This window comes from Phyllostomus hastatus, unplaced genomic scaffold, assembly GCF_019186645.2.
Source record: "Phyllostomus hastatus isolate PE091 unplaced genomic scaffold, TTU_PhHast_1.1 phas_contig_551, whole genome shotgun sequence".
Classification (NCBI taxonomy): domain Eukaryota; kingdom Metazoa; phylum Chordata; class Mammalia; order Chiroptera; family Phyllostomidae; genus Phyllostomus; species Phyllostomus hastatus.
In genome coordinates, this window is record NW_025333909.1 from 6,676,034 (window position 1) to 6,748,122 (window position 72,089).

The window sequence follows — 72,089 nt, forward strand, 5'->3', positions numbered from 1 at the left end:
CTACACCAGCCAGGGCCGTGAGTGGCTTCTTACCATAACGTTTTCAAGGTTCATCTGTGTTATAAGATGTATCAGTAGTTCATTTCTTTTTATTGCTAGATATTATTCCATTCTATGGATATGTATTGTGTTTATCCATTTAATTTTAGGGCATTTGTATTTTTTCTACTTCTTATCTATTAAGAATAGTGCTGCTATAAAAATTAATGCACAAGTTTTTGTGCTGACATGTGCTTTCAATTGGGCACAGGCATACCTCAAAGGTGATGTGGATTCAGTTCCAGACCATCACAATAACGTGAATATTACAATAAAGCAAGTCACAACATTTTGTGGTTTCCCAGTGCACATAAAAGTTATATGTATTTGTCCAGGCCAGTGTAGCTCAGTGGATTGAGCGTAGGCCTGCAAAGCAAAGGGTTTGGGTTCAATTCCCAGTTGGGGCATATGCCTGATTGGGGGCTTGGTTCCTCAGTGAGGGGTGCACAAGAGGCAACTACATATTGATGTTTCTCTCTCTCTCTTTCTCCCTCCCTTTGTGTCTAAAAATAAATAAATAAATAAAATCTTTAAAAATAGGTTATATTTCTATAACCTTTAGGTTAAAGAGGTTATAATTCTGTACTGTAGTAAGGTGTCCAACTTTTGGAATCTGGGCCACATTGGAAGAAGAAGAGTTGTCTTGGGCCACACATTAAATACACTGTGACACGTCACCACAAAACAATGTCATAACATTTTAAGTAAATTTACGAGTTTGTATTGGGCTTCATTCACATCCATCCTAGTTGGACATCCCTGCGTCTATTAAGTGTGAAATAGCATTATGTCAAAAAATGTGCATACCACAGTTTAAAATGCTTCATTGCTAAAAAAATGCTAACCACCATGTGAGCCTTCAGTATAGGGACATGTGAATGTACTTCTAAGTACTGATGGCATCAATTTTTATTTTTAATTTAAAATAACAAAAAATGAAATGTTTAAATGTGTTTCCCCTTTAAATTAAAGCACTAGACAGTATATTCAGTAGATATGAAGAGAACTTACATATTGGTTAGAGGAGACTAAATGAGCGCACTCAGGTCTCAAAGACCTTCTGTGCTGGTTTTGACCTTTAAACATTTTTTAATTTCCTAAGTGATTACATATTCATCAGTAATTATGGGTTAAAATAGGAAAACTAAGAATGATAATACTTACAGATAACAATTTAATGAAAAGCACAAAGCAGCAATTAGAAAATTTTTCTTAAGACTCTTTTCACCAGATATACATGTATAAGTTGCACTCATCTGATACAACACATTAAGATAACTCTAATACCTCAAAAACCAATGTAAAAGAGAAAGCTCGGTACAAATTACATTTAACTTTGTTTTTTACTCATAGGAATAAAGACCACCCATGTTATTTGGAAACGGTGACCTAAAATCTTTCTTACCTCATTATTTATTTTAAAAACTCCAAAATTTTGTTAATCAGCTGATTAAAAAAATAGGAATTATAAGCATCCAATATTTGGCTACAGTCATCATTCATTATTCAAAGAAATATAAATTTATTAGCCACAATGGAATATTTTATAAAGATGCAAAAGCTAAATAGCCCATGCTAATGTAGAAAATACAATTTTTCCATGTGCAAGAACTATTGTCAGATGTCTGTTGCTGTTAAACAAAGATATTCTCCAGTTATATAATATCTCTATAAATACATGATATTTCTGAAGGTGTGATTCCACGATGAAAGGAAGAGTGAGAAAAAATACAACATGAGAAAAGTTGCAACATGAGATCACTGATGATTCTAATCTAGTGATTTTATATATATTCAAATCTCAAGCCAGAGGTATGCTAGTTTTGAATGTATTTATTCACAAATCTTACTTTTACTTAGCTAATTCACATTTATAATTATGATTAATTTTTAAAAAGTTAATGTCATTACATAAATTATAATAGCTTTAATTTAAATGAAATAAAACTTATTTTTGTATACAAATTTTTAATGTTTATTTTTATCATAAAATAAGTTCTATTTATTAAAAATAAAATGATTTTTTCTTTTTTTAATTTTAAAGAGGTTGAAGAAAGTAAATGTAATTTTAAATTTACATACAGGTTGAAAAACACTCTTTTTAGTCCTTTACTTGACTGAGAAATTGCGTACTGAAATAAACTAATTTGTTTATCCATTCTTAAGGCAGAGAATAGTCATTGCTCTGCAGCCATGTTTGAGAATTCCAGTTTATTATTCCAGGAACTGCATTGGCCACACCTAGCAGCCTGCACTGCTGCTAGGCTGTCTTCTTTAGATTCTTTCTTTGAGTACTTTTAATGGGTGACTCATCTGGAAGCAATTATTTGAGTAAATGAGAGCCACATTTCTAACTTCTGCCTACAACTAGTTTTTAGGCGAGCTTTCACTTTTTCCTTTTTAAAATTTCAAGTCAGTTATTACTTTTCAAGAGGCCTTCGAACTTTGGGAAACGGGCTCTCTGGTTTTTAACTTATTCTACCTACCAGGCCAAATTCCTAACTTGCAGAAACTGCCCTCGGTCTGTGCTGGCAGAACCACAGCCGCTAAGGTGCCCTTTCAAAGGCATCTAAGTCACAATTGTTTTTATGCTCATTTTTCTCATATTGATCTGAAGTTTCATTGTGCTTTTTAAAAATGTCATTATTTTAAATGGTCTATCCCTGTAACAAACTAAGCAATAATCTGGAGCCTTCTAACTATTCTATGTAGTAAGATGGTGTTGGAGCTGGATCTTCCTGAAGCTTCACAAAGACCCTGCAAGTTAGGCAGAAGGATGATTAGTCTTACTTTACAGATGAGAGGGAGAGAGTGGAAGGAAACCACTCTTTGAGTGCTTACCATATGCCAGGCTCTTCACCAGGTGTTTTATATACACAATCTCATTTAATTCTACGGAGCAATCTAGTTACTATCCACATTTAACTGATGAAGAAATAGTCTTGGAGTAGGAGTAACTTGCCCACAGTTAAACAGCTACTAAGTGGCAGAGCCAAGAAATGGACATAGGACTTTAAGAGTACTCATCTGACCCTGCTGGTGTGGCTCAGTGGATTGAGTGCCAGCCTGCAAACCAGATTCGCCATATGCCCAGTCAGGGCACATGCCTGGGTTGTGGGCCAGGTCCCCAGTGGGGGCCTGAGAGAGGCAACCACACATTGGTGTTTCTCTCCCTCTCTTTCTCCCTCCCTTCTCCTCTCTGTAAAAATAAATAAATAAAATCTTTTTTTTAAAAAAAGAGTACTCTTTTGGTTTGGAGTTTAATGTCTATAAACATGTCCTCCCTGGAATATTCGTAAGAAGTTTCTTTGATGCAAGTATTTAATTATAAATTACTTTGCCCAACAGGCTTCAAAGCCTCATTTTCTCTCAAATTACTATGCACTCAGCCAGTGCATTAGGTAGAAGAAAATATTATCAGGTAAATTCACTGGTGTTAGAGTAAAAATAGAAAGCTGGGAACTCCTATCTTTATTCCAATGCCTTGTATATAAATAAGCAATATTTATAAAATGAGATTTAATCCAGATTTTCTGGGTTCTTAATTACTTCACCTGACCTTTTGTTTTCAACCTCTTCTAAGGTTGTGGTAAGTTTGTGATGCTTATTTCCCCACTGTCTTGCATCTTGTACTAACATTAGAACTCTTTGCTTGGATTGGAGCAGCTGCAGGTACTCCTAAGAATCTCCCAGGTTTGTACATGGGGCTCTGAAACTAACAAGCTGAATTCTTAGTCTTCCCCTGTGCATGCTCATACACCTAAAACCTCCTTGTCTGTACCCTACTTCCCAGTTTAGACCACCACATGCCAAACTGTTACACCTAATAAAGCTATAAGCATGCTTGTGTCTTCCAAATTTTAACTATATCTTGAATCTTCACATATGTAATGTGATACAGTTTTAAAAATTACAGGCAATAACGTAGAAGGAGGTTTGAATAAACTGAGAGTTATACAAGGTAATGGAGGGGTGAATCAAGAGTGTAAATATACCATTATTTATTACCCCAAATAACCTATAAATTTAATGCTATGTCAACAAAAATCCTCAATAAGATTTTTTTTCATGGAACTTATTTTAAAATTCATACATTAGAGTAAATTTATAGCAAATAATTCCTGTTTCTAAAAAAGTACATAAAGATGTAGGACTTGTTATATGGGATACAACATATAATGAACCATTAAAAACAACTATGGAATTGGTTAAAGACTAAACAAAGAGCTCAACAGAAATAAGAGTTTAGAAGCAGATTACATCATTACTATATCATACACTTATTGTATATAATTAGTATATGATTATATAAAACTAGTATACAGTATATAATTAATGATTAGCATGTAATATATATGACCATGTAATTAGTATGTGAAAAATTGTATTTCAAACCATGGTGATTTTTCACTTGTTCAATTGTTGAGACAACTGGTTGTTGATATGGGGAAAAAGTAACATTAAAGCTATACATCACATAATTCACAAGTTAGTTCTGGAATTAAGCCCCTAAAATAAAAAGTAAATATTATAAAATATTGTATAAATATACAGGATATATGATTTGGAGACTACTGAGTACTTTTTTAAGAAGAAAAACTAGAAGTAATAATATAAAGAAAAACATTAATAAACTTGGCTATGTCACTAGAAAATAAGCAAACCACATGAACAAACAGACATTTCACTAAAGAAGAGAAGCACATGAAAAGATGTTCAACATTCTTAGCCATTAGGGAAATGCAAATTAAAACCACAGTGAGTTATTACTACTAACACATAAAAATGCCTTTAAAAAACAGGAAAATGCAAAAAATAGGTGAGGATTCAGAAAAACTTGATTACTCATACATTGTTGGTGGTAATATGAAATAATAAACCACTCTGGAAAAACATGGCAGTTTCTTTTGAAGTTAAACATATACTTACCTTATGCCCTGACAACTTTCAGTCTTAGTAACTTATCACAGAGATATTAAAACTTATATTCACAGCAGAAGCTTCTACACAAATCTTCATAGCAGCTTTATTTGTAATAGTCACAACTGGAAATATCCAAGGTGCCATTCAGAGTGTTAGTAGTTAAACTATTGTAACCATACTAGAGAATAGTATGCAGCAATAAAAATGAACAAGCAATTGATACATGCACCAACTTGAAGATCTCAAGATACTGTGTTTAGTGAAAAATTCAATCTGGGAAGGTTATATACTTTTGCTTCAATTTATATATCAATATTGAAATGACAAAATTATAAAATGGAAAATAAATTAATGGCTGTCAGAGTTTAGGGATGGCAGTGAGGGCGAGGGTGCAGCTATAAAGGAATACAAGCATGAAGACCTTTGTGGTCATGACATAGTTCTGCATGGTGGTTGTATCACCGAACAGCAAGTAGGGTCCTGCTGCCCGCTGCCACCCTCTAGACAAAGTTCCAGAGGCAAAAGTTTGGTGATAAAGGAAAGGAGTCTTTACTCAAAAGCTACACAATTTTGGAATAACAGCTTTCCACATGCATTAGTCACTTAAGCCTATCAATTAAGATTCTAGTATAACACTTGAGTTCACCTATCATTCCCATGTTCGTTTTTAGTTATCTTATTTCTATAGGATTAGTTTACAAACCAAAACAACATAACACACAAAAGCTACCCAATTTTGGAAGAATGGCAGGCTTCTGCCTCAGAGCCCGTCCTCCTAGAATACCCAAAGAAGAACAATCCTGCCACCCTCTGCCAGGCTAGCCCGCCCCTAGGCTGTGCCTGGAGTTTCTTCTCCCATCCAACATACCTCACCTTCCATTGGGAAACGCACGGCAACTGCAGTACAACCATGCAGGTATCCTCGAGGAATACAAACTCCACCCCCCCAGCCAGAGACAGCCCGCCCTTTTCTTATTTCAAATCTTAGGGCCCATAATTCCATGCACTCTGGAGGCATTCAGCTTCTCAGCCAATCCCATCCCAGTCTGTCTCGGGCAGCCTCCACGTACAGCTTCTCCCTCCTCCTCCCCAGTGATCTGATCAGAGCTCTCTGAATCAGTTGCAGCAGGGATTACAGAAATCTACACATAGGATTAAAATGGCACAGAAGCATACACATACACACAAATGAATACATGTAAAAGTAATGAAAACAATAATATGTGTAGTCTAGTATGTTGTGTTGTACAAATGTTAAATTCTTGGTTTTGATATTGAACTACAGCCAGTTAAGATATCATCACTATGGAAAACTATGGGAAGGGTATAAGACACTCTATGTATTCTTTTGTAACCTCCTTTGAGTCTGATTATTTCAAAATAAATAGAAAAAATAAACTATACAGAAAAGCATCAACAAATTAGACTACACTATTATCAAAAACTTCTGTATGACAAAAACATACCATTCTTAAGTTAAAATACAAGTGATAATATTGAAAAAATATTTGTAACAAACATAACAGAAAAAGGATTACTATCTAGAATATCTAAAATATTGCTGGAAACCAATAATAAAAAGAGAAATATTGTAATCATAAAAAAACAAAGGGCATACATTGACATTTTAAAGATGAGTGAAACCAAATGATAAATTCTATGCAAAATAAAATTCAACCTCATTAGTTATCAAGAAAGCACAAATTGAAACATTCTTTTTTCAGCAAGCAAATTGGCAAAAACAATGTAGAAATGAGTAGAAATTTATGTAGAAATTTATGTTCACCTGCACTCTCAAACAGTGCAGGTGAACATAAATTTGAACTACCACTTCAGAGTGCAATTTGACAGTAGTTATTAACAATTAAAATTTATCTTCCACATAAAGACATATAGTTACTGAAACAAATGAAGTGTTGTACCTGTGCACAAGGAGACATATGCAAAGATGTTCAGCATTATTGGCAATAATAAAAAATTTGGAACAGCCTAAATCTCCATGAAGAAGGGATTGGATGAAAAAAACATGATTTATCTATTATATGTCAGCTAAAAAGGTTAATGATATTAAATGATTAACATGGATAGATAATAGATTAATAAATAGTATATATACACACACATACATTATGTACATACATACCTGAATAAACTACACAAAAATATATTTGCATGGTATAAGGCAATCGTATAAATCACATGATGTGCTTTCTATGACTATATGTGCATTTAAGTGAATAGTAAAAGGTCTGGTAAAATACACACTGAAAAAGAGGGAGGAACTAGGGCAAAGATTAAGAAAGTAGTGGCAAAAGGGCTTCATTTTCTTACGTATAAATATATTAGTTTTCAAGAAAATACATAGATATATTAAATGTGGAACTGGAAAAATAATAAGCTTCCCATAAAATCAGTTACAGCTGGGTTTGAAACCCCAGCTCTTGAACTTACTAGCTATGTGAGCTTAAGCAAGTCTCTTACATTTCTGGGTGTCTACTTTTATGTTTATAAACTAAGATAACACTTGCCTTAGGTTGAGTTTTAGAGAGTATATAAATAAGATAATACCCTGGCTAGTGTGGCTCAGTGGATTGAGTGCAGGCCTATGAACCAAAGGATCGCCAGTTCAATTCCCAATCCGGGCACATGCCTGGGTTACAGGCCAGGCCCCCAGTAAGGGGCATGTGAGAGGCAACCACACATTTTTTATGTTTCTCTCCCTCTCTTCCTCCCTCCCTTTCCCTTTCTAAAACTAAATAAATAAATAAGATAATAACACATAGTAAACATTCGGTAAATGTTCATTATTGCTAGAATATTTATTATGATTTCTATAAGAATTCATCTTGACCTCCTGTGTATGCTCGATATGGTCATTTACACTTCTAGCCACCCCCTAGTCTGAGAGCCTTCTAGCCATCCTTCCCTAGAGTTGTAAAAGACCTCACATACACAACCAACTGGAGCCATTAACCTCTTCATGGTGGGAGGGTCGGTTAAGATTTCTCCTGTTTTGTTTTGTTTTGATAAATAAAGATATTACAGACTAAACCTAAGTTATCTACTGTGTCTCCAATACTTTGCTTTTACCCTTTTACCATCTGCCCTTTGGATGTGCTCCTTTGAAAACAACTAGGGGCTAGGGGCTAGCACTGGACTAAATTCAGATAACCTGGAGATTAGGCAATTGTTGAAACTCTTCTTTGTTTGTAAAATGGACAAATTATGTGTCATCTTCTTTATCTGTTGTGAAAAATCAAAGAAAAAAATGAAAGCACCTGTCTACTGTAAAGATGTATAAAAAGGAGAATATTATCATGTTGATTTCTTTTTTATTTTTGTTCAAGAACAGTTGTCTCCACTTTCCCCCCACCACTCTACTCCACTCCACCCACCCTCGATCCTACTGATCCTACCCCTATTTGGCTTTATCCATGGGTCCTTTATACACGTTCCTTGATGGCATTTTCTCTTCTTTGCCCAGTTATCCTTTCCTCCTTCCCTCTGGTTACTGTCAGTTTGTCTGTCTTTATTTCAATGTCTCTGGTTATGCTTTGCTTACTTGTTTGTTTTGTTGATTAGGTTCCACTCAATAGCCAAATGCTGGAAGCAACCTAAGTGCCCATCACTAAATGAGTGGGTCAAACAACTGTGCTACATTTACACAATGGAATACTACATAGCAGAAAGAAAAAAGGAACTCCTACCCTTCGTGACAGCATGGATGGAACTGGAGAACATTATGCTAAATGAAATAATCCAGGCGGTGAAAGACAAATACCGTATGGTCTCACCTATAAGTGGAACCTAATCATATTGATTCTATATTGCCTTTTAAAAATTATTAACTGATGGTTGCATTTAATAAATATATAGAGTTATTTAATAAATAATATAATTTCATAACTAATAATTTTACTTAATAACTAATTCTATCTTGATGGAAGAAAAATATTTGACTGGAAATATTTTCTGTATCATTTTTCCTTTAGATATCTGTGAGAAGCCAGGGATGGTTCCATAAGGGCCCCATCTCATTTACCTTTTACTCTGACAATTGCCAGCCATAGTGTCCAGAAAAAGCTTATCAAATGAAGGTCTGAACAATTTATCTTTACTATACTGAAGATAAACTTTATATATTCCATTTCCTCCATCCTCAAACTTAGTGCTGATTTTAATGAGAAGTATTACACACCATTTGCCTTTAAAGCTTTGTCCCACAGTATATGTGAAAACCCATTCCAGTGAAATTGGCAAGAATAAACTGTACTAGGGAAGACGGTTTTCCAGTGTTTTCCCACCTCCCTTCATCACTGGCAGGAAATAGATGCAAGGACATGGACAATTAAACATATGGGAACTTTAAATATCATTTCAAATTACTCAGCCCTGAAAAGGGGTAATAGTGATAAGGTTTGAGATAATCTCTTCCTTCAAACTCAAACAGAAGAAATGCTGATCCTCAAACCAGGGAACTAGTCTGGACTATGTATACTTATTTGATGTTTAAAAATATTTATATAAATTTATCAAATTCTGCATGAGTGGCCAAAAACTTAGAAGCATTAGAGTATAGTTAAGAAGCTTGAGCTCCAGAGCCTGCTGGATAGGTTTTTGATTCTACCATTTATAAGTGACTGACTTTAGGCAAATGACTTAACTTCTCTGTGTCTCATTTTCCTCACCTTTAAAATAAATATGGGTTATTTGGAGGACTAAGTGAGATTTTCCATGTAGAATGCCTGAGATTTACCAAGTGATTGATAATAACAATAATCATCCATCATCAGCATGTTATCTACTACAGTATGAAGCAGTAATAAACTGTATGTTTTATTTTTTTTTAATTTACTCTTAACATTCTTCTATTGCTGTCAAATTCAAATCACCAGAAATAATGCCCTTCTCAGTAGAGGCATTCTAAGCAATTCAGTTTAATAATTCTTCACAACAAGAGTTGGTCATCTGTTACATAAACTCCATTTTTATTCTCTCTCTCTCCGCCCCCAACCCATGAAACATTACCTTACATGGGGAATGAGACTTTGTTGCATATATGATTATGGGTACGAACCATCACATGATTAGATCATCCTGGATAAAGTGAGCTGGTCCAATGTAATCATGTGCATCCCTAAAATTGGGAGAACCTTTTTGGACTGTAGTCAGAAAATGTGACTGGGGAACAATGGTCAGAAATACAATATTGCTGGCCTTGAAGATGGGAGAAAGAGGTCCTGAACCAAGGCATGAAGTTGGCTCCTAGAATCTGGAGAAGACAAGGAAACAGTATTTCTCCTAGATTCTCCAGAAGGGAACACTGCCCTTGATTTTAGTGTGGTGAGACCCATGTCCGACGTTTGACCTACAAAGGTTTACAGTTGCAAACACAGGATATTTGGGAAAATTTTCCTTTAACCTTTCTGAACTACTGATCCTCCCATCTCTATTTGGGAAGATACATCCTATGTTTACCTGAAAATACTCTGACAGCACTAAAAGGAAGCAGAATGAATTTATATTCTCAAAGAAAAAAGGCAAGATGGTCTTCTACCTCTTTTCTCCCTTTATTTATCTTTGGTCCTGTAATTCCCTATCCATTACTGGACCACAGCCAAGACCCAATTTCGGGCATTTTCATGACTCATTCTTCCTTTGGAGATAGTCTCCACCTGGATTTCAAAAGGTCAGCTTGACTAGAATTTCCCTTTTTGTTTTGACTTTAGTAAATGCTCCTCATAATATATTGACAACTTGTCTGTTCTAACTTTGCTCTTCCTCTGGTAGGATTTTCCACTTAACTAGAAAGAAAGGGGCACCCAGGGAGCAAAATAGTTATGACATTTTTCAGGTCACATCTCTCACTACCCAGAGTCAAAAGGTCTGTGAAGCACTTTTCAAAACACAGCTACTCCCTCTATTGACTAAACTCAGTTGAAGGGATTATGGAATAAGAACATTCACTTCTTCAGTATATGCCTGGAAGTCAATACAAATGTTTCCCCACCAGCAGGGCTAGCAGCAAATTTAGCTGCTGGAAAGCAGCTCTGAAGTAGGTATATCTCAGGGAGACTTTATCACCCAAAGTATAACTTCTATCACCCCACCATCACCCACTGCCTTCCCCTAACCTTCCCCTTCCATTCACACATGCTCTCATTCTCTCATTTCCTCTTCTCTCTCATCCTTCTTTTACTTCCTTTCTCCTATCCTATCAGTTGAAAGACACTTATTTTTGTCTAGGAGAAAGTTTATAACCGCCATCTACCGGTTATAGGATTCAAGTGCAGGTTGTGACTGGGTATTCATGAGTATTTGTATGCTTGATTATTGTCCATTTCTACAAGGTGATTATTTCCTTTCATCAGACAGTTCATATTGTTTCCTAAAAAGTAAATTCATGTTTATCAAGTCTCCTTTTTCATAGAAATTACTTCTAAGAGATTTTAGAGGTATAATTAGTAAATTGTAATGTACTAAACTCCTTCAGTAGTAGGACTCTGCTCAACTCACCAAGTGCCTGGCCCACAGTAGGAATTTAGTGAGTTTATTTTGAACAAATATATGTTGAATTGGTCCCTTGACACAGAAACAAACCCTCTGTGTGTGTGTATGTGTGTGTGTGTGTGTGTGTGTGTGTGTGTATCAACTAGCTAATGCAACATGTAGCTGCCTAACTAGATTGTTCACCTTTATTCACTCCCCCTCTAATTCTTCCTACATTTGTTGCTAGGTTAATTTTCCTAAAGTTGAGTCTTTATTCATGCCAAAAACATTTTTATATGTGTCCAGTTACTTCCCATTTCAGAATGAGGTTCAAAGTCATTACGCTGACATTCAAATCTCCCATTCCTCAAATATGATCTTATTCTAATTTGCTGGGCTAATCTCTTACAGCCTCCTTCACAACCAACATGAATTACCATTCACAAAACATACTGTGCATTTCACTGTCTCTGTATCTTGTATTTAAAAAGTTGGTTTCCACCCTGGCCTGTGAGGCTCAGTTGGTTGGAGCATCATGTGGTAAACTGAAAGGTCGTGGGTTTGATTTCTGATCAGGACATATGCCTAGGTTGCTGGTTTGGTCCCTGGTCGAAGTGCATGTGAGAGGCAACCAACCAATGTTTCTCTCCCTCTCTCCTTCCTTTCCCCACTCTCTAAAATCAATAAGCATGTCCTCAGGTAAGGATATTAAAAAATAAATAAAGTTTGGTTTCCCTTCCTGCTCTACATTTTGCAGCCCTAACCCTCTCTTCAATTTCCCTCCTGTAAATCACTATCTCCTTTAAACCTTCACTGATTATCAGTGGCATGTATTCCTATCCTAGAACTGCCCTCTCTTGCTTCTGAACTGTCTGGTCACTTTATCTTTATGTTTCTTGTTACTTTGCACTTTCTACATTGTATTCTGATTATTTGTGCACATGTTATATTCCTCCTACTGGATTGTGACCTTCATAATCATGATAGAAAATATGAGGACTTGCTAATGCTTATTGAATATTTATAGCTCAGAATTACTGAAAGGTAATATAGGACCAGTAGATAATAAAGGCTGAGTAAGTGTTAGCTATCATTAATGTTATTAATGCTGTTGCTCATGTTTTAAACAGATAGTCCAAATTTATTGTTTTTTCCAAATTACACACCTTTGGAAATCAAAACAATCCAGCCATGTTTTAATTATCCCAAAGTTTTTTTTTTCTTTTGTGAAACTTCTTTTAAAAATCTCACTTCAAAAAAAATCTGAGAGTTGCTCCACCTGTTTGAATCCTGGCTTTGCCACTTCATAGTTGTTTGACCTCGGGCAAGTAGACTCCTCTGTGCTTCAGCTTCTTCAACTATAAAATAAGGATAATGACAGTGCCTACTTTACAGGGTCATTATGATTATATAAGTTAATGTGAGTGAGGGCTTATAACAATATTTACAACTATTATTAAGTTTAGAGTAATGCTATGAAACAGGCACTTTGACATTCACTGTCCCATTGATTTCTCTGAATGACTGTGAGCTAATATTCATCATGATTATTTTTGTAGATGGAGAAGTATAAACTCAAAAGTTGAATATTTTTCTAAGAACAGTAAAAGCCAGGGAAGGACTCAAGCCCAGTTGTGTTTGCTGCAACCTGGAAAGCTAAGGAAACGTGGCTATCCAAGTCCTCAAGAAGAACATTTGTATGCGCAAACAAAGGAGGCAATTATCTACTTACTTCATCACTACAAGGTCTCTAATACCACTGCTATCACTTCATTCCATGTGTTAAGCATTGCCCTCTCTAGACTCTTGGAAGGATTAGTAGATCAGCATGAATGATTTTTATCACATTGATTAATGCTGATAGGAATGCTTGAAAGCAGGAATTCCCAAAGGGGAAACACTTTCTTTATGTCAACTCTTATACAATGTAACTCATTCAGAGAGCCTGATTTAACCTGGTTTCTCCATCTCGATTTGGAAACAGCAATTTTGGGGGTAACTGAGACAGGCCCAGTGTTCAAATCCAAGTTTTGCCACTTCCTATCTGTATGACCTTGGGCAAATAGCTGAGCCTTTTTCCTTATCTGTAAAATGAGGACAAGCATTTCTACTTTAGAAAGTTGTAAGTATTAGATGAAGATACACAAAAGGGGTTTAGAGCCCTTCTTGGCACATGCCAACTGCTTAAACAATGGTAGCTATTTTATTCCAGCTTCTGTTGGCTCCAGTGCATGGGAACCTCTGGCCTTGTGTCCTAACAAAAGGAGCTTTATTAGCTACTAAAGTGGGGTAAAATAACAATAATAATAATAATAATCAGAAACATAACCTTAAGATGTGTATGTCTTTAAGTTTTCAGTAAAGTGCTCATAAATAGTTTGGGTCTTGTACAATTAAGACAGAAAAAATATATTATTATTCTCATTTTAGATATGGAGAACCTGAGGCCCTTTGAAAAACAGGTTTAGTGACTTATTCAAGGTCAGGTTCATGGAGCAACAGAGCAGATGACACCAGGTTTTCCTCTGCACCAAATTAACTCTAAAGGACTTGGATAGAACCTCAAAGTTGTTTCATTTCTCTGCTTGCTGCCTTTGCCTCTCAGGTACTTTTTCATCCTTTGTCAATTGCCCTTCCCTTTTGTTTCCTTAATAAAACTATGCTGTCTTTTCTATTTTCAGGAAAAATATGAGCACACTAATCTTTCAGTAACTTTTTAAAAAAATATATATATTTACTTATTTATTTTTAGTCAGAGGGGAAGGGAGGGAGAAATAGAGGAAGAGAAACATCAATGTGTGGTTGCCACTTACGTGCCCCCCACTAGGGACCTGGCTCACAACCCCAGGCATGTGCCCTGACTGGGAATTGAATTTGCAATCCTTTGCTTCGCAGGCCGGCCCTCAATCCACTGAGCCACACAGCCAGCGCTTTCAATAACTTTTTTATGCTCAACATAATGTACAACCATGAATATGGTTTAATCATTGTCATCCATTTCTTGATCATTTTGAAGTCCTGGAGAAATAACGTGTACACCATGTGTACAAAAGTATCTCTCAGTAGTGGAGAAATAGCAAGAATGTCCAGAAAGAAAATTGTCTGTGACTTTCAGTAGATAAAATTGAGTAGCAGAAAATGACTAAAAAATAAAGGGTTTTCTTTTCCTGTTTGGCACTTTCCTTTTTCACTTTCACCTGTTTTCATATTATTTCCTTTGTGCATTTTATTTTCCGAACACCAGAGGGGGAAGAAAATCAGCCTGCGCTTTGAGTTTCCTTACTTTTGCCATTTAAAGCACAATCTTACATTCCTTAAACAGTTATTTAGACTTTAAACAGGTGTTCAATTGTCCTATTAATAGCATCTGGGGCTTGTTATATGGCTTTTCTTTTGGCATGTGGAATCACATTGCAATGAGACAGAGGTAACAGAACAATCTTTTCCTTCCTTTAAAAATTTGTTTTGGAGGTGAGGTCAAGAGGTGGTGATAGGTAAATCACAGAGGAAATAGCCAGCAAAAAGGAATTTTTAAATGATCAATTAGGTAGAGGGAAAGGAGTACAGACCACATGCTATATTAAGATCATTTTCTTTCCCCCATTAGTAATGCATCAATGAAATTAAATAAGCAGATGTTGGCCTCCGTGCTAGGTGGGCTTCATGACTGTCCTATTTCACTGTGTCTCACTTTCATCTACTACCCAACATTTATCAAACATTTGGAAGCAGCCTATATCAGTGCTGCACAACCCAGCTCTGTGATTTACTGTCTAATTCTTTCAGCTCCTGTTTGCCTTTCTTGTTTGGCTTTCATGTGGGGTAGCAGAGGCCACCTTAGGAGCTGTGTGTAGTCCTTCCAGCTTCCATTTGTGCTGTCTGTCTACCCTGCTCCCTTTCCTCACAGACCTGCAAGATGTGTTCTTGCTCACCAACACTGAGCTGATAATTGATTTACAGGAGCCCATTCTTCAGTTTCTTTTAGGAGGTCACCTACCAGGTTTGCTGCTCATTGTCAAAGGGAATTCAATTAACACAGCATAAGCGTGGCAAACTCCAGTGTTCAATATAGTTACCAGCTGTCTTGAAGTTTCTGGAACATCTAGTCCTTGGCTACCCAGAGAGGCCCAAGAATAATGGGAAAACTCTTCCAAGTTGTTTCTTTTTCTCCTTCTTTTTCTCTCAATTTCTTTATTTCACCAGCCTGATGAAAAATGGTTCAATTTGTGCATCTGAGAACCATACATTAATATGATCAAAGGGAAAAAAAGACTGAGTTCATATTTAAAGCAAAAACAAACTCTGAGAACAATTTAATGAACACCACATTATTACCATATTGTGGACTAAACAGTGTGTCTGAACATTGGTCAACATACTTCATGCTTTCTGTTTGCTGCCAAAAGCATTTTATAAATCTGTAGCTTTTCCTCACTCCCAAGGTTCTTTGCAAAGAACTAAGGTAATATACATTTGTAAGACGTCCAATTGAATTTCAAGTAATATTATATTTGGAATACGTTCCCAACTTAAATATATACTCTCTCTATCCACGACTGAGATTTTCAATGCCCCCTCATTGGGTGTGGTTCAAACAACAGTCAGTGCATTCTACGTGAGGGTGAATGTAATAAGGTCTCTTAAAACAAAAAAAAAGAAACATTAAACAAATAAGTTTTGACTCACTGAGTTCACTGAAACAGACACACCATATTTTGACAGTTCATGTCTGGCAACATCTGGCATCGTATTTATACTAGAGAGTAGTTAAGATGCATTGTGAATTAGCTTAAAGAGAAAACTGCATTTGCTTGAGACATTTAGAAAAGCCATCATTTGAATTATTTTCTCCACAAAATTTGAGTTTAAAGAACAATACATTCACAGTATTTTCACCTCAATTTTAGGATTCATTTTCCATAGTTCTCAAGTCAAAAAATTTCGTCTTGAGTTTAAGATGCCAACACACCTCCTTTTCAACAATACACTCTTTTGCCCCAGTCCTGTCCGTTTTCAATTAAATGGCCCTGGGACAGGAAAATGTGAGCTGTTGCTACAGCCAACTGCTTCAGCTGAAGAAAAAAAAGACTTTTTTCTTTCAAATTAAAAAATTTTTTAAAATTTGTTTCCTTCTTTTTGGTTTTCCTACTGAACCATTTGAGAGTAAGTTGCAAAAAAATTATAATTCCCCACCCCTAAATATCTCAGTGTGTATTTCCAAAGAACAAATACAGCATCATATGTAACAACAACAATGATCAAATTCAGGACATTTAACACTGACGCAATTCCAGTATCTCAAGTACAGTCCCTATTCAAATGTTGCTAATTGTAGCAAAGATCATTTCTTACATGACCTAAATAAGAAGTAGTAGAATGATTAGGTCAGGGAAGGAGGTAATATCATCATAAGAATTGTGTGAATCTGAAAGGCTTCACCTTGTCTCAGTCTACCCCTCATTTAAAATGCTCCCCATAGTGTGATGTCCTGAACAGGTGACCCTCTTTCTCCTCTTCAGTTTCCTTCATCCCCTATCCCATATGCTAGAGTGATGTTCTGTAGCAAGGAAAGGGGCTGATTAAGTAAAAGTATCAGATAAAACCATTATTCCGGAAACCTTAATTTTATATATTTTTCTTTTAAATTATTTTATTTTATTTTTAATTGTAGGGATAATCACATAACATGAAAGTTACCATTTGTGGTTAGCACTCTGGATTTTGAAAAACAATTTTAAAGTTAACCACATTGGTATTAAGAATTTACTGAGATGGAGCAAATTAAGAACCATATGAAAAAAATAAAGAATGCAGATTTCTACTTGGATCAACAACAAAGAACAAATGCTTCAACTCCAACATACACCACTGCCTTTTCAATCACTTTCATGTTTTTATTCAATGTTAAGGAGATGCACAGTGTAAATTCTGATGTTACTTAGGATAGAAGACCAAACAATCCTGGCAGACGCCCAATATGTTTGCACAATGCAGTCAGTGACATGCCAACGGCCGGCATCACTGCCTCAGACATGCCATAAATGCAACTCACTGGAAAGGAAAATAAAAAGACAGACTATCTAGATATTAAGCATGGCTCCTAAAATCTCCAAAGTCTCCAAGGCTCAGTACTGTCTGGATCCTACCTCAAAGATTAGGATAAATGGGATTGTGGTAGGGAAACTGCCAAGCAGACATACATCTTTAGGGCCTAGTCATGTTGGGAGGGTCTCTCTGTGATTTCTGAGCATAGCTATAAGCCAAAGAGAAAAAATAAAATCACAGCCCAGATGCATGTGTCCTTATGGCGGTTGCTTCTCCAGCACCCTCTGCAGTACAGTGCTTAAACATGTGGTTTGTGAAGCCAAGATTGCCTGGGTACCAATCTCAGATCCACACTTTACTGGCTGGTTAATGTTAAGAAAACCTCCGTGCCCCAGTTTCCTTGTCTACAAAATGGGAATAATAGCATATCCTTATCTCACAAAGTCATTGTGAGAATTAAATCAGAGTTATTTGTGAAATGATCAGTGCCTGGTATAGAAAGAACCATGTAATTCTTAAATAACTGATGCTTTCTTATCCAAATACTTTAACATAAATGTTGATGTGATGCTTGTTAGAAATATGATAAACACATGGTGGAGAATGACAAGTAAAAGCACAAGCTTGAGGTATGGAAAGGAATTAGCAAAAGGTTGCATCTGTTTTGTGTGTGACCACCTCCACCAATCAACGGTGTGGGCCCTGCCTCTCTCTGAAGCTTTCCTGTGCTTTCACCTGGATGACAATCAAAACAAAAGCAGGGTCAACTTATCAAGAAACAAAGCTGCTGGGCAAAGACTAGAATGGCAAGAATAAATGAACAGAAAATTCATTGGCCAAGAAGGGACCAGAGTATATGCCATCGGGCAGTTCAAGACCTTGGTCCTAATTAGAACACCAAGCAGACTTTTCGCCCTGTAAAGCCAGCTGTCCCCAAACCTGTTCTGTCCTTTTGTTCTTGCCCTTCTTGCTACCTGAAATACTTGCCCCCTTTCTTCCATCAACAATCCTCCAAGGCCCATTTTCTGTTTTGTTTTGTTTTTAAGATTTTATTTTTTTATGTTTTAGAGAGGGGAAGGTAGAGAGAAAGAGCGGGAGAGAAACATCAGTGTGTGGTTGCCTCTCCTGCGCCCCCTACTGGGGACCTGGCCCATAAGCCAAGCATGTGCTCTAGACTGGGAATCGAACCAGTGACCCTTTGATTCACAGTAAGGTCCATTTTCTTCACACAGCCTTCTCAGCTTCTCAGATTCTTCAAAGCCACAACTGCAACATAATGAAGTGCTAAAAAAAACCAAAAACAAACAAACAAAAACAAAAAAAAAACCTGAAGGGAGACAGAGAGTTTACACCTTTACCACTGCCATTTTCTAGCTGTTTCATCTTGGGAAAGTGACCTAATGTCTCTGAGGTTCAGTTTCTTCAGTTAAATAGGAATAAACACCCACTTGATCAGCATCTTATGAGAATTGAACGAGACAATGAATACACAACACAGCATAGTTACACAATAAATGGTAATTCTATATTTTTATTACAATTTATCCCCTCTCTGAAATCATGCTATTTGTACCCTTAAGACTGAACATTTCATATTTTGTATTTTAATTATTTGTGAAATCACTTACCTTGCTTACTGTGATCCCCTGATGACAATGATATCTGACTCAAAACTTTCTATTTTCAATTGGCAGAAATCCAACTAAAACTGGGATTAGCAATAAAGGAAATTTATTCATAACTGAAAACTCTAGGAAGATTCAGGGGTTCAAAATAACACAAGGAGTTGGTCTCTAGTTTTCTTTCTGTGTGTGCCTGGATGATGGGGAGGGGGTGGCATTTAGCAGCTCTATTCCTACATCTAAGTAGCTTGAAGTCCAGTGGAAATAAATGACTTCTTTTAAAATAGTCCCAGCAAACATTCTGCAGTTAATTCTTAGACCAACTTGCCCAGTCCTAAACCAAATGTCTGTGGTTTAGGAGTCAGTGATTCTGATTGGTCAAACCTGGGTCAAATGACAACCCTACTTATCACAGAGTGATGTCAGTCCTACTGGACTCAGACTGAAAGTGAGAAAGGGATGTTTTCCCAGAGAAAAATGAACATGTATGACTCTATAAAGAAGGAACAGGTGATGGGACAGAAAATGAATGATGACATTTTTTCTTTTTCTTTTTTTTAGAAAGTTAATAATAACATTCTTTTGAAGTACACCCTCCAGGCATCACAGCCAATCTCCTCAGACTTCTGCATTCAGTTTCATCCTAAGTGGCCTTCAAGTCCACATACACCCTGGAGACAACCCTGGAGGGGAATATCTTAAGAGCAACTATCTTGCATATCAGATCACCTTCAGTTCCCTCAACTTGCACGTCTGTCCAAAATGGAGGAACACAGACCAGATTTACCCACCTACTTTAAACAACCAAGAAAGAAAAACAAAAAGATAACAGTTTCTAAGATAGTGGATATCAGGCAACAAAAGACCATGATTTCTGAGAAATAAAAAACAAATGAAATGAGCCTTACAATTGCCCCCGGTTATTGCCTCCAGAGATTTTCCAGGGCACAGAGCAAGGAAAGAGAACAGAAGAAAACAAAAGAAAACAAGAAAAAGGAGGCCAAGTTGGCTAGGGTTCACAATAGGGAATACAAGAGAGGAGAGAGCTACAAAGAAGGAACCTTGAAGAGTTGCAGATGGTTTTTAGCTCATACTCATCACTGAATTAGTATAAAGAAACTACTAGAGGAACAACTATTTAATAGGATCACAAAGAATAGTACTCACCTAGGGCTAGAATCTGTGCCTATTCCTACCTGTCACATTGGAAAGCCTCATAATTTACAGGCAAACAGGTACTCAGAAAGCATGTGCCTCAGTGGTGGGGGATAATAAGGCTTAAGTCTAGACTCCAGACTAAATGGTCTTGTCCTGACTGACAAATCTTACAATGAAGACCAGGAATTATCAACCTCTTTCCAAGTAACTTAACGGCAGCTCAGAATAAAACCCAATGATATATAAATACCATTCCAAAAATATACACTATCCAAAAATATAAAATGCACCTTTGATATCCAAACAAAGACTAGCAGGCATGAAAATAAGGAAGGAAATGCATGCCATAACAAGAAATGTCAATCAATGAAAAGTGATTCAGAACTGACACAGATGTTAAAATTAGCAGACGAGGACGTTGAAACAGCTATTGCAATTATATTCCATATGTTTGAAAAGCTAAGTGGAAACATAAAAGATTTTAAAAAGTTAAACTTCTAAAGTGAAAATTATAATGTTTGATTTTAAAATTCATTGGCAGTGATTAACAGCAAATTACAAAATTACACATCTCAGAAGAAAAAGTTAGTGAACTTGAAGGCATAGCAATACAAGCTATACAAAATTAAACACAAACAGAAACAAGAATTTAACTGAATGGAAACATCAGTGAGCTCTTGAACAAGTTCAAGAGATCTAATATATGTATGTGTAGTTGAAGTACTTGGAAGAGGCGGGGGGCAGAAAAATATTTAAAGAAATAATGGCTGAGCCCTGGTAGCTGTGGTTCAGTGGATTGAGTGCTAACCAAAGGGTCGCTGATTTCATTCCCAGTCAGGGCTCATAACTGGTTGCAGGCCAGGTCCCCCTCCCCTAGGGGGCGCGTGAGAGGCAACCAATTGATGTTTCTCTTACAGGTTTCCTCTCTCTCCCTCTGTCTAAAAGGAAATAAAATCTTCTAAAAAGGAAATAATGGCTGAAAAGTTTCTGTCTTTGATGAAAATTATAAACTCACAGATCCAAGAAGTTCAACAAACCCTAAGCACAAGAAACACAAACTAAACTGTACCAAAGCATATCTTAATCAAATTGCTGAAACAAAAGAATGATAAAGAGAAAATCAAAATCAGCCAAAGAGGAAAAAATGACATCATATATAGAGGAATGAAGATAAAGATGGCAGCACTTTTTTCATCAGAAATACTTCAAACAGGAAGACAGTGGAGCAACATTTTTAAAGTGTGGAAAGAAAATAAACTATCAAGAAAAATTCTATGCTTTCATTAATAAAATAAAAACTGGAGTTCTTAATGTCATACAAGCTTTGTTGGGCAGAGAAATAGAAAAAAGGCTGTTTTCCAAATGTTTGCTGAATGTGCCAATAAGAAAAATGGTCATTTTAATTTCATGCAGTAGTAGAAGCCAATATATTTTGTTATACTTTTAACAAGTGTACTTTTACATTTATTTGGGCTGCTGTGAGATTATTATCTATCTCCTTGATTGGGTGGTAAATTTTCAGGGGTGGGAAGGGATGGGGTCAGAAGAGCCTGTACCTGATGTTGCTTGTAGTTTTCTCCTGTGAGCCTATTCCCAGGACTTGAGTCACACTTTTAAGAAGCTTTCTGAAGGAACAGATTTGTCGTGATTTGTGAAGAATGATAAGTTCATCCCTGGATTTCTCTTTAAGGCTTTCTTTTTTTCCCCCATTATAATAAAGTTGTTTTTTAAGGCTTACTAATTACCATAATGGATGCTGCTGAGAGAGTATGAGCTCTTTTGGTTAAGACATCATCCTACAAAGAAGACTGGATGTGGCTGGACAGTTATGAAAACTGAAGAATTGTTTCTGCAGGCAGCAGTGCAGAGGCCACCCCTCCTCAGTTCCTCTGCAGCAGCAGGTGGTTGATGCCTAGAAATCCTGCAGAATGAAGCCAATAACTTTTTAACAACTGGCTCTCTGAAGACAAATACAATGAGAAAGTCCTGATTTGTCTTGGAGGATGTGCTCCCATTATGGTCGATTTCAAGTTACTTGAAGTCAACCAGCTCACAACTCCACAGAAAATTTAACAATAAGCTGTTATGAGTCAGGCCTAGACAGCTTCAGCATACCACTGATTCCATGCTATCGAAATGTGGGCATATGGTTATCTCATTCCTGCCAAGTGGCCCTTTTGAAACAAATGTATTTAGAATTGCTTGGAATTTAAGCTCTGAAAGATTAAAGGGCACACATAAAATCTGGTGGCTATGAATGGATATGCTCTAACTATGAAATAGGATTGTTAGCAGCATTCTGTAACCCCCTCTCCCTTATTGAATTTGGCCCCTTTTTTTGGCCTTAATAAATCTGGACACCTGCTGCCGAAATCAATGGAAATCTGGTAAGACTAACGTTTCACCATGGAAAGTAAGTATGTCTGGGAAGATGAGAGGACAGGCCTTTTGGGATGTTCAAAGTGATTGTACTTATTAAATTCTCGAAAGGAAATTTAGTGTAACTGTCATAGATTTTATCAACTTTCAGGTCATACCAGTTTGTGCCTTCTAAAATACTGGAACTAAAGTGCAACAGTGTTGGCAGGCAAATTAAGTTTACTTGTGATGATTTTTAAGTGATATACTGATAGACTTTGTAAATAATTTCTATTGTGTGTGGCAGAAAAGGAGAACGGGGAAGCTGCTGGATTTGATTTTAGCTCTTTTCAAATGATTGCTAGGTAGGTGCTGGGTGCTCTTCCACATGCAATTTCATGTATAAAATGGCATAGTGACAATAGACAATGGTGGGATTTCAAGCACCCCATACCTTAAAAGTCTGGGAGATAATTTATCATGAGTGTGACTTTTCAGTTAACCACACATAACCCAGCATTTGCAGCCAATTCCTCTACCCTGTCTGGCAAAAGGTGGGCCCTCACTTGAGGACTCAACAGTGTCCTCTAACAGTGAATGGATAAAACTCTCATCTACCTACTCTGACCAAAATAAAAAGTTTCATGTCGCATCTGTAAGCTAGATAAGGGAGGGGAGAGAAGTCCTGATCTGAGCAAAGTTTTCCTTCAGTGTGTTAGGGAGTTGAGGCCAGTATGTACCAGCTGAGTCAAGTCCAAAGGCACAGACTGTTAGAAATTTGTCACGTGCACTCCTCAGTTCAGAGGAGTTTCTAGATTCCTGACTTACACACACTGTGCTGTGCACAGGCTGTGAAGGCAAATCTTATTTGACCACGTTAATTCTATGGTCTCTAAAAATAAGCAGTAACACTGCTTAATGGTGCATGGCTGCTCAGCCTGTTCGCAGTTCAGGACATAAAGTAGAGGGTGTGGGAGGTGAGGGAAGAAGGAAGATGGGGGCAGAAAGGCGTAGAGAGTGTGACATGGAGACAAAAGCCCTCAGACCGAGAATCAGAAATGCTGGGGTTTCCTGTTAGCCCTGCCACTAATTTCTAGTGACTTGCCCAAGTCTTTTTTCCCTTAACTTCCATTTTCATCATCTGAACAATGAAGGTGGTGGACTGCTGGTTTCTAAAGGCCTTTCTAGTCCCAAGATTCAATTTCTTTAACCCCTCTGACAAGGACCCTTACTCTATCAACCTTAAGGAAAGTGACAGCCTCTCATAACCTTGCCTAAGCTCTATGGTCTAGTTTGGGTTATAAAGTGATTTCCACATACACACTGTGTTTTGATCATGACAATAGCTTTCTGAGACAGGTGGAGTGGGCATGTTCATCCCCAGTTGACACATGAAAAAACTGAGGCTCAGAGACTAACACTTAGTGATCACTTACTCTTTGTCAGTGTGTTAGGCATGGAACATAAACCCCCTCTCTTAATCCTCTCAATGACACTAGAAGACTTGTATGGTAGGTAATACAATTACCATATTTTGCCAAGTATCATAAAGTCACGTTTTTGTGGATGTTATACTGGGATTATTAACCCCAGGGTATGTAATCATTATACCCATGTATGATGTGCAACCTTATTTTTCCCTCAAAATGTTGGCCAAAAAAGTATGCATTATACACGGCAAAACATAGGGTATTCACATTTTGCAGGTGAAACTACTGAGTCACAAAGAGCTGCAGTGACCTGCCCACGGTCTCCTAGGTAGCAAGTGCCTGTCTGGTCTCAGAGCCTTGCACCTGACAATGATGTCATGTAGTGCCTCTCTTATCAGAACACAGATGGGAATTTGCTTTGGGGAATAGGAGATAAGGACAAGAAAAGAAATTCCCAGAATTAAAGAAGCTGTGGGTGGGTTACAAACCTGCTTGGGGCAGGGAAAACTCTTTGGGAAAATATGAATACGGTGTGTCTTTGTTTTCTCCTAGCATTTCCATCCCTAGCACCAATCAAGACTCGTTCCATAAGTCCTGCTCTTCAAAACTCAAGGAGGTGCTAAAGCAATGTCTACAAAAGAGGTTCTCATCTCCATCAGCTAGGTAAAAAAAAAAAAAAACCCTTTAAACAGCCTCAGCCCCTAGAATTAGATTCAATTGGTAAAATTAAGATTCAATTTGTAAGTTTTCCAAGAGATTCTAATGCGCACTCAGGGTCCAGAACAAATGTCCTTCTCAGTCTTGGCTGCACATCAAAAGCTGCGGGACCTTTACACAATGTTCTATTACTCAACCATAAAAAAGAAGGAAATCTCAACTTCTGTCAACAGCACAGATGAACCTGGAGAGTATTATGCTAAATGAAATAAGCCACTTACAGAAAGACACATACCATATCATTCCACTTATATGTGGAACCTAATGAACAAAATAAACAAAGCAGAAATAACCTTGTAGATATAAAGAACAGACTGACTACTGTCAGAAGGGGCGTGCAGGGGCTGGGTGAAATAGATGAAGAGACTAAGCAAAAACCTCATAGACACAGACAACAGTGTGGTAATGACCAGAGGGAAAGGGGGGTCGGGGCAGGTAGAAGAGGGGAAAGGGGGGATAAATGTTGATGGAAGGAGATGACTTTGGGTGATGAACGTATCATACAATATACAGATGTTTTATAGAATTATACACTTGAAACCTATATATTTTTATTAACCAATGCCACCCCAGTATATTCAATTTAATATAGATAGATAGATAGATAGATAGAGCCTGTTCAGAAAGTATCCAGCCATGTAATATGAAATGAGACATTTATTGAAGAAGATACAAGATACAAGAAACATTGTACATGAGACAATGACTCCTCAGTCCCCTTCAAAGTAGGCACCTTGGGACCTCACACAGTTCTCCCAATCACCATCAGCTGCCCTGTTGTATTTTCCTGAATCTCATCTACAGTCTGAAATCTCTTCCCCTTCAAAGGTAATTTTAGTTTTAGGAAAAGCCAGAAGTCACAGGGCACCAAATCTGGGCTGTAGAGGGGCTGAGTCACTTGGGTGATTTGATGTTTCACCAAAGAACTCTGCAGGAGACAGTGATGCACAAGCAGGCACCTTATCACGATAAAGCTGCCAATCACCAGTTGCCCATAGCTGCAGCCTTACAAACCATCTGAATAGCTTCCATGGAGGAATGTTCAAGCTTAACACAAAATTTAATGCACATTCATTGGTCTACTTGCTCAGTCATTTTGAATGTGACGGCCACGCAGTGCACACTCACTCAAAGGCATCTACCACCCCCACTGACTAGTACAGTGAAGTTGTCATTATTTACACATGTGCATTCCAGTCCACTCTCTCTGCTGCCAGGTTACATGGATGTCATGCAAACTGTTCTCATATTAATAATGGCTGGACTTTTTCCAGACAGACCTCGTGTGTGTGTGTGTGTGTGTGTGTGTGTGTGTGTGTAACACACAGAGCTTTAAGAGGTTACCAAAGTGTCCAACCTCCAGAAATTCAGAGATAACTGTTCTGGGGTGTGACCTTGACTTTGGGGATTTTTTAAAGCTCCCCAGTGATGTTAATGTAGAGCCAGGGTCAAAACTTATGGACCTGGAGTCAGAAGGCCTGAGATCTACTACTGACTCCATCACTTACTAGCTTGGGCTAGCTACTTACTCTCCCTGCCGTGGTTTTTCATCTTAAAGGTAGAGAAAATAATACTACCATGTGGGTTTATTCTGAGAATTAAGTTAGATAAGCCTTGTAATGAATGGGTCAGTATCTGGCATGTAATGAATCGGTCAGTATCTGGCATGTAATGAATCCTTAAAAAGTTATAATGATAAGCTACTATGCAGGATCGAATGTATTTGATCAACTAAACCCTACTAAGGCAATTGTTCTCAAACTAGAGCATGCATCAGAACCACTTGCAGACTTGTTCAAATACAAGATTGCCTCTTCCACCCATTCTTTAGGTCTGGGATGGGAACAATAATCTGCACTTCTAACAGATTTTCAGGAGATGTTGATGCTGCTGGTTTGAGCACTACACTTTGAGAATCACTGTTTGAACTTGAGCAGTTCACGGTTCCCCTGCAAAGGACTACTGATGTTTTCATGCTTGGTGCTGGCACTCTCCCATTACGTCATTCATTTGATGTCCATAGCACTTAGACTCGGATTCAATGTAAAGAAGAAATGATCGAAAGTCCATATAGAAAGGCCTCGTTAATTATTACATTTCTTCAGTCCCCAAATCTCTCTATGCAAGTGACAAAAATCACTGTGTGGTAACACTGTGTCCCAAACTTTTTCATCCAAAATAATTTCATGACATTTTTATAAAGCAAAAGTTAAACATGTCAATTCTGGTATGAAGAAGTTTAAGAATCGTATTCTATGAGCTGAGGCTTATTTCAACAGTACATTTTATGACCTTTCATTTGGAAGATGGGACCCACCTTTGTTATAATGATCAAGAGACGTATGAAATGCAGACTTCTTCCCCTTCCCTTTCTGACATTGAGAACAAACATAAGACAGAAGAAATAATTTATTTTACTAGGCATAAAGTTTCCTTTAGTTCTATTGGATTTTTCTAAGTGAAGGTGGAAAGGCTTTTAGCTATCTGGCAGACAAAGGAACTCATGAGTTGTTGCTTAATATATACTTATTAAGTACCACAGGCACATCAGTCATTTCTTCGTAGTAAGGCATTTTCAAAAACTTGGTACCTGCCACTACAGTAGGGAAGTGGTATATTTACAAGAATATCAAGAGTTGGCTAGAGAGATTTTAGTTTTGCTATTTCCATCTAATGGTTTTTACCAATTTATCTTTTTGCTTGGAAATATTTTTCAGTGTGGAAATGAAAAGCTTGAGTATGTATACCACTGTGTAACAAATTGATTCCATTTGTGAACTTATGAAAATAGCTATGATTTCCAAACTGGAAGAAAGTCATGCTTTTCTTATAGCTCAGCTGGCTCGGGGAAAAAAAAAAAAACAATCCTCTTCTAGAAACACTTTGCTAAACACCTGCTTGTCTCGAGATGAACTACCCCTAGTCAACAATTGATTAGGCCCTGGCTGGTGTAGCTCAGTGGATTGAGTGCCGGACTGCGAAGCAGTCACCAATTCGATTCCCAGTCAGGGCACAAGTCTGGGTTGTGGGCCAGGTCCCCAGCAGGGAGGGCTCCAGACACAAGCACACATTGGCGTTTTTTGTCCCTCCCCTTCCCTCTCTCTAAAAATAAATAAATAAAATCTTTAAAAAAGAGAATTGATTAGTATGTTTCACCATCTGTCTCAGCAATACAATCAGAAACTTATATAGAAGAAATAAAATGTGGATGAGGTATAACAAGACTTGTCTTGAAATTCCAGCTAGAATCCAGGTATAGTACAGTGTCGTGACAACTGGATTTGAAGTGAGACACATCTGTAACAAACCCCTAGCTCTGATTTTTAGTGACTGTCTAAATCTTGGCAATTTACGCACACAATCATGTTTCCTCTTCTCTAAAAATTGGGATAACAATAATCCACCCACTGACAAGAATCTCTTGAACATTCAACAAACCATAGTATATCAAAGTACCCATGTAGGTATGTGTCCAGAACCATTCCGGACACACACCTACATGTTCAACAAATATATTTCATCTATCTGGTGTCCTCGTCTATAAAGCAGGTGGTGGGGTGAAGTAGATGTTCCTCAGGTTTCCTGAGACAAAATATTCTAAGATCCATACACCTTAATAAGGCATTGGAAATTCTTTGTGGGGGATGGTAGAAAACAGAGAATGGAGGGAATGTACCCATACTACAGCAACTCACTTCAATTTACAAAACCAATATACAGCAGGTCCTTAAATAATGTCATTTTGTTCAACACCATTTCATTATATTGGGTTGGCCAAAAAGTCCCTATGAGTTTTTTTGGTAGAACAACAGACAGTTTTCATTTTCACCGATAACTTTCTTGATTTGGATATTGTGAGTGTGTTGGCTATCTCCCGCTATTGGCTTCCAGTGGGTAGAGGCCAGGGGTGCTGCTAAACATCTTCCAGTGCATAAGACAGCCCCACAGCAAAGAATCATTTGGCCAAAATGTCAATAGTACCAATAAACTTCACAAACCACTTTTGACACATTCTATCAGTCACAGCACCTTCTCCATACACTGCACAAATCTTTTTTTTCCTGCATTTCAGTTTCATCTTTATCTCTCTTGATATAATAAAGCATAAGTTGAAAATGTTGCATATATTCTTGTCTTTGATATTAAAATGGCTACACAGAAATTCACCAATTTTGATGTGTTTTTCAAATGCATGCAGGTATGACAGCTGTCACAATACAATCTAATAAAACTGTTTTGAATGAAGTTAAAGACAACTAAGCACTACTAGAGCCATCATAAGGAAAAAGAAAAAATGAAACAATCTTTTCGGTCAACCCAATTATATTGATGAAATACCGTAAGAACTTAACTCCTGTTTATATCGATAGGCTTTAGCAGCGATTTTCAAACTTTCATCTCACAGAACATATAATGTGATTACTAAAATTCTGCAGCACACCAAAAATGTACTTTTGCCAATATCACAAAAATAGGTATAATTTTGATTCATCCAACACTGGCTGGCTATTGTTTGTTGGCTGTTGTCATCCTACTAGACCAAGCTAAGGGAAAAGAGGCCAGTGTCCCTGACTAAAGTCAGGTATTGCATGTCTTAAAAATTCTTGTGGCACATTGGTTGAAAATCTCTGGTCCACAGTAAAATAGGTTTTGTTATGTGTCATTTCGCTTAAAGTTGCAGAAAATATTGATGACTGTAAATGAGAACCTATTATATTTTGAAAAGATTTGTAAAAAGGGAATCAAGACCCAGAATAGGATAAGAGAATTATCCAACTTATAAGTTAGTTTCAGAGCTAGGCCTAGTTACCCAGATCAATCACTGTAGATTGGAGCCAGGGCTTTTTGCCTCTACCATCTGCACTAGAGCCAACACATTCTCTTGAAGTTGCTTATCTATTAACTTTAGTAAATCCATACAAAATTAGGCTAAGTTTGTCTTTGGCAGCCTAGCCATCATTCTATTCTTATCTACTTTAAGTGATATACTATCCTTAGATTCTCTTCAGATAGTCTGTCCAGAGGTTCCATTCCCATAACTTTGTAAACTATAAAGCAAAGTCATCTCTTAAAATTTACCTGTTCTATCTCCTGTTCCTATTTCCTTTCTGTAGCAATGACTGGTAATAAATTAACAAGATAAGTAATTCAAATTACCCATAATGCTTGCCCAAATTGGTTCACAGGAAGGTAAAACATTTTAGGCATCAAGGTACAGGATCGGGATATCATCTTTGCCAGGGGCACTTTTTAAGACTTTAAATGACAGCCACATTGTCTACAGGGTAAAAATGCAGTGAAATGTTTCTGAGCATTTGATCTTACATAGTCTATCTGATGGTATAGTCAAATACTTAATTAGATTGATAAGGAACTAAAACTAAAGGTAAATGAAAGGTGCTATGGTGTCTACCTTTCAAGACAGTATAATCTGGCATGTGTTACTTTTCAATTATCCAGTTTTCAAACTAGAAATGCAATCTATACTAACGAGGTAAGAGTTCACAGGCTGTGGAGCTCCTGGCCTAAGAACAAATTATAAAATATAAGTTTTTAATATATTCATGAGATAATACATCAAACCAAAAGTAAAGTGTGGTGTCTACCAAAGAGCAATATTATTTAAAAACAAATCTGATATGGCTCTTAAACAAAACTATGATCAGTTATTTTTAGATCAGAACCATGTATATTTCTAATTTTAAGGAAGCCACATTCACAATTAACACTTTTTATTGAATTCAAAAGAAGTTCCCACCAATGGAAAGTAAGATTAATGTTTCATTGGTATTTTAGTCAGTAATAATTTCTTCTATACTTCCCCAGGATGTTCCAATATAAACAAATTTACCCTTTAAGTAAAAAGGACAAAGCATCAATTACAACCAAAATGTAAGGTTACCACATTGAGGTCACACCATATAGTCAAGTACCAAGAAAGTGTAGATTTAACTGAAACTTAGCAAAAGAATAAGTTCTCATTTCATTAACCAGTGAAAATAATCTTCATTTATGCACACTCTCCTTTATCATAGGAAACATATATGAATGGGAAATACTTAGCAAAAAAGTCTCCATAATTGCACTTTGAATGCCTTCATGATTTAACAATGTTTAAGATTTTCTAAACAGATCTGCTCTTCAATAGAACTAAATGAGATGCAGTTTTAAATAACTTGAAAAAAAAGAACTAAACGAAATATTAAAATTCCTTCAAGGATCAATCATGCAGTAAGTAATGAAAAACACCCTACCTACTTAATGTAGGTTATGAGTGTACTAGCTAAAATATAGCTTGGTTACTTCTCCACATTTGAGACTGCTACAGCAGAAAATTGCAGACATTTGTTCATTTTAGGTGGGTAAAACGGAGATATTTCTGGGAAAGTAGTACACTTGGCCATCTGACACTTTCCCCAAGGATCCTGGCCTTCCACAGCCTGGCCTGACCTTACAGACTCTGCTCTCTTTTGGAGCTTAGATCCTTTCTGCGCCCCCGCCCCCGTGTGGTACACCAACTTCCACTGGTCTGGAAGTGATTCGCATGGCTAGGCAAAACATTTTATCCTAACATTTATTTCGACTTCATTTCTTCCAGTTATTAAACAGTTTTTGCTTGAGATAAAAGGACAAACACGTTTAACCAGGGCTCATGGTAGTTATAACTTGAGTTTTGTTTTCTTTGTTGTGTTTTGTTGGCTGCTTTAAAAAGGTAGGCTAAGATTCTCAGAAAACAATCAACAAGCTTATGGAAAATGTAAATGATATTAAGACCACATAAATTAATCTTTTAAAATAGAGTGTACTAAGAGTAGAGTAGAAATAGAACAATCACTTAAAATGTGTTTCAGTTTTATTTGACAGTAGGAAAGGGTAAAGTTCACCAAGTCTGACCAACAGTGATAGTTAGCAAAGAAAAAATTTTAAAACTGAGCAAACCATGATTGTAGAGCTTTTCTAGTTACATTGAAAAATTATCAATGATTTTTTTTTTAATTTCAGGAATTCAAATAAGACTCATTAAATAACTGCGTAAAAATTCCGATGATCATCATCTAAATTCAAAAGTTGATGAATCCAAAATAAAAGTTAATGGATTTGTGCTTAAACAGCAAAAACACATACAAAACATAAAACATAAACAGTAACATTGTCCATTGTATGACACTAAATGAGGTGTTTTTGGCTATGTAAGCATGTTAAGTAAACATGCTTCCCCTGCTTTCACTTTAACGCATCACGTGAGAGTGCAGACTTAAAGCAACTCTGAATTAAAAAGAAACTAAAACCTTTCATCTATACTTTCTTCTGTAGTACTTGGTTGCTAGATTTTTGATGCAAATTTTGAGGACGATGTTTCATGTACAATGAACTAATGACAGCTTGGTTCAACATAATATACAAACTGTAAAATCTGTCAAGGTTGGAATGCTCTGGAATTTCTTAAAGTACTGGAAAGTGAAGCATGGCAAAAGAAAGCATTCTATATAAATAGTGTTCAAGCATTCTGTAACATAGAGTGTTCGCAGTGTAACTGGAGTGCAACTTATCTATGTACACACACGAAACAGAGGCAGGTGAAGTAAACAAAAGCACCAGTTCTTTAAATTATACTTGATCACGTAGACGAGCAAGTCTCTGTGAGAGTTCATCCTGAAGAGATAAAATGTTAAAAGTCAGAAGGCTGTGACATATATAAATCACTAATATTTTAAATACCTCACATTTTAAATAAGATTAAATCAGTCTCAAAAATTCACACAAAAACCAACACTAAGAATTTACTTGTTTAAACATCTCAGAATAAATGGAGAACTAAATAAAGTAGAAGCTATGAAAGAGGGCGAATTCAATCTCTAAATGACATGTGCATGCAACACAGGCTGAAAGTGAAGGGCTGGAAACGAATCTTCCAAGCAAATGCACAGGAAAAAAAAAGCCAGGGTAGCAATGCTCATATCACACAAAACAGACTTCAAAACAAGAACCATAAAAAAGAGACCCAGAAAGTCACTTCATAATACTCAAGGGAAAAATCCACCAAGAAGACATAAACATTGTAAATATATATGCAGCCAACATAGGAGCACCCAAATACATAAAGAAAATCTGTCAGGACTTCAAGGAACATAGACAGCAACGCACTTATACTAGGGGATTTCGGCACCCCACTGTCAAAAATGGACAGATCTTCCAAACAAAATATCAACAAAGATATTGTGGCATTGAATACTGCCCTAGATCAAACGGATTTAACTAATATATATAGAACCTTCCATCCCAAAGAAGCAAAATACACATTCTTTTCAAATGCACATGGAATATTTTCAGAGATAGACCACATGATAGGACACAAAACAAGTCTCAACAAGTTCAAGAAAACTGAAATCATATCAAGCATTTTCTCTGACCACAAGGGACTAAAACTAGAAATCAACCTCAAGGAAAAACCCGAAAAACACTCAAAGTCATGGAGATTGAATAGCATGCTATTAATCAATGAAAGGATCAAAAATGACATCAAGGAGGAAATCAAAAAGTTTTGTAAACAAATGAAAATGAATTCACAACAACCCAAAACTTATGGGATACAGCAAAGGCAGTTCTAGAGGGAAGTTCATAGTAATACAGGTGTACCTAAAAAAGATAGAAACATTTCAAATAAACAACTTAACCTACAACTACATGAAATGGAGAAGAACAACTAAGACAGCCCAGAGCAAGTACAAGGAAGGAAATAATGAAGATCAGAGAAGAATTAATGACATAGAGACTAAAACCACAATTCTAAGGATCAATAAATCCAGGAGCTGGTCTTTGAAAACATAAACAAAATTGACAAGCCTTTAAGCAGGCTCATCAAGAAAAAAAGAGAGAGGACACAAATAAACACAATCAGAAATGAAAGAGGAGACATTACAACTGATACCACAGAAATACAAAGGATTATAAGAAATTACAATGAAGAGCTATATGCCAAGAAATTTGAAAACCTAGGAGAAAGTGACAAATTTCTAAAAATATATAATCTTCCAAAACTCAATGAAAAAGCAGCAGAAAGCCTGAAGAGACCAATAACAGGTGACAAAATTGAAGCAGTCATCAAAAAACTCCCAACACACAAAAGCCCGGGACCAGATGGTTTCACAGGAGAATTCTACAAAGCACTTAAGGATGAGCTAACCTCTATCCTTCACAGACTATTCCAAAAATCCAAGAAGACAGAAGACTCCTAAACTCTCTTTATGAGGCCAGCATTATCCTAATCCCAAAACCAGATAAACACATGACAAAGAAAAGCCAATATTCCTGATGAACACAGATGCCAAAATCCTCAACAACATATTGGCAAACCAGATCTAGCAATACAGTAAAAAGATCATACACCATGACCAAGTGGGATTCATCCCAGGGATGCAAGGATGGTACAATATTCGCAAATCAATAAACATAATACATCACATAAACAGAAACAAAGACAAAAACATATGATCATATCAACAGATGCAAAAAAAGCATCTGATAAGATACAGCACCCATTTATGATAAAACACTGTGCAAAGTGGAAATAGAGGGACCATTCCTCAACCTAATAAAAGCCATACATGAGAGACCTACAGTTAACATCATACTCAATGGGAAATAACTAAAATCTTTTCCATTAAGATCAGGAACAAGAAAAGGTTGTCCACTTTCACAACTTTTATTCAGCATAGTATTGGAAGTTTTAGCCACAGTGATCAGACAAGAAAAGGAAATAAAAGGCATCCAAATTGGAAAAGAGGAAACAAAACTGTAACTGCTTGCAGATGACATGACAGTGTGCATAGAAAACCCTATGGACTCCACGAAAAAACTGCCTGACCTAATAAATGAATTTGGCAAAACAGAAAAATACAAAGTCAATATCCAGAAATCAAAGGCATTTTTGTATACCAACAATGAAACAGTAGAAACAGAAATCAGGGAAAAAAAATCCCATTTGATATAACAACAAGAAAAAAAATTCCTAGGAATAAACCTAACCAAGGAGGTAAAAAACCTATATGCAGAAAACTGCACAACACTGAAGAAAGAAATTAAGGAAGACACAAACAAATTGAAACATATTCCATGGTCATGGATTGGAAGAATTAACATCATCAAAATGGCCATACTACCCAAAGCAATTTACAGATTCATTGCAATACCTATTAAATGATATATTTCACAGATAGAGAACAAACATTTCAAAAACTTATATGGAACCATAAATGACCCCAAATAGCTGCAGCAATTTTGAGAAAAAAGAGCAAAGTAGGAGGGATCACAATACCTGATGTCAAACTATACTACAAGGCCACTGTAATCAAAACAGCCTGGTACTGGCATTAAAACAGGCACATGGACCAATGGAACAGAACAGAGAGCCCAAAATAAACCCAAGTCTCTATGGTCAATTAATATTTGACAAAGGGGACAGTAGCATAAAATGGAGCAAAAACAGCCTCTTCAACAAATGTTGTGGGGAGAACTGAACAACTACGTGCAAAAAAATGAAACTTGACCGCCCACTTACACTATATACAAAAATAAATTCAAGGTGGATAAAAGAGTTAAATATAAGCTGTGACACCATAAAAGTCCTTCAGGAGAACATAAGCAAGAAAATCTCAGATGTTTCACACAGCAACATTTTTACTGATACGTCCCCCAGAGCAAGGGACATAAAGGAAAGAATAAACAAATGGGATCTCATCAAAATAAAAAGCTTCTGCACAGCAAAAAAAAAAAAAAAAAAAAAAAAACAGCATTAAGATGAAAAGAGAACCAACTATATGGGAAAATATATTTGCCAATGATACCTCAGACAAGGGTTTAATCTCCAAAATATATAAAGAACTCACACGACTCCACTCTAAGACAAGCCACCTAATTAAAAAATGGGCAATGGCCTTGAACAGACACTTTCCCAAGGAGGACATACAGAGGACCGAGAGACACATGGAAAGATGCTCAGCATCACTAGCCATCAGAGAGATGCAAATTAAAACCACAATGAGATACCACTTCACACCGATCAGAATGGCCATCATAAACAAAGCAACAAACAACAAATGTTGGAAAGGATATGGAGAAAAGGGGACCATAGTGCAATGTTGGTGGGATTGCAGACTGGGGCAACCACCGTGGAAAACAGCATGGAATTTTCTCAGAAAACTGGAAATGGAACTGCCTTTTGACCTGGTAATTCCACTGCTGGGGTTATACCCTAAGAATCCTGAAACATCAACTCAAAAGAACTTATGCACCCCAGTGTTCATAGCAGCACAATTTACAGTAGCCAAGTGCTGGAAGCAACCTAGGTGCCCATCAGTAAATGAATGGATCAAAAAACTGTGGTGCATTTACACAATGGAATTCTATGCAGCAGAAAGAAAGAAGGAGCTCCTACCCTTCATGACAGCATGGATGGAGCTGAAGAGCATTATGCTAAGTGAAATAAGCCAGGCAGTGAAAGACAAATACCATATGATCTCACCTATAAGTAGAACCTAATCAACAAAACAAACAAGCAAGCAAAATACAACCAAAGACATTGAAATTAAGAACAAACAGACAGTGACCAGAGGGGAGAGGAGAGGGAATAATGGGGAGAAAAGGGTGAAGGGTTTACAGGGACAACTATGAAGGACACATGGACAAAAACAAGGGGTGGGTGGAAACAGGGGAGGAAGGTGGGGATGGCTGGGGTGGTGGGGAGGTGTGGGGGTAAAAGGCAGAAAACTGTACTTGAACAACAATAAAATTCAAAAGTATTTAATATAAGTAAATAAATGAAGTGATTTTGATTAAAAATTTTTTTAAATCAAATAGAAAATGTCCATCATTGAGGAGTAAAGACTAATCAGTTTGCTAATTAATGATGATGTCATATTATAGAAAATCTCTTTATAAAAGAAAAATGGCATATATATACTTACATATAAATATAAATATATGCACAATACATATTTAATTCAGACATCAAGTTCATAGCAATCAAGATAAAATCCATCTACCTGTTCTGTGGAAGCGACACTGGTGCCAACAGATCCCGTCTGACCCTGTGGTAGCTCCATGTTGAGGTCAAGGCTATAGTTTTAAAATGATTAGCATGAACAAATGTTAATATAGGTAGTTTCCTCCTTATGCAATTATAAAAGCATTAAAATAGGCTTATTGCAAATTTGAATATTCCACCTAGCATTTTACCTTAATTTAAATAAAAATAAAACTGGTTAAATGTTATAAATATAAACAGAAAAGCTAATAAAAGATAGGAAAATGATCTGGTCATCTAACAAAAGAGCAAAATAAAAATCATACAATGTATTCAATTTACTGGTGGTTACCATATGAGTCATACTATAAAGGAAAACTAATGTGCCCCCCAAAAGATAGAACATGTTAGATAAATGTAGCCTCAGGATCCATATCTAACATTTGAGCTACTTCAAGTTCAGTGAGTCTAGCTTCTAAGCTACCCTTAGCAGGAATCATTACTGGCATCCACCTGTACAGCTTAAGTTTAGAAAAATGAAGTTCACTCGCCCATGATCCACCCTAGTGAGAAATAGGATTTGAACGCAGGACTTACTGCCTCCAGGGCCTGTGATCTTAATCTACATTGTACTACTCCCCTAGGATAGAAAGCAACCTTTCTACCTGTAGACCAGCGCATGTCAACTTCAGTTGGAAAACACCACAGAGAATACAATACCCTTAATGGTCATTAGGAGAGTCTAGACACAGATTGTTCCAGAAAAGTTAAAGATATGCTATACTACAATTTTGTTCAGGGAATCACAAACTCAAACAGAATTTGGACAGAAACATGTTTAAGGATGGGCATCAGTATCTCTACATCACAGCTTCTATCAGTTTCTACCGTATCAGTCATCATTCACTATCAACATACCTAATGTCTCTCGATTTTGGCTGCCAACCATGTCCTCGCCCTCAGAACACGTGGCAATGTCTGCATGCATGTTTGACTGTCATGGTGGGGTAGGGCTGCTACTGGTGTCTTATTGGTAGAGGACAGAGATGCTGCTGAACTTCCTACAGTGCACAGGACAGCCCCCAGGATTACGCAGCACAAAACGTCATCAGTGTCAATGTTGACAAATCCTGCTCTAAATCTTCTCAAAAAGTTATCTACTGAACTTGATTTCCACTGAGGGTCAGCAAGGCTGTAATGTGGCAATATTCATTTTACAAGACCTCCTTTGCTGTACTTTCAAACACAATCTTCTTTGTTTTTAAAGACTTAGTTTATTTATTTGTAGAGAGAGGGGAATGGTGGGAGAAAGCGAGGGAGAGAAACAACGTGTGGTTGCCTCTCATGCGCCCCCTACTGGGGACCTGGCCCACAACCCAGGCATGTGCCCTGACTGGGAATCGAACCAAGGACCCTTGGGTTAGCAGGCCAGCACACAATCTACTGAGTCACACCAGCCAGGGCTGAAGCCCAATCTTCTTAGTCTTCGGTGGGAACAGAAACAAGTCCTTAGCCACACATTACTAAGATGGAGTCCTCTGAAATCAAGATGGAGCTCTGGTCTCTTAAATACTTAGTAAAAATCAGCTTTCTTGATATCTTCCCTCTTGGCATGTGGGCTACATCAGGATACTAACAAGTAAAAGCAATGTACAAGTTAACTGCTAGCCCCATTCTCAAATACTGCACACTGGATTTATTAACCTGGGTTTTAATTCACTATTGACACATTAGTTATCTAAACAGCTGATAAACTTAACTATTCATTCTAACCAGGAATTAGCCTAGACACTAGAATAATATTCATCAATGCTGTTTTCTATGTGTCTCCAATTCTTCTCTTTCCAGCATAAAAGGATAAGGTACATAAACCCTATTCCAATCTATTATTTTACCTTTCAGAATAAAGCATAAAACTTTAGTATCACCTAGTTTTAATCTTTATTTTTGAAAAAAATATTTTTTTTATTATTTACCTACCATAGTCTCTCAAGCTAAATGATATACTAGAGATACTGGTATAACGTGACTTCTGTACCGCTGTTATTATCATGGTCAAGTCATTCCCTTCCAACATGAAGGGTCTGAAATAAACAGCCCATTATCAGATACACCATTTCTAATGGCAGTACCACAAACGGTGTCAATTATTTACTTAAAAATATATATATATATGACCATTTTCAATAATGCAATGCTGCCATCTTTTAAAGCCCTTGGATATTTTGCACAGGTCATTCAGGTCGCAGGACTCAAACCGGGCTTAACACTTAATGGCCTGATCATAGCAGAATTCTTTCCAAAGATCCTTTTCATAAAAAGAATATGGCCCTGAGTGGTGTGGCTCAATGGATTGAGCGCCGGCCTGCAAACCAAAGGGTGGTAAAGACAAATATTTTTATCCATATTACATAATTTTACGACCTCCAGATATTACATCAAGATTATCTAAAAACACTGAATAACTTCTTACCCAGCTTCATCTGCCATTTCTTGAAGCAGCATATCCACTTGGTTCTAGAATAATGATATGAGAGTGTATATGTTAATGACAATTGCTTTTCGGGTGGTTTCTGTTGGTGATGATGTTTAAAAGGAGGGATATGGTGTACACTTGTTAAAAGAACACTTTTTTTTAAAGTATTTTTAACCACCAGAGGGAGCCGAATTATTTCCAGAAGATTTATTTCTGAGTAACGATAAATAAAATCTTTAAACTATAAGGTTATGTTAAACATACTAACCATGATATTCACATATAATTTGAAATCTAGGTAAGGTGGCTCTCTTTTACAAAGTGAGCCCATTTAGAAAGCTGTTTTCTAACCAACTTTGCTTGTATTTAAAGTGTAATAGATTTGAATTATATTAATCACAACTGTTCTACTAGTTGATACTAATTTGATATTAAGGATTAATCTTTTCAAATATTTAGATAAATAGAAGTATTTTGAGATATTTATTCACTATAGTACAAGAGTTCTCAGGAAATAGAGTCTGATTAATCAAAACAAGTGGTGTTTTTAAATTAGTTGTTAAAAATATTCTGGATACACTGGTGGGAGCCCTAAGATGTTGTCCCAGGTCTACCATTAACAGGTGTATGATCTGAAGCAACTCACTAATCTTGCTGTTGGGTCTTAGTTTCTCTTTCACTCACTTTAAAAATATTTCCAAAAACGCAGGAAAAGTTCAGAAAATAACAGATTGAATACTATGTACATTTACATTTTTGTCTTTATATCTAAAATAGCATCATTTGTGTTTTTAAAATTTACTTAATAGTAGTATACTATGCATACTATTATGCAACTTGCTTTTCTTATTCAACGTTGTAAGAGCTAATTATGTTGACATCTAGTTCATTCATGTTCACTCTGCTATAATACCCCCGTATAGAAATACCCTCAATTTTATTTATCCATTTCTAGACATTTAGACTTTCCCCCTAATTTGTCCTGATTATAGACAAGGGTGTGATAAACATTCTCATGTATAAGTATCTTTGTACACATATAGGGATTTCTTTATATATAAATTTGGAAGTAGAAGCACTACATTACCAGGTACATGCATTTTCATACACTCTGATTTATTCAACAAATATTCAGTGAGAATATTTACGCCAGATATCATTTTATGTGCTAAGGATTTATCAATGAACACAAATGGTAGAAATTCCTGCCTTCTTTAGCATTACGTCTAGTGTGTGCTTGTGAAGGGGGGAGGGCAAATAAAATTTTTTTTTAAATTATATGGTATATTAGAGAGTGATAAGCACTATGAAGAAAAATAAAGCAGCGATGTAGAGAGAACAGGGAATGGTGGGTGTGCTGTTGCTGTACTTTTCAGACGGATGATCAGGAAGACCGCACTGAGAAAATGACATTTGATCAAAGAACTGAAGGGGGTGGGGAGGAGGCAATGAGGATACCTGCTGGATGGAGAAAGAGCATTCAGGCAAAGGAAACTGCAAGAGGAACAGCTTTGAGGCAGAAATGTACTTGGTGTGCTTGAGAATTAACCAGCAGACCAAGTCCCTGAGTAGAGTGCGAAGCAGTGACAGGACACAAGGTCAGAGAAGCAGGGAGAGGCGGATCCCGTGCAGGGTGTCCAACCCATGGCTCAGGACGGCTCTGAACGCAGCCCAACACAAAATCCGAAATTTACTTAAAATCTTGGTTTTCGCTCAGCAGTTTTCGTTAGTGTTTGCGTATTTAACGTGTGGCCCAAGGCAACTCTTCTTCCAGTGCGGCCCGGAGATGCCAAAGGGCTGGACACCCCTGCAGCGCAGGACATTGCAGGCCATTGTAAAGAATTTGGCTTTTCCTCTGAGGGAGGTGTGGAATCACCAGAGGATTCTGAACGGAAAAGTGGCATGATCTGACATGTTTTAACAGGACCACTCTGGCCGCGATGTTAAAAACACACAGTAGATATTACCAAATTGATTCTCCATAGTGGATATGCCCATTTAAACTCTAACTGCTCATTAGCAGGGGATGAAAATTTGGGCAATCAAGTGTGTTCAACCAGATCCCTCACCATTCCTGTTGAAGGTTTTGGTTAAATTTGTATGAAAAATGTTTCGTATATATTTCACCAACCCCAGCACCTAGCACAAATACTTGAACAGACAGCACTCTGCAAATGTGTGAGTGAACTTCAAGATTTTTCAGAGCTAAAAGGCATGTACATTTGACTGGACCCAACCCCTACATTTTACAGCTAAATATACTTAGGCCCGGGTAATAAATCTCTCAAGGTCCGGAAGTTAATTAGTGGTAGATGGGGAGTAGGAGTCCAAGTGTACTGACTTCAAGTCATTTTTCCAACTCGCTTGTGTTTCCTAAATTTTACTGATCACCTGGGGATCAACCTAAGGCGCCTGAACAAGAACCAGCAACTTCAAGACACGGCTTCTCAGACTCGGTACATAAACATCACCTGGGAATCTTGCTAAAATGATTCTGATTCAATATGTCTGTGGATGGGGTCTGAGTTTCTGCATTCCTAATGAGTGTCCAGATGATACAGATGTTCTTGATTCCTGACCGCATTTTGCAGATCAAGGCTCCAGAGAAGGTATGTAAGTAATGGCTAAATATACAGGGTCCGGCACAAGTTATGCCCATTGTATTACAAAATCTTTTATTACAAACTCACAAGCATGTAGCTCTGTAACATAAGGATATCACACTCAAGCACACCATCTGACATTTTAGGTGAAATGTTCAAATTAAAACTCTAAATTATTACACCCATATTATTATGCTATGAACCACACTCAAGCAGGCCTTACTTCTGCTGGACCCTGTATATGTTCGCTATAAGATATACACATGAATGTTTTCTTTCTTTACTCTAAAATCTAAACCTAAGCTCATTATCTTCTTATTCACCTTTTTGTGAAAAGAGTCATCTGTATTAAAATATTGATGGACAGTTGCTAATTTCCTCCTAACCTACGCTGTAAATTGCGTTTTCTCCATAGTAACAACCAAAGGAGTAGCAGCCAGTTCTTTGTTCAGTTGATTAACCATGTGACAGGTACTGGCATCAAAGAGAAGAGTGGCAGTGAGAGAGCTCCTCTGTGTGAATATTTAAATTTCACAAAACTTTGTTTCTGGATCATGTCACATGCAGACTATTTGCAATTTTTAATTTTCTCTGCAGCACATCTCTTTAAGTTGCGGGTTTAGAAAAACATCCTCATTTTCTGGAAAATAAATGTTCTTTTAAATTACTATTTGTTCATCTGTGACTCGTGCATAAATAACACAACCTAAAGAGTATGGAGGAAGCAGAGAAATATGTGCAATGAGATGAAATTAGCTGAGGATTAGGACAATACCTAGTACCTCCTGGCCTCAGGGAACCTCTAGGACAATACTTTCAACAGGAAGGAACACTGGCACCCAGGTTCAAAACTCTCTAGACCTGGGACCTATGAGAATTCTTAGAACTTCAAAATGAAATAAGGAGCATGGCATCGTCCAACACGTCCTCAGGAATCCAGGGGCAGGGCATAACTTCCTACTTGCGTTTTGGGATACACACATTTACTTCACATTCCAGAGATGATTTTGGCTCAAAAAGCCTTCATGATATTTTGAAGTTGAGTCATTTGAAAAAAGTTATTGTAAGTAAAGAAACGATCCTTACTTGGGGTGTTGTTAGGGTTGTAGTGCTACTCATTGTGTCTTCCATTTGTTGTGTTTGGACATCCAGTGTTTCAAACTGGTGTTCAAATTTATCCATCAGGGCAGAAATCTGTAAAAAGAAATATGATCATGAGAAAAACTTCCACTAAAAAGATGATACCGGAACATCAAATATTTTTTTTTTACCTTCTCAAGGTTCATACTCCTCAATGTAGCATCCATAGACTTAACCACACCAGCCATGGACTTGGTTACCTATTGGGAGTACACAAAAAAGACTGAGTATGCTCTAAAAGTAATCTCAAAATTTAGGCAGTCTCTTAAACATATGAGTATTACTTATAGATCAACTTATAAAATTTGTCTACCTTTCCTTACCAGTATGCATTCCTGGTCTTTGACTCCATTGGAAGACAACTCCTAGGCCTTAGTTTAAAAGCCACTGCCGGAATCATTTTCCTCACCAAGTACTCTGACTATGTCTCTTGCCCATAAAGGCCTTTGCTAGTACCCTACAGCACCTTGCACTGGACTTAGATTTCTGACAAGTCCTAATATTCTCATTAAACTGAAATCAAGAGTTCCTTTATAGATATTAACCCTTACCTTGCCCATTGTTACTGCACTTTGAACTCTGGCTGCCACGGCATCCACCCGAGCACTCATTCTCAAGAAATTGATTGCCTGGTTCTTCTGGCGGATTGCATTTTCAGCATGTATCCTTGCAACTTCTGTATTGCCTTTCTGAATGGCCTGTTTTAAACGGAACATAAGTAAATAGTGGTGAAGACAAAGAGTAAAAGTAAGTATCTGCAAAAGAATGGAACAAAATATATTTTAAAAAGGAAAGCAACCCCAAAGTAACCTACTTTAGTACTATTTAAGAGCTATTACAATTACTTTTTAAGGTATAAAATGAGAATTTATAATTCTTTAATTTTAAAATTTCTCATAATCCCAGCTCTGAGCCATTACCACTGTTAATCTTTAGTTTAGTACATAGTATTCCAAGTATATACACCCATTTATTACCATATAAGTTTATTACAAAGTAAATACATAAGGCATATTGTTTCCTCACATAATTTAAAAAACACATCTTTTTAAGTCAGATATATCACTACATCATCGTTTTTAAAGGCTGGTAGTATGAAAGTGCCACTAACCACAGCTTTCTTGGTAGCTGGCACAAACTCTACAGAGAGTACATAAAATGACTTTACATATTTACACAGACAAGCATCTTCCCTTTAATTATGTCTTTATTTAAATGTATTACTTCAAATGAATATAACTAACATAGATACATGCTTTTCTGCTATCATAGTTTTGGCCAGGGCTAAAGTTAAAAGTTAATTTAGAAGAAAATATTAAATAGCTGAAATGTATCTCCAAAAAAAGCAAAATGGAAAAGGTATAGAACTGACAAAAATTTGGCCCTGGCTTGCATGGCTCAGTGGACTGAGCACTGGCCTGTGAACCAAAGGGTCACAGGTTCGATCCCCAGTCAGGGCACATACCTGGGTTGCAGGTCAGGTCCCCAGTAGGGAGCGTGCAAGAAGCAACCACACACTGATGTTTCTCTCCCTTTCTTTCTCCCTCCCTTCTCCTCTCTCTAAAACTAAATAAATAAAATCTTTAAAAAAAGAGACAGAAATTTGAGAATGTGTATCCTTTCATGGAAGATTAAAGATCCTTTAATGCTGGGAATTAGTAATAAGAAAAAGAAGCCATTATTAATTATGACAGGTAATAAATAATTTATTTAAATATATATTTGGTTTAGAATGCTAAAGCCAGTAATCTTTCTTCAATGTAAAATAAAGTGAAACGTCTACTCTATGATTAATTGTGCTCATGAGTTTGAAAGAAGATAAAAATATTAAAAATAGCATACCTTTTTAATCTTGGCCTTTTCAGCCTTTTCTTCTTTATCGCATTTCTTGGCATTCCTATTAAGCTCTTTGGCAGCAAACTTCAAGTTAAATAGGTGTTCTGGAAATTTATGTTAAGGCTATGCAAAAAAGTCATTTCCCAATTTAACTACTCAAAACAAGATGTTAAATTTATAAAACTTACCAGATAAGATTCTGCTACCTAAGCAACTATTCACAAAGTATTTGAGAAAACAGAAAAAAAAATTATCTATTCCACATTTGGTTTTTCATTTAAAAACCATTAAATTAACAACAAGAAAATATTTATTAAAAGGAGCTAGTTTATAGTAGAGAAACCTGACAGACAACACTTTACATGGGATAACATCAGCAGTAGTAACACATTTCAACATCATGTACCTTCTAAAATGATGAACTCCGAAGGGCGCAGCATCACTGCTATGGTATTGTTGCCAAAAACAAAAGCTCTGTCTACTAAAGACAAAACGTCGGACAATCCAGAACTAAGACACATTCTATGACATAAGTGACCAGTGTACTCTTCTCAAGTTCATGAAAAGCAAAAGACTGAAGAACTAGCACAGAGTGGACAAGAGTAAGGAGACAGGCTGGCGAAATGCAATGTGGGATCCTGCATTAGAACGTGGAACAGAAAAGGGACGTCAGTGGGAAAAGCGGTGAAATCTAAGTAAGAGCTAGAGTATAGTTAATGACATTGTAGTGATGATTCCCTTTTCTTGATAATTATACTATGGTTTTATAAGATGTTAAGAATAGAAGCTTGGTAAAGAGAATAACTGTACTATTTTTGCAATTTTAAGTCTATAAATATTTAAGATGAAAACTTTTATTTTTTAAATATTTTTTCATCTTCTTTAAGCTGTTACAGTTGCTCCCAATTTTTTAAAAGAGATTTTATTTATTTTTAGACAGAGGGGAAGGGTGGAAGAAAGAGAGGGAGAGAAACATCAATGTGTGGCTGCCTCTCATGCAGCACCTACTGGGGACCTGGCCCACAACTCAGGCATGTGCTCTGACTGGGAATCAAACCTGCGACCCTCTGGTTCGCAAGCCAGCACTCAATCCACTGAGCCACACCAGCCAGGGCTGTTCCCACTTTTTTCCTCTTCCCCTTCCTCACCTGGCCCTAAGCCAATCCCCACATTGCTGTCTGTTTCTATGGGTTGTACATAAACATTCTTTGGTAAATGAAGGGACATTAAAAATTTAAATAAGAAAAACCAACAATGGGAAGAAAAAGTGCCTCGTTCAATAGACCCCAATGAGCAAAACTACAAATATTTCACTTTCGTGACAGGAAAACAAACATGAAGTGTACGCACATGAATATGACAAAGCAAGTGGTTTTTGTCATGAATAAATCACTAGTTGGAAAGATTCTATGTGTTTTCTGCCCTTAGAAAATGGTAAAATCTACTTACTCTTTAACCTTGATTCTATATTCTTTCAAGACATCTATAAAAGAGATATGGGTTCATTTAAGTTTTTTGAAAGGTTCACTTACAGCAATATAAAGGACTGAGTTTTGTATTGATTTTATCACTATATGAAAACAAAAATTGGTAATTTTATTTATGAAAGCTAAGTCATAAATTAAACTACCTTGTTCATCTCTCAATGGCTTCATGGTTCTAATTTAACATCTTATTTGTGGATCTAAGGGGGACAACTTTGCTACCCTGAGTATTTGTCATCAGTGACAGATACGCCTAGAATTGTTAAGAGAACAAGTATATATGTATGAATTTCTCAGTAATTTTAATGGAAAATATACTTTACATTTATAAGTAACACATCAATTTCAGCTAGATGAAAGTTACAGGTCCTTCTATAAACAGAGGATTTCAACCTAAGCACTATTGATATTTTGGACCAGATAATACTTTACTGTAGGGCTGCCGTGTGAATTCCAGGAGGCTTATGAGAATCCCTGGCTTTTACCCTCGCAGGGGTGTGTAACCTGCAGCCCACAGACTGCTTGCAGCTCAGGATGGCTATGAATGCAGCCCAACACAAAATCATAAATTTACTTAAAACCTTTTTTTTTTTGCTCATCAGTTTCGTTAGTATTTGTATTTAATGTGTGGCCCAGAGATGCAAAAATGTTGGACACCCCTAGGCTTTACACTGTCCCCTTTTAGCTTTCCCATTTTGACTTGATCTTGAAATCTCATCACAAACCAGCAATATAACAATTACCAATAAAGTTCTTAAAAAATACAGAGTTCTGGACCCAACCTCTGTAATGTTGAATTTCATAGATCTGCCATGGATCTCAGAAATCTGTAGTTTTTAAAAGGTCACCAGGTGATTTTCATGAATATCTAGGTTAAGAAAATACTAATTTAGTGTCCTCTTCCACAGGAATAGTTGAAGTATTACAGCGTTTCTCCTGCTATCATAGCAACATAAGAGATCACAGAGACCTCTTATGATCTTATGATAAGAGATCTCTACTTTATTCTCATGATACATATGAGGGGGGGCCCAAAAAACCTAGAATTTATTTATAAAAAATCATGTATTAATTCTTACATGGTTAAACTTCAGTCACCTTCAAAGTACTCTCCATTTGATGCAATACACCTATTGAGATGTTTTTTCAACTGCCCAAAATAGTTTCTGAACTTGTCAATTTTGATATAAATTTTTAGTGCCTCTGCCTTTTTTGTTTGCTTGTTTCACCTCTTCTACATTGGCAAAATGTTTCCCTTTGAGGACTTTTTTCATCTGAGGGAAACCAAAAAGTGTAACTCAGGGCAAGATCAGATGAATAGAGGGGGTGGGGCACGGGGGTCATGCCATTTTGGGTCACAAAGTGCCAGACATTCAGCATGGTGTGGGCAGGTGCGCTCATAAATCACCCATTATGAAGTGGGCAAATGCACTGAAAGAGTCTTCAAAAAATTTCACTAAGGCCAAACACAACCTCTCACAACAACGCCAGTTGGCATACTGATACCAGATGGGTTCCCAGAGCACTACCTAGCAGGGGAAGCCTGTACTACAAGGGGCCTGCCTGCCAGATGGTAATTGCTGTTTTGGGGGGTTCCCCCATCTATCTACACACACACACACACACACACACACACACACAGTCTTATAAACAGATATATACCGAAATGATTCTGTTGCTCCCTCTTGTTACTTCCTCCCTTTCTATCTGCTTATCTATTTCCACGATCAGTTATCTACAATTCCAAAATTCAAAAAGTTCTGAAAACTGAAAGTTTTATATAATATTTAGTAGCAAAACATGACCTGACTAGGAAAATTGGATGACAAAACCTTAACTAACAAACCTTATCACACGTTTCCATGTAGAAATATTGTGTGATTATGTGATGATTCCTGAAGCCACCAAGGTATAATGCAATATATGGCATGTGTGCCTTATTGTCATTCTAAAATTTAACAAAGTATAAATTCTGATTTGAATATTAAAATGAATGGGAACTCAAATTGAAGCTTGTTTCTGTGTGTATGGCAATTTTCTCAATTACTGATTGTAGGGAATGGTGATTGTTTAAAATGTTCACACCTTAAAGGTATAAAATTACCCAAGAATGAGAAATAAGACTACTTTTAAATGTTCCTTTCTGGAAGAGAGCTCCATGTAAACAGCTACTTTCTTGCACAAATATTTATGTATATGTTCCTGTCAGGAATATTTTCCCTTTCAAAACATATGACACTTAGTAAATAGTCTACACCTTTATACTCTTGAATACTTATAAATTTTAAAAGAATTCAAATAATTTAAAATGAAATTGACTTTTACTTGCCAGAGGGATATTTTGACTATGAAAATCCTTTATACAATGCAATAATAATTAGTGAAATAAAGCATGAGAATATTGATTATATCATAATTACTAGCAGTTCTGAAAACTACAGCCTTATTATTATACTTGTGATAATAAATTCAGAGTAACAATTCAGTTCCATGAAAGTAGAAAACGCATGTGTATATATGTTCATTCTTTTTTTTTAAACACACTTTTTTTTAAAGATTTTATTTATTTTTTAGAGAAGGAAGGGAGGGAAAAAGAGAGAAAGAAAAAAGAGAAAAAAGAGAGAAAGAGAGAGAGAGAGAGAGAGAGAGAGAGAGAGAGAGAGAGAGAGAGAGAAACATCAATGTGCGGTTGCTGGGGGCCGTGGCCTGCAACCCAGGCATGTGTCCTGACTGGGAATCGAACCTGCGACGCTTTGGTTTGTAGCCTGCACTCAATCCACTGAGCTGCGCCAGCCAGGGGCTATATATATTCATTCTCATTCCCTCCATCCCCTATTCCTTTGTCTCCCTCCCTCCCTCCTTCCCTCTCTATAGCCAAGTTCTTTCCAATTAAAGAATTACTAAGTGTCATGAGGCTAGATGTACATTAAAAGCATGTGGATTTTTACCAGTTTCTATTTCAAGTTATACAATAGTTCCATGGTCAGAAATGAATAAGGTGGTGAATTCTGTGACCTCAACCTCACAAAAGAATATGACATAGGGACAAGATTACCACCAGTTTTGGTACAGTTTGCACAGAAGCGAGTACGATCCCGTGAATACACAGAAGAGGACTATGCATGTTAGACTGTCACCATTGTCAAACATGTTCATGTCTCTGTGTGGCCCAGACAAGTTGTAACACCTGTGGTTTTCTGATAACAAGTCTTTTGCCCCATGCCAGAAATCAAAACATCCCTGAGTCTAAAACATTGTCTCTCACTCTTGGGTACTTTTTACATACAGGGCATGAGAGTCTTAAATTCACATATCTGCTATTTGAATTATCACCCTTTGTGCATACTACAATAAGTGAATATCGTCTACATTGAGGTGGGGGAATTGAAGGCTGATGTGGAAAAGAACGGAATCAACTCAACTACTAAATTAAGCTATGAACCAGACTTAATATACTGTGCAATAGTTTAAATATTTCAGTTGGCTATAAAGCCCCAGGGTATTTTTCTATTTGGAAAAATAACACTGGCAGAATCATCTCCTTCACTAATATAAATTCAACCTGGCAAAGTGGTTGCTATTAAGACACCATTTGTTTTGCGTTGTCCACAGAAAAGACAATGGCTGAAGCACTTTAATATTAATGGACTAAAAGTTTAGAAAGACTGAAGAGTGATATTTATTAATATGTAAAGATATACAAGGCCCTGAACTGGGTGCTGAATTACCCAGGCTCCAGCACCCTGTGTATCAGAGCGATGTTGGCCTCCAGCAGTTACCTCATTCTGTTCATACACAGTTCTTTTGCCTAGTGTACCCTTCTTTCGTCCCTCCCTTCCACCCTCCTTTCACCCCTGTGAGGTTTACCACATACCGCCACGCTTGCTCTTTGGCTAACACAAGGAACTGACTCTGAGAAACTGGTCTCAAACACCTCCATTAATGGCAACAGGTTTCCCTCTTGCTGTCAAAATCCACGCCAAAAAAAACAAAACAAAACAAAAAAAAAACAAAAAACCTCACTCGCTTGGCCCCTGGTACTGACAAGGATATAAAAAGAAATCAAATAAACCACCTGAACATTTTGATTATTTCAAATTTCCAGAAAGTCTTAATACCTCACCTTCCAATTCTACAAAATTGAAATGTAAAATACCACATCAGGGTGTACCCTTCAATAAGAAACATCTATGATCCACACTTGTCTTCAGGAGAATCTAACCTAGGCTTTCCCTAAGCTGACTGTGGAGATTCGTGGTTTTGCACACTCTCACAAAGCAAAATCTCAAGTGGAATGTCAATATGCTGAAAAAGCAGCTCTACATATACCCCGGACTCCATGAAACACAAATGAATTGCCCAGTAAGTTGTGGAGTGTGTGCGGGGTGAGCACACAGACTCTGGAGCCCGGGCCAGACCCTTTCAGGGCTGTCTAGCCCACAGCCAACGGGCCGCACGCAGCCCAGGATGGCTGTAAATGTGGCCCAACACAAAATTGGAAATTTAGTTAAAACATGATCAGATTTTTTTGTGTGTGATGACATGTCGCAATGTATTTAACGTGTGGCCCAAGACAACTCTTCCTCCAGTGTGGCCCAGAGACACCAAAAGGTTGGACACCCCTGCTACTGTATGTTACAAGCTCTGTGCTCTTCCTAGCTCTAATTTCCTCTTCTATAAAATGAGGATACTACCACCTATCTTACAGTGTTGAGAATTTGAAATAATACATACAAAATCCCCAGCAGAGAGTTTGGCACATAGTAGGTGTTCAATAAATCATCATTACCACCTGATGACTTTGCTAACTCACCTATCTCAATTGGGCAATGTGGTTAGTAAGGAACTATAAAGTCCCACTGTCTCTTTAAAACATTCTATGTGTATAAGGGGACTAAATGGTAATGAAAAAATACAATAAGGATTAAATTAAAAAGAAACATTCTACTTGCTTTCATTTATTTGCAATCACACTACTGAGAGGCAAAGGATGGAAACCAGTGATGTCTTAATAGATTATTGTTTAAAATTTTAAATAAATAAGAATCATTCATTATGTTGTTTATAGAAAGAAGCCTTGCTTTAAGATTTCAATCTGTTTCCTCAAAAAAATTGTTACTTTACTAGAACAAATTCATAGCAGAAATCTCAGGTCCTGCCTGCCTCCCTGAAGTGGGTGGAGCAACACCAAGGGAAAGAAAGTTAGTCATACACAGCAGGGCACACAGTTCCTGGATTCCAAATGCCAAACGTAAGATTATGCAATCCTTTTTTTTTTAATTCTTTTTTTTAAAGATTTTATTTATTTAGTTTTAGAGAGAGAAGGGAGGGAGAAAGAGAGAGAGAGAGAAACATCAATGTGTGGTTGCTGGGGACCATGGCCTGCAACCCAGGCATGTGCCCTGACTGGGAATCGAACCTCCAATGCTTTGATTCACAGCCCAAGCTCAATCCACTGAGCTATGCCAGCCAGGGCAGATTATGCAATCCTTTCAGTGTACGGAAGTAGAAGATGAAAAAAGAAAAGGAGGTAAGAGGAAGGAAATAAAAATGTCCCACTAGGACCTGCCTGCCCCAGAATAAAGCAGTGGTAGCTATACCACAGATTGTTTATGTATACCAGGGGAACCCCCCAAAAACTGGAGTTGTCTTCTGGAGGGCAGGCCCCTTGTAGTCCAGGCTTCCCCCACTGGGTGAGTGTTCTAGGAACCCATGTGTATCTGTGTACCAGCTGGCATGGTTGTGGGAGACTACATGTAGCTTCAGGGAATTTTTTTGAAGACTCTTTCAACTCATTTGCCCATTTCATGATGTAATTTACAAGTGCACCTGCCCACAGCACTGCTGAGTCACAGCAATTTTTGACCAAAAAAATAGCAGGCCCCCCACCCCCGTATCCCACCCGCCCTATTCACCTGATCCCATTCCGAGTAACTTTTTTTGTTTCCCCCAATGAAAAAAGTCCCAAAGGGAAACGTTTTGCCTATGTGGTAGAGGTGAAACAAACAACCAAAAAATAAATAAATGATAAAGCCAGAAGCACTAAAAAGCATCACAATTAACAAGTTTAAAAACTGTTTTGAGCAGTGGAAAAAATGTCTCGATAGGTGTACTGAATCCGATGGTGAGTACTGTGGTGACTGTAGTTTCAACATGTAAGAATAAATGCACAACATGTCCCCTTCTAAATGGTAACGGAAAAATACAATAAAGATTAAGAAAGAAAGAAAGAAACTATAACAAAATGCCGAAAAACAAACTGATATTCAGAGTCAACCTAGTGGCCATTCCTTTAGGAGACTTCTTTTAAAAAATTATCTAACATGGCTATACGTTCATAAATTTGACCCTTGAAGCTGCGGTGATAACTGAGCCTTTTAGTCATCTATTCTGTTACTAAAACGGGCTATTTTTGCACCTCACATATTATTCCTGCTTTATGTGTTATCAGTATTTCCAGTATGGCTTATATAATTTAATCCACTCACCAAAAGGCTTCCTACATTTCAGACTCACAAACTAATGAAGGCAAAGAGCTTTAAAATGAGCTGTCAAGCGAACACTATTATTCACATTTGGCCATTTGGGCCAAGTTTTATTCAATGGCAAGATACCAAGTTCCTCTATTTTCTATAATGCCAAGTCCTGGGGAAAAAAAGAGGAATTCCAGCCACATGGAAAACCTGTGATGGTATTTCAGTTGTGAAAAGCTATTTCATCCTTCTTGGATTCGGAAGGGTTTCACACAGCTTGGTTCCTAACCCCGTTTCCATTGCTTAAGTGGGAGCACAGGTGCAACCGCTGACTTCGTACAGCCTTAGGTAACTACACGAGCTCCTCCATGCGCTACAACAACTGCCAATGTTAACACAGAAGCACTCAACTTACTTTGGAGGGCCGACATTACGCACTTTGCCTTATCACCACCAGTCACCTCCATTCCGAAAAAGAAAGCAGTTGCACAGAAGCTATCGCTTTCAAAATCTTCACCTCCGCACCAAACCTATGGCCAAGTCCTGCCGCCTCTGCTGTCGCACCATCCCCCGGGACAGATCGCTAAGAAACGGATAAAATCGCTTAAAGGACGGAGGACAGTAGCCGTGTCCGTGGGAGGATCCACGCTCAAGCACCCAGGCTCCGGCATCTCCGCCAACCAGCCCCGCGACGCTGACACTTCCCAAAGCAGAGCCAAGTCCCGATTCTAGGATGGCGGCGGCTACCAGAAAACGACAACCAACGAAACCAGGCGCCGGTGCTTTCCCAGAGGCGTCCGCGCCCTCGCCCCTCCACAACTAGACTCAAAACGTCGCCCGCACCGAGATCTTCCCACGGCCCCGGCCCCTCCCTGCCACTTCCCACGCCCTTCCCGAAGCCCTAGCAGCAGCTTTTCGGCTGGGAAAGGATACTCTCCATATTGGACATGATCTTACGACTTTTCTCGAGAGGCGTCAGCGCCGCCGGGCAGCTGCGGGGGTTCGAGCCCAGGGCACGCTCGGTTCGGTCCCCGTCCGGACCCGGGAGTAGCCTGACGCCTAGGCTACCGACCCCACTTCCTGTTTCTGCGCAAGGCCGGCTGGGAGGCGGGGCCCGGCCCGCCCCGGGGGCGGGGCTGGGGCGACGCCAAAATGGCCGCAGCCCGCACAAGCGGTTGGGGTGGGCTGCGGGCGCTGGGGGGCGTGAGGATTCTAGTGCCAGAGGTTACGCTCCGCCCACTCGTGGATTTCAGACCAACCTAGAGCTTGCCGGTTACCCTCCCCCCCCCCGTTGATCTAGTACCGAACCTTCTTGCTCTGCGGTCCCACCGCTTCCCTCAGATCTCATCCGATCTCTGACCCCTGAGTTATGTTCTCAGACATTAAATCTTACGGATGAAGGAAAAAGGTATAGGGCTTTGATGTGCTCTTTAAAACAGAACAGTCGTAATCGTCTGAAATAAGGACCTAAGGATAAAGGAGTTTGGCAGTTTTCCATTGTGATGTTAACTCAGTTGAAGTTGTACAAAGAATCACGATCCCTAAACTTTTTCGTTGGAAGGTGAGGACAAGAAAGTAAATGGTTAGTTATAAGAGGTAAAGTCGCTGCGAGATGCATATGCATAATTGATAGATTATTATTATTATTGTTTGCAATAGTGCTGTAAAATACGAAAATTACTACTAAATCTCTCTAAACTATCGCGGACAGGGAGGTTAATCGAAATACTCAATAGCGGTTGGTATTTTATATGTGACATTAAAATAACCTAAGAAAATTTATAATACACCACCTCTAGATTTATGGGAAGGAACAGGATCTTTCGCGCCGGTGTCACTGCGTTTCAATTAGGAACTCTTGGAAATTCCAACAAACAGCTAAAAGGTATTACTTTAGGAAAAATAGCTAAAATACTCTCTTAATGAAGACTTTTATAAGTTTAGCTTTAAATTTTTTTTCTCATGTTTAAAATTTCAGTTCGTGCGGAAAATTAGTGCATACTTGGCTGAGCTTTTTATCTTTCAGATGGTTTCCCATTGAACCAAAATGGTTCCAAAACCTACTGTTTTTCTCTTGATGATGATGGCTAGGTTTCAGACTGGTTCCTAATCATAAACCCTTGCTGCTGAAAAAACAAGGCTTTACGAATATAAGCTGAACCTGGAAACCACTTCCATAGATGAAACAGTACAAGACTAAAGATTTTTTTATCTCCCGTGTGTGTGTGTGTGTGTCTGTATTTGAGACTAACATACATTTCTATAGGGACACAAAACTTGGCAGATTTCAGTTTCACCACTTTCCGTACTAACCGGTGTATTTCACTGTTTGAGAGCTTTTTTTGAGTATAAAGGTAAAAAGTACTTTTTAAAAGTTCTTCCCTAGGAGTTTAATATGAATTAAAACAGCTCTTTTAATAAATCCACGTGTAGACCAGACCAATCCACTAAAGCTTAAACATTTCCATGTTCTATGTAAAGATTTTTTTTTGTTATAAGTAGGTAACCAGTAATAACAAACCTTTTAAAATATGATTTTAAAGCATTTTTGCATATTGTAGAATTTCTTAAGAGAGGGTCCCTCAGGACAGCAGTAGGTTTTTGGTAAAATAAAAATCTGGAGATATTTGTTCACTTAGGAAATTTCTTACTTACTGCCATCTTAAATGATATATCGGTATCTTAGATCTTAATAGATTATGAAATTTGTTTATAAGTTCTGAACTAATTTTGACTCCAAAAAAATGTTCTAATTTTTATTGCATATATTATTTCTTAAACTTAGATTTATTATCTTAGACATAGTAATAGAACTACAGTATATGTAGATTCAATTCTAACTGTTGCTGTTGAAATCAAGGAATTCAAATCTGTTAAAATCATAAATTTGTTTTATTACAATAAAGCATAGAAAGGAAAGACATCAAATTTTGTTTTTATTGAATACTGAATACTATAAAATAATATTTCCAAAGCATGAATACAGAATAAACAAAAGGAACACAGCAATCACCTGTGACCGGTCACCCAATTTAAAAAAAAGTAGCATTCCCTTTAGTTCCCTTATGTACCCTTTTCCTAATCACATGCCTTCCCTTCCCCCTTTACAGATAACACTGTCTCAAATCTATAATTTCCTGTTTTGCTTTATTGGTTTGCATAGTATTTTCATCCCGAAATATTGTTATTTAGCGTTGCATGTTTTTGACCATGGTATAAATGAAATCAGGCTGCTTTATCTTCTTTGATTTGCTTTTATAACTCATCATGATGTTCTTAATCTGTGTTATTGCATGTAAGCATAGTTCATTCATTTTTATTGCTGTAAAGCAGAATTTTCACTGGGATAATTGAGATGTAAAGTACCAATGCAGTATCTTAACTCAGCAACTACTGAATATGTTAATGTTTGACATGACTGAAGTTAATGTAGTAAATTATAATCATTCCACAAGGAATTTAGTTATTTTTTCAGGATTAGTCAATTTAGTTCTCTAAATATTTTGCAATCCACTGTGTTACACACAAACTTTGCTTTTTTATTGTTTCTCACAGTAGGTTTTTTTTTCACTTTTTTTTATTGTTCAAGTACAGTTGTCTCCATTTCCTCCCCCACCACTCCCCACCACCCCAGCCATCCCCACTTCCCACCCACAAGCTTTGGTTTTTAAATTTAAAAACATTTACAAAACAATTGCAGTTGAAATCTAAATTATTTAATCTTTAATTTTAATTTTGGTTGTTTTGTGACAATACAACATTTTTTGTACTTTCTAGCAAATTATTTCGAGTTAAACTCCCACTGAAGTAGAAAGAAAGGAGTACATCAGAAATGCAAATGGTATAGAATTATGTAGTATTTCTCAAATTTCAGGGTCCTTGTTAAAAATACAGATGTTTCGCCTCACCTCTATAGATTCTAAGAGAATAAGTTTGGAGTTGAGCCCAGAAATCTGTATTTTGCCTCTGTTCATGTAATTGAAATAAACATTTTAATATAGAGTAATATAAACCCCATGTTGCCTAAAATAGCTCAATTTGGATGGAATTTCATAGTTTACAAAGCGCTTCTTATATATCACTTCATTTGATACTTAAAGTAATCTAAGGCAAAGTGAGCAGGCATTTTCCTCTTTTTACCAATTAAAAATAAAGGAAGAACAAAGCTTAGATAAATAGTATGATTTGTTCAAGCAAGTTTTGAGCAAGTGGTGTCTGTATTAAATTCAGGCTCCCTTGATTCCTATCCAGTACTTTTGAACGTGTATAGCAGGTTGACAAGGAGGAATCATGAATAAGACCACTTCTGCATCTTGCTTTCTGTAGCTCAGGTACACGTTTAGCATAAAATAAAGGGAAGAATTATTCCAGCTGATTGGCGGTCTTTCTGGTTTCCATATGTTTTAGGCCTTACATTTAAGTCTTTAACCCATTTCTTTTTTTTTTTTTTCATTAAATTCATTGGTTAAGCCCTGGATGGCGTAGCTCAGTGGATTGAGCACGAGCTGTGAACCAAAGCATCTCAGATTCAATTCCCAGTCAGGGCACATGCCTGGGTTGCGGGCCAGGTCCCCAGTGGGGGCCACATGAGAGACAACCACACATTGACTTTTCTCTCTCTCTTTCTCCCTCCCTTCCTGTCTCTAAAATAAATAAATAAATAAATAAATAAATACATAAATACATAAATACATAAATAAAATATTTAAAAAATTTTATTGGTTAATAAGATTATATAGGTTTTTAAGAATACATTTCTATGATAGATGATCTCTGTATTGTACTGTGTCCATCACCCAAAATGAAATCTCCTTTCATCACCATATATTTTAAACCCTTTACTGTTTACTATCCCCCCTTCCCTCTGAACCACCATTTTGAGTTTACTTTGGTATACGTATATGGTGTAAGAGACTGGTTCAGTTTCTTTTTGGCATGTATCTGTCCAGTTCTCCCAACACCACTTGGTGGAAGGACTGCCATTGTTCCATTGTACATTTTTACCTCCTTTGTTGTAGATTAGCTAACCATATAAGCTAGGGTTTATTCCTGGGATCTCGATCCTATTTCACTGATCTTTGTGTCTTCAGTCTCATGGTTTTCAGAGTACAGGTCTCTTACTTCTTTGGTTTAATTTATTCCTAGGTATTTTATTTTTCTGATGCAATTGTAAATGGGATTGTTTTCTTAATTTCTCCTTTTGACTGTTCATTTATTAGTGTACATGAACACGATTGATTTCTGTATATTAATTTTGTATCCTACTTTACTGAATTATTTTATTCTCTTAATTTTGAGGTGTATTCTTTAGGGTTTTCTATATATACTATCATGTCATCTGAAAATAGTGACAGTTTTACTTCTTCCATTCCAATGTGGATGCCCTTTATATCTTTTTCTCGTTTGATTGTTTTGGCTAGGACTTTCAATACTACATTCAATAATAGCAGTGAGAATGGACATCTTTGCCTTGTTCCTGATCTTAGAGCAAAAGCTTTCAGCTTTTCATCATTTAGTATGATGTTAGCTGTGGGCTTGTCCTCTATATCCTTTATCAAGTTGAGGCAACTTCCTTCTATACTCACTTTCTTGAGAATTTTTAAATTATAAATGCATGTTGAATTTTATCAAATGCTTTTCCTGCATCTTTTGAGATAATTGTATGATTTTTGTCCTTGGTTTTGTTGATGTGGTGAATCCCATTAATCATTTGCGGATGATGAACCATCCTTGTATCCCTGGTATAAATCCCACTTGATCATGGTGTATAACCCTTTTTTATAACTTTATATTTATTGTTGACACTACTACAGGTGTCCCCATTTTTCCCCCTTTGCCCACCTCTCTCCAGTGCCCACCCCAACCCCCATCCGTCTGGTTATCACCACACTGTTATCTGTGCCTGTGGTTATGCAGGGGGAGTTCTTGGGCTCAACCCTTCACTTTCTATCATCCGGTCCTCCCCTGCCCACTCCCCTCTGACAGCTGTCAGTTTGCTCCATGTATCCATGCCAAATTTTCTATCCTATGTATCTGTTTATTTTGTTCATTAGATTCCACATATAAGTGAGATCATATGGTATTTGTATTTTTAATTTTTTGAGGAAATTCCACACTAGCTGCACCAGTCTGCTTTCCCACCAATAGTGCAAAAGGGTTCCCTTTTCTCCACAACCTTGCCAGCAGTTGTTGTTTGTTGATTTATTGATGATGGCGATTCTGACAGGTGTGAGATGGTATCTCACTGTGGTTTTAATTTGCATCTCTTTGATAATTAGTGATGTTGAGCATATGTCCTCTTTGGAGAAGTGTCTATTCAGGTCCTTTGCCCATTTTTAATTGGACTGTTTGTCTTCCTGGTGTTGAGTTCTATAACTTATTTGTATATTTTTTAAATTAACCCCTTATCAAATGTATCATTGGCAAGTAAGTTTTCCCATACAATGGGTTCCATTTTCATTTTGTTGACAGTTTCCTCTATTGTGCAGGAGATATTTAGTTTGACATAGTCCCATTTGTTTATCTTTTTCTTTATTTCCATTGCCCTAGGGGACATATTGGCAAAAATATTACTCTGAGAGCTGTCTGAGATCTTATTGCTTATGTTTGCTTCTTGGATTTTTATTCTTCCATGACTTACATTTAACTATCCATTTTGAGTTTATTCTGGTGTATGGTGTAAGTTGGTGGTCTAGTTTCATTTTTTTGCATGTACCAGTCCAGTTTTCCAAACACCATTTATTGAAGAGACTGTCTTTACTCCATCTTATGCTCCTGCCCCCTTTGTCAAATATTAATTGACCATGTAAGCATGGGTTTACTTTTGGGCTCTCTGTTGTATTCCATTGATTTGTATGTCTGTTTTTATGCCACTGCCAGGGCTGTGTTGACTACTGTGGCCTTGAAGTATACTTTGATATCAGATACTGTTATACGTACACCTTTGTTCTTTCTCAAGATTTCTGAGTCTATCCGGGGTCTTGTTTTGTTCCATATACATTTTTGGAATATTTGCTCTAGATATGTGAAATATGCCATTGGTATTTTGATAGGAATTGCGTTGAATTTATAAATTGCTTTAGGTAGTATGGACATTTAAATGATGTTAATTCTTCCAATCCATGAACCCAGTATATACTTCCATTTATTTGCATCTTCCCGAATTTCTTCAGTGTTGTATACTTTTCCAAGTACAGGCCTTTTGCCTCTTTGGTTAGGTTTATTCCTAGGTACATTATTTTGTTGCTGTGGTGGTGGCAGTGGTTACAATAGTAAGTGGGACTGTTTTCTTGGTTTGTCTTTCTGATAGTTCATTGTTAGTGTATAAAAATTCCACTGATATCTGAATATTTAATCTTGTATCCTGTTATTCTGTCAAGTTCATTTATTAGATCTAGTAGTTTTTTGGTAGAATCTGTAGGGTTTCCTATGTACAGTATTATGCCATCTGCAAATAATGACTGTTTTACTTCTTCCTTTCCAATTTGGATACCTTTTATTTTTTCTTCTTTTCAATTGCTGTGGCTAGGACTTCAGTACTATGTTGAATAAGAGTGGTGGAAGTAGACATGCCTGTCTTGTCCCTGAGCTACAGAGAAATGCTTTTAGTTTTTGCCCATGGAGTATGATGTTTGCTGTAGGTTTGTCATATATGTCCTTTATTACATTGAGGTATGATCCCTCTATTCCCACTTTGCTGGGAGTTTTTATCATAAATGGGAGGTGGATTTTACTGAATGCAATTTCTGCATCTGTTGATATGATCATGTGATTTTTATCTTTCATTTTGATATGACACATTTTTTGATTTGTGGGTACTGTGCCAACCTAGCATCCCTGGAACAAATCCCACTTGATCATAGTGTGTGATGTTTTTAATGTATTGCTGGATCTGGCTTGCTAATATTTTTATGAGAATTTTAGCATCTGTGTCCATCAGGGATATTGGCCTATAATTTTCTGTCTTTGTAGTGTTTTATAGTGTTTTGGAATTAAGATAATGCTGGCCTTATAATAAGAGCTTGGAAGTCTTTCCTCCTCTTGAATTTTTTGGAATAGTTTGAGAAGCAGAGGTGTTAGTTCTTTCAATCTTTTGATAGAATTCACCTGTGAAGCCATCCCGTCCAGGACTTTTCTTTGCTGGGAGGTTTGTGATTACTGCTTCAGTTTCATTAGTTGTCATCAGTCCATTCTGGTTTTCCATGTTTTTTTTTTTCCTGATTCAGTTTTGGAAAATTGTAGTTTCTAGGAATTTATTTCACCCAGATCGTCCAATATATTTGCATATAGTCATTTATAGTATTTTCTTACTATCCTTTTTATTTCTGTGAAATCAGTTGTTAGCCTCTCCTTTTTTCATTTCTGATTTTATTTATTTAGGTCCTGTCTCTTTTTTTCTTGATGAATCTGGTTAAAAGTTTGTCAGTCCTTGTTTATCCTTTCAAAGAACCAGCTCTTTGTTTCACTGATTTTTTGTGTTGTTGTTTTTTTCACTCTGTGTCATTTATTTCTACTCTGGTCTTTATTATTTTCTTTCTCCCCCTTACCCCAGGCTTTCTTTGTTGTTCTTTCCCAATTTTTTCAGGTGTAGGGTTAAATTGTTTATTGAAGTTGTTTTTTTTTTTTTTTGCTTCCTGATCTATGCCTATGATGCTATGAACTTTCCTCTCAGGACTGCTTTTGCTGTGTCTTATAGATTTTGGGTTGTTGTGTGTTCATTTTCATTTGTTTCCAGGTAATTTTTTATTTCTTCCTTGATTTCACTGTTAACCCATTCATTCTTTTTTGTGTGCATGAATCTTTAATAAGCTCTTCTTAAAAATATTATTTTAGACCATACTGAACTACATTAACAAATCCACAATAAGGGATTTTATATTATTTTACATCTGAATTCTTAGCTCAGAGGTGAAAATAATACCTCCAGTAATTTTGTGAGAATCACAGTGAATAGAAACTGACAGAAAGATATTAATAATTTTATTCTCCAAAATTTTGGTGAAACTAAGACAGTTATTATCTGAGATGTTATCTTTCCAATTGCATACTTCCAAATTAAGATACAGAGATAAAATACTTATGCATACACAATATATGTGTATGAGCATTTGCATTAAATGGCTTATGAGATTGTGGGTCATTTTTTATCTTCTTTCTACTTTTTTTTCAAAATGTATGATAGCAAACTACATTATTTTTATGAGAGAAATGCATTTACTTTTTTATTCATTTTTTCTTTTTTTTAACTTTTTTTATTGTTCAATTACAGTTGTCTCCATTTTCCCCAGAACCACTCCCCCCCACCACCACTCCTTCCACCTCAGCCATTTATTCTTTAGTAACATGTTATTAACCTCCATGTGTTTGAATATTATTTATTTTTTTAGTGTAGCTGATTTCTAGTTTCATACCATTGTGATCCAAAAAGATGATTTCAATTTTCCTGAATTTGTTAAGTCTTATTTTTTATCCTACCATGTGGTTTATCTTTAATAATGTTCTATTTGCACTTGCAAAGAATATATATTGTTCTGCTTTGGGAAGAAATATTCTGTAAATATCAATTACATCTATTTGATCTGGTATGTCATTTAAGGTACCATGTATGGCTTCTCATTTCTCACAGAAATAAGTTACAATAAAATATATTTAGCACCATCATTTTTAAAAACCTTATCTTGTATAATTCATAAGACATATGAGAATTTCACAGGATCCTAGGATTATCATTAAAAATACTAACTACAGTAGATGATATGGTTTAGAATATTTAGCTGAAGCTATACTAACTTATAACAGATGTTTACTTTTCTCAGTAAGTCTCTGGTGTAAAATTTTTGTCATAACTTCACTAGACTTCCATAAAACAGAATGTACAAAACAATAATTCCAGTTGCTTTTAAAGATTCTCAGTGAGTGGAGTTTTACAGAATTTATTCTCTTCGTCTTCCTAACTACCTTCTATCATTCATCTTAATTTATTTACAACATTACATTACCCATTCTCTTGGGGATTTTGCTCTTATTTTTTTTTAACGTATTGGGGTGACATTGGTCCACAAAATCATACAGATTTCAAGTGTAAAACTCAACAGGAGTTCAGTGAAGGAACTGAGTGTTTTACCCTAAAATGTAACAATTCACTCAGCAATCTGTAAGATCATTCTTGTTTGAAAAGAGGATCTTTAAGCCCTGGCTGGCATAGCTCAGTGGATAGAGCACAGGCTGTGAACCAAAGCATCACAGGTTCGAGTCCCACTCAGGGCACATGCCTGGGTTGCAGGCCATGGCCCCCAGCAACCGCACACACATTGATGTTTCTCTCTCTCTCTCTCTTTCTCCCTCCCCCTCTGAAAATAAATAAGTAAATAAATCTTAAAAAAAATCTCAAGATTTAAAAAAAGGATCTTTAGTATTTTTTATTTTTAATCTTTTAGGCTTTTTTCTTTTTTTTTAATATTTTATGGTTTTTGCTATTGCAATTATCCCACTTTGCTCCCCTTCCACCCAGCCTGCCTCCCACCCCATAATCAGTCCCTTCACCAGTGTCCATGTCCATGAATCCTTCATATATGTTATTTTATAAATCTCTTCACCTTCTTTCAATCAGTTCCCCCACCCTCCCCTCTTACCACTGTCAGTCTGTTCCATGATTCTGTGCCTCTGGTTCTATTTTGCTCTTTAGTTTATTTTCTTCATTAGATTCCTCTTATAAGTGAGATCATATGGTATTTCTATTTCACCAACTGGCATATGTCACTTAGCAAAGCACTCTCCAGGTCTATCCATGCTGTCACAAAAGGTAGGAATACCTTTTTTCTTTCTGCTGCATAGTCTTCTATTCTGTAGATGTACCACAGGGGTTTTTTTATGGACTGTCACTTGTTTTTCTTTTTAAATATTTTATTTCTTTATTTTTAGAGAGAGGGGAAGAGAAGGAGAGAGGGAGAGAAATATCAATGTGTGGTTGCCTCTTACACACCCCCTACTGGGGACCTGGCTGGCAACCCAGGCATGTGCCCTGATTGGGAATCGAACCGGTGACCCTTTGGTTCACAGCCCATCCTCAATCCACTGAGCTACACCAGCCAGGGTGTACCACAGTTTTTTATCCACTTATCTACTGATGGGCACTTAGGGTAATTCCAAATCTTGGCTATCATAAATAATGCTGCTAGAACATGGGGGTACATAAATCCTTTTGACTTGTTGTTTGGGGATTCTTTGGGTATATTCCCAACAGTGGAAATGTTGGGTCAAAAGGCAGTTCCACTTTTAATTTTTTGTGGAAAATCTATACTGTTTTCCACAGTGGCTGCACCAGTCTGCATTCCTGCCAACAGTGTACTAGGGTTCCCTTTTCTCCACAACTTCTTGAGCACTTATTGTTTGTTGATTTGTTTATGATGGCCATTCTGACCAGTGTGAAGTGGTATCTCATTGTGGTTTGAATTTGCATCTCTCTGATGACAAGTGATGCTGAGCATCCTTTCACATTTCTCTGGACCTTCTGTATGTCCTCCTTGGAGAAGTGTCTGTTCAGACACTTTGCCCATTTTTTAATTGGATTATTTGTCTTCCTGGTGTTGATTCCTGTATGTTCCTTATATATTTTGTAGATCAAATCCTTGTCTGAGCTATCATTGGCAAACATGTTTTCCCATATAGTTTGTTCCCTTTCTAGTTTGCTGATGTTTTCTGTAGCTGTGCAGGAGCTTTTTAATTTGATGTGGTACCATTTGTTTATTTTTTTTCCTTTATATCCCTTGCTGTATGGGACATATCAGTGAAAATATTGCTGTGTGGGATATCTGAAACTTTTCTGCCTATGTTTTCCTCTAGCACTTTTATGCTGTCACAACTTATATTTTAAGTCAGCTATCCATCTTGAATTTATTTTGGTGTATGTCGTAAGTTAGTGGTGTAGTTTCATTGTTTTGCATGTACCTGTCCAGATATCCCGACACCATTTGTTGAAGAGGGTATTTTTACTGCATATTATGCTCCTGCCCCCTTTGTCAAATATTGATTGACCATAGAGACATGGGTTTATTTCTGGGCTCTCTATTATATTCCATTGATCTATGTGTCTGTTCTTATGCCAGTACCAGACTGTTTGATTACACTGGCCTTGTAATACAATTTGATATCAGGTGGTGTAAACCCTCCTACTTTGTTCTTCTTTCCGAAAATTGCTATAGTTATTTGGGGTCATTTATGGTTCCATAAATAAACTTTCCAAAACTTCTAAGTTTTTGAAAAGTTTGCTCTATATCTGTGAAATATATCATTAGTATTTTAATAGGGATTGCATAAATCTAATAAATTGCTTTAGGTAGTAGGGACATTTTAATGATTTTAATTCTTCCATTCCATGCACACAGTATATGCTTCCATTTATTTGTGTCTTCCTTAATTTCTTTCTTCAGTGTTGTGTAGTTTTCTGAGTACAGGTCTTTTACCTCCTTGGTTAGGTTTATTCCTAGGTACTTTATTATCCTTGTCACTATGTTAAATGGGATTTTTTTTCTAGTTTGTGTTTCTGATATTTCATTGTTGGTGTACAAAACTGCTCTCAATTTCTGAATATTGACTTTGTCTCCTGGGGTTTTGCCAAATTCACTTATTAGGTCAAGTACTTTTTTGGTGGAGCCCACAGGGTTTTATATGTACACTATCATGTAATCTCAAAAACAATGACAGTTTTACTTCCTGCTTTCCAATTTGGATGCCTTTTATTTCTTTTTCTTGTCTGATCACTGCGGCCAGAACTGCCAGTATAATGCTGAATAGAAGTAGTAGAAGTAGGCAGCCTTGTCTTGTGCCTGATCTTAATGGGAAGGCCTTTAGTTTTTGCCCATTGAGTATCATGTTGGCTGTAGGTTTCTCGTATATGACCTTTATTATGTTGAGGTATACTCCCTCTACCCCCACTTTGCTCAGTGTTTTTTTTTTATCATAAATGGGTGCTGTCCTTTACCAAATGCTTCCTCTGCATCAATTGATATGATCATGTGGTTTTTGCCTTTCACTTTCTTTATGTGATCTATTATGTTTATTGATTTGCAAATAAGGTGCCATCCTTGCACCACTGGGACGAATCCCACTTGGTCATGGTGTATGATCTTTTTAATGTGTTGCTGGATCTGGTTTGCCAATATTTTCTTGAGGGTGTTAGCATCTATGTTCACCAGTGATATTTGGCCTGTAGTTTTCTTTCTTTGTTGTGTCCTTATCTGACTTTGGAATTAGGATGATGGTGGCCTCATCAAAAGAGTTTTGGAGTCTTTCGTCATCTTGGATGTTTTGGAATAGTCTAAGAAGGATGGGGGTTAGCTTTCCCCTAAACGTTTGGTAAAATTCTCCTGTGAAGCCACCCGGAGCAGGGCTTTTGTGTGCCAGAGTTTTTTGATTACTGCTTCAATTTCACTAGCTGTCATTGGTCTATTCAGGCTTTCTGCTCCTTCTTGATTCAGTTTTGGAAGATTATATGTTTATAGATATTTGTCCTTTTGGCCCAGGTTGTCAAGTTTCTTGGCATATAGTTGTTTGAAGTAATTTCTTAGAATCCTTTGTATTTCTGTGGTATCAGTTGTAATTTCTCCTCTTTCATTTCTGATATTATTTATTTGGGTCCGCTCTCTTTTTTTTTCTTGATGAGTCTGGTTAAAGCCTTGTCAATTTAGTTTATCTTTTCAAAGACCAGCTCCTGGATTTATTGATCCTTTGAATTGTTCTTTTAGTCTCTATGTCATTTAATCCTGCTCTGCTCTTGATTATTTCCTTCCTTCTACTCACTATGGGCTTTGTTTGTTTCTTTGTTTGTTGTTGCCTCTAGTTCTTGTAGATGTGGAGTTAGGTTGCGTATTTGAAATGTTTCTACCTTTTTTAGGTAGGCTTGTACCACTAGGAACTTCTGTCTCAGGACTGCCTTTGCTGTGTTCCATGGGTTTTGGGCCGTTGTATGTTCAATTTCATTTGCCACCAGAAACCTTTTTATTTCTTCCTTGATCTCATTGTTAACCCACTCATTATTTAATCTACTGTTATTCAGTCTCCATGAATTTGACTATTTTTAAGTTTTCTCCTTTAGGTTGATCTCTGGTTGTAAGACATGGTGGTCCAAGAAAATGCTTGATATGATTTCAGTTTTCTTGAATTTGTTGAGGCTTGTTTTGTGACCTACCATGTGGTCTATCTCTGAGAATGTTTCATATGCATTTGAAAAGAATGTATATTTTGCTTCTGAGGGGCAAAATGTTCTGTTTACATCAGTTAAGTCCATTTGACATAGGGTGTCATTCACTGGCACAATATGCTTGTGGATATTTTGTTCGGAAGATCTATCCATTGTGGATAGTGGGATGTTAAAATCCCCTAGTATAAGTGTGTTGCTGTCTATATCTTTCCTGAAGTCTCTCCTTGCTTGTTTCTGTGTGTTAGAATTATCTGCTTTGTCCCTGTCTTCATGGTGTGACCTTCTGTGGTAGGAGACCCGAAGGACTCAGTGGTGCAGTCTCCTTCATCTCCTGAGCCTGATGCTCTTGGGCTGCCCTTTATGCCTTTTATGAGGGCTCTGTGGCTGGAAGTAGGTTTAGATGGTTGTTGGGTTAGTCTTTGGTGGGTCCTTCCCTCCAGCTTGCTAACTGAGAGTCACTCCACCCACCACATCTTACATGCAGTTGTGCAGGTGCTGCTGGAACAAAACCACACAGCTCAGGAAGCTAACCCACACCCATGAAAATAACCCCCACCCACCGTCACACTATTAACAGCCAAGGAGCCAATATTAATAAAAGTATAAAGTGATTAAAACTATTATAAGAAAGAAAAAATGAATATATGATGACTAACTGTAAGAAAAGTGATTTTGAGAGAGTAGAGGGAAGAGCAATAACAAGATTTGGGAATAGAGACAAGATGAAGAGAGTAAAGATAACATTTACCTTGTAACTAACAAAGGAATGGAAGAAAGGAAGGTGGAATGGAATAAGAGAAGGGAAGGTATACTATTAGGTTTACGCGGAAATTGTAAAAAGTATATACCTAGGGAGTTCCAGCCAAGATGAAGGCATAGGTCAGGGGTGTCAAACTCATTTCACTGGGGGCCACATCAGCCTCACGGTTGCTTTTGAAGGACTGAATGTACTTTCACGAATGTGTAATTGTAACTACTCCATAACAGTTAAGCGAGAGCTCGGTGCTGCTGCTGGGTAGAAACAAGGTGCCTGACTGGATAAAACAAGGTGGAGGGCCAGATTCAGCCCACAGAGACCTTGTGTTTGCCACCTTTGGCATAGGTAGAATCACTTCATTTTCTCACACAACCAAAGGAAGGGAAACAACTAATCTAAAAACAATAAACAACCGGAAGTGCCACAAAACCAAACTGCATGGAACTCCAACAACCAAGGAGTTGAAGAAACATTCACCAGGATTGGTAGGAGGGGCGGAGATGTGCAGCTGAGTGGAGAGGTTGAGGCCAGGGACCACATGGGCGAGGCGGGGCTGGCTGATTGGGAAACTAAAGACTCAAAGCTAGCTGGAAACTACTGCAGGGGTTGCCATGCTGGGAAAAACTCCCAGTCTCAGTGAGAGAGTTGGTTGGAAAGTGAGGCTAGAGCAGAGCAAGCTTGCCCCATTGTTCCCTCTCTGATTCCTCCCCATGGGCAGCTCCATAGTGCAGCAAAGAGGGTTGCCTCACCCCCTTACAATATACCAGGTGCACTGAGACAAACAAATAGGGCCCAAATGAAAGAACAGATCAAGACTCCAGAAAAGAGATAAGCAACGAAGAGACAGACAGCCTGTCTGATGCAGAGTTCAAAACACTAGTAACCCGGATGCTCCCAGAATTGACTGTGCTCAGTCACAAAATGAAGGAACAAATGAAGGCTACCCAGAGTGAAATAAAGCAAAATATACAGGGAACCAACAGTGAAGGGAAGGAAACTGGGACTCAAATCCACAATTGGGAACAAAAGGAAGAAATAAATATCCAAGGGGAACAGAATGAAGAGACAAGAATGAAAAAAAAATGAGGAGAGCATTAGGAAACTCTGGGATGACTTTAAATGCTCCAACATTGGAATCACAGGGGTGGCAGAAGGAGAAGAACAGGAGCAAGAAGTTGAAAACTTGTTTGAGCAAATAATGAAGGAAAACTTCCCCAGTCCAACAAAGGAAATAGACTTCCAGGAAGTCTGGGAAACCCAGAGAGTCCCAAAGAAATTGGATCCACGGAGGAACACACCAAGACACATCATCATGAACTTACCCAAGATTAAAGATAAGGAGAGAATCTTAAAAGCAGCAAGAGGAAATGAGAGAGTTACCTACAAAGGTGTGCCCAATAAGACTATCAGCCAGGTTCTCCCAAGAAACCTTGCAGGCAAGAAGGGGCTGGAAAGAAGTATTTGAAGTCATGAAAGGCAAGGACCTACATCCCAGATTGCTCTATCCAGCAAAGCTATCATTTAGAATGGAAGGGCAGATGAAGTACTTCCCAGATAAGGTCGAGTTGAAGGAGCTCCTCATCACCAAGCCCTTACTATATGAAATGTTAAAGGGACTTATCTAAGAAAAAGAAGAAGATAAAAATATGAACCACAGAATGACAGCAAACTCACAACTATCAACAACTGAATCTAAGAAAACACAAACAAAAACTAGGCACACAACTAGAACAGAAACAGATACACAGAAATGGACATCACATGGAGTGTTTTCAGTGGGGAGGGGGAAGCGAAGAATTGGGGAGCAGGTACAGGGAAGAAGAAGCATAATTGGTAGGCATAAAATAGATGTGGAGAGGTTACGAATGGTATAGGAAATGGAGCAGTCAAAGAATTTATATGTACAACCCATGGACATGAACTAAAGAGGGGATGCTGGAGGGTCAGGGGTGCAGGCTGGAGGGGGGATAAAGGGGAAAAACTGGGAAAACTGTAACAACATAATCCATAAAATATACATAGTTCCACCACAGCAATATCAACAACAAATGAGCTAAGATTTCTATAGGTGGGTTGGGAATAAGAGGGGAAAAAGAAAGAAAGAAAAGTGTCTGAGATGTCTAGAGCAAAGAGAAGTTATTTTGACAGGACAGAGGGAGAAGGGAAACTAAGAGTCAGGAATGAAACCCAGGCTAAGTCTGGGAAAAAAATAAACTTTAAAAAAAGACACAAAAAGAAACAAGAAAGAAAGAAAAAAGGAAGCAAGCAAGGAAGCCAGCAAGCAGGAGGAACGCAAAATGCAGTAGAAGGGGGGAATGGTAAAATTTGAGATTTGAAAGCCAAAAATAGTGACTATCCAGAAAGAAGATTGAAGAAATGCAACAATAACCAACTTATCCACCACCCATGAGCAAAGATTGATAAAGGTGCAGAGACAGTAAGGGTATTTTAAGAAAGGGAGAAGGAATGTGAGATGACGCATGACAATCAGAAATGGTTTTGAGAGCCTGGGGCGGGGGGAGCAGCAGTAATAGTGCAGAATAGAAACAAGTCATAGCAAGAGAGAGAGTTTAGAGCAAATATAGGAAGAGGGAGGAAGGAGGTAGCATGGAGTAAGGGAAGGGTAGTACAACATATGAGATTTGAAATAAAGTGTGTCATGAAACCTGGTGCCTTGTTATGCCAAACTTGAGGGGCAAGAGATGAATGTTAATCTGCTTTGCAGTCCAGAAGATAGTGTCTTGTTGTGCCTGTCTCCGTTTGCTCTGCTCGGCTGGGTTTAGTACATCAGGGCCCAAGGACGAGCTGTGTAGCACAGAGTGTCTGGCTCAGGGCCTTTTTCTCCTTTTCCCTGAGGAAATGTACTCAGCAGGAGACACCTGAGCCTGACCTGGCCACTCTGTGGAGCCTATAATTCAACAGGTGGGTGTTGGGTTCGCCTGTCTGTGAAAGGCTCTGGCTGACTGGAGCACACCTCGGGCATTCAGCTCCTGCCTTCCAGACCTGAGCCCGCTGCTCTCTCACGGGAGGTTCGGCCGGAATTCTCCACTCTGAGGTGCCCTCTGCTTGGGAGCTGTGCTGGGTGGGGTCCTCCAGTTCAGTGTTTTCTCTGCCTCTGAGTTGTGTGGTTAGCCACGCTGCTGCATCCCGCCTGCACGCACTGGCCTGCGTGCCTGGGTCCCTGCCAAGGCCCCGGGACCTCTCAGCTCCCCTTTGGAAAGAGGGTCTCTGTGTCCCCCCACGCTGTGGCACTGGTCCCTGGGGGTCCTGTTCTCCATGTGCTCCCCGTGCGCAAAAGTCACAGGGTGTCTCACGGTCAGGGCTGGCCACCTGCTCACAGGCACTCTGACAATTCTGCATCAAGTCTCTCTCTGAATCTTTCCTGGATGGTGTTGGGACAATCCCTCCTTTACTGTAACACAAGGCGGTGACAGCGTGCGTGCTGACCCTGCTCCCTCCAGAGGTCTCAGCCTGGGACCTGCCTGTCCCCAGGGTGCTGTTTCTGGAGCCCCCACCTCCCATGCCTCCTCTCGCAGCTGAGCTGCCCCGGTGGCTCGGGTAGCTTGTGGGTCCTGAGCTGAGCTATAGCCACCCGGACTCTGTGCAGCCAGCTGAGCTGGGCTGGGCTGGGCTGGGCTGGGCTGGGCAGCGGTGGCGGCCACCTAGAAAGCCCAGTCTTTGGCCCTTCAGTCGCCAGCAAGCAGGCTGGTTCCTGCGCACTCCCCACGCTCTCCCTCCAGTGCGCTCTTGAAGACGTTTTGACTCACTCTCAGCTCTGAGTTATGACTTCAAATCCGGTCTGTGTCTGAGAGGGACGAACACAGCTGCCGGCTACTCTGCCACCTTCTTGGATCTCAAGTTGTATTTTTTACGTATCTTTGTATTCCATTGGTGAAACACACTGATTTTTTAAGTCTTGGGAGACCAAGTTAACAACCGGGAGAGTACACATTCACATCAGCTGCCGTAACTCTATTCCTAACTTTTTGAGAAGCCTCCATACTGGTCAGGTCTTCTGCCCACTTTTTAATTGGATTGTTTGTTAGTTTGTTGTTGAGTTGTATGAATTCTGTCTGTGTGTATACATATATAAAAATGATATTAACCCCTTGTTGGAACTGTTGTTTATGAATATCTTCTCTCCTTTAGTTGATGGCCTTTTCATTTTGTTGGCAGTTTCTTTTGCTAGTTTGATATAGCAGACTATATTATTCGTTTATTTCCCTTGCTTTTGAGGGCAAATTCATAAAATCTTCTCTAAGACCAATGTCCATAAGTTTAGTACCTATGTTTTCTTCTATGTAATTTATTGTGTCAAAT

The 72,089-nt window shown here is 37.7% G+C and overlaps 1 protein-coding gene across 1 annotated transcript; it reads right to left on the reverse strand.

Annotated features, from left to right (window-relative positions):
- Positions 1-30,496: 30,496 nt before the first annotated feature.
- LOC123824298 (charged multivesicular body protein 1b-2) lies at positions 30,497-53,910 on the reverse strand. The gene is made up of 8 exons (XM_045847408.1): positions 53,749-53,910; positions 44,865-44,962; positions 43,574-43,720; positions 43,154-43,222; positions 42,969-43,076; positions 39,277-39,320; positions 36,823-36,895; positions 30,497-32,434 (listed from the first exon to the last, which is right to left on the reverse strand). Exons 1-8 carry the CDS (start codon positions 53,762-53,764, stop codon positions 32,390-32,392), a joined length of 600 nt encoding a protein of 199 aa, XP_045703364.1. The 5' UTR covers positions 53,765-53,910; the 3' UTR covers positions 30,497-32,389.
- Between the last annotated feature and the right edge of the window lie 18,179 nt (positions 53,911-72,089).

What these genes read in the sequence shown, in the direction of transcription:
- LOC123824298 (XM_045847408.1), bottom strand. An exon ending in GTGCAGTAACAATGGGCAAG is followed by an intron (nt 43,223 to 43,573) that starts GTAAGGGTTAAT and finishes TACTCCCAATAG; the next exon opens with GTAACCAAGTCCATGGCTGG. An exon ending in GGAGTATGAACCTTGAGAAG is followed by an intron (nt 43,077 to 43,153) that starts GTAAAAAAAAAA and finishes TTCTTTTTACAG; the next exon opens with ATTTCTGCCCTGATGGATAA.